Raw genomic sequence first — 50,599 nt, 5'->3', positions numbered from 1 at the left:
TGTTTGTCATCTCTCTGATTATCCCATTGCTTCTGGTAGTCCAGGTAAAATGATTCATTGGGACTACTTTGTTGTCTGGATAACTTCTGGCAAAACATCAAATAGTTACTGAAGAATATTGGAAGCAAAATTGTAAATCAGATTATTATGCAGAAAAATATTTACCAAGTCAATATGAAACAGAGGAGAAAAAGCACATACTGAAAGATGTAAGTAAAATATGTACCACAACTTAGAAGTTGTATATTGTAAATGCTTCAAGGACTTACAAATGCTGCAAAGGCTATCTGTTACATTGGTTGAGACATGAATCCCAGTTTGGGATGTTTGTTGTCTGGTGATCACTTAGAGCCACAGAGTTAGGCAGAGCCTGCTTCGGTGGATGTCCAACTCCTAATTTTTGTGTTACCCAAATGCAGCTAGCCTGACAACACAGGTTGGGCCGATATCTGACTCTCATTAAATTCTCTACTGTTCCCGCTGTTCAAGACACCACTCTTAAGACATACAACAAACCATTACAGCAATACAATGCTCCATGTTCCCCCTTCTGTTTAGTACAAGTGGGTGGCCTGCTGGTGGTTCTCAGGATGCTGACTCTGCAGAAAGCTCCCGGTGTTAGTATATGTCTCATTAAAAATACAGAAGATAACCTACCAGCTTTCTGAATTGCTGCCAGTGTGAAATTTAAGGATTCATTAACTAGATCACTTTGAAGTTGAAATATACTACATAAGTGATATTTGTTAGACTAGATTATCAGAAGACTCTTAGACTGTTTTATGCTGTTCTTGGTTTGCCTCGGGGCAATACTGCTGTTGTGAATATGTTGACTGTTTTACTAAACTTTGAAACTGTCAGTGGTATTTAGTATCTGCTGACAATCTAAATAGTCACCTCTAAAGACATCCATGCCTAACAAATAGCAGCAGAACCTCTGCATTCACTCAGGGGAAAAAAGGGATGTGTGTGGAGAATGTTCAATAGGACTCGCTTTGTTGGTAAAATAACTCAGAACCTCTATTTAGAATATTAAATTAGATTCATTTACTGGAAAGAAAGCAAAGAATGAAAAATACCACCATAAGCCATGTCCCATATGTATTCAGAGGAGGAGTTTTGGTAACTGGAGGTCAGTGAGTGAGCAAGGAAACTTTTGACACATGGTTGAGATCAGCACTGCTGGAAACAGCTTCATTCCATAGCATACCAAGAATGATAGCTGTGGACTGAAAATAGATTTACTCTCTAAAGAATCCCCTATTCATAATGTATAACTTCATAAACAACATAAAATCTCCTCTATCTTTTGAGCTCCCTTGTAAGCCGCCGCTGATACAGAACATATGCTGCACAATGCTTTGTCCAGCAAAGAAAGAATGGTAGAAGTGCTCTGGTCTCCAGCTGGTGTTTGTTCAGTGGCTTTACCAGTGGGACCAGAGCTCTCTGTGCTGAGAGACTATAGACTGCATGAGGCAAATACCCGCAAGCTCTGTATGATTTGTTTTTTTGGAAAATGTCCCTTAAACTCATAATGTGAGTTCTTTCAAATTGTATGTGAACCAAAAAGAAAAAATGTTTTTTGACCTGCTGAAAGGAAACAAAATATATTGACAATTACTAGGGCGGCAGCTAGGTGGTCAGCTGTATGAGGTCACTTCCTTCTGTGGGTAGTTGGAATGGTTTATTTTTATCAAATTGAAAGAGCTGTCTTCCCACAGCACGAAAACTTGTATTTGCTTCTTTCTTAAATCACGCCTAGATGGACTGATAGAGCACACGTGTCACATGGCTGAGTCATTTTCACTACCGAGGCTTTGTAGGCTGAGTCATGCTAATTGTCAGCAAGCGGAAGGAGAGAGACACAGAGTGATCCTGCTCCTGAGACTTTTAGCTGAAAAATTATCAAAACCTGGAACATTAATCAACAAGTAAAACACATTTATAATTTCTTGAGAAGTGTAGCTTTAGAACCCTTTTTTCCTACTTTCTCCCATAAATGTCTTCTTTCTGAGTACCACAAAGAAAACTGCATTGTTTTAACATTTTTATTCTGTATAAATATGAAAAGAAATTAAAATGTTTATGAATTGTGTAAACTAAACAATACCTGTCAGAAATTAAACCTCTAACATTCATTTTATTGTCATTCCATCCAAATTCTAACTTAAACCTTTGGAGGGAATGAGGTTTGTGTGTTTTGATGCTTTCATTAGTTATGAAAAAGAGTTTGAGGATGTAACTAGTGAGTAAGCATCTGCACAGGAGACAAGTTAGGGTTGTATGCACTGGTTAAGATAAATAGAAAAATGTTAGCAACAAGTGAGATAAATAGAACTAAGCACATAGCTGGATAGCTTTGTTCATGTGAATGAAAGATTAGAAATATCTTGGAGCCAGAAGGAGATTTAATGAAAGCTTTTATTTATAAATGTCGGTGCTCAAGGACAGAAGTTAAAAAATTAAACAGCAAATGAGAGAAAGCTTGTAAGCATTAAAATTAGTTGAATCTGAACTCAGGAATCAGAAATGTTCAGATTAATTTCCCTCTTGGTATTTTGTTAATAGAAGGTATGTTTCTTATCTCCTATTGTTTATTTGATGTACAATTGTATATTTTATGTACATACTGTACATAGAATACACTGAACACAGATTTGCATACAAATGTACAAAATGCATATTTTTAATAGCATGTACCTATTTTCATTATTGCTTAAGTAATCAGAAACACAGTAAAATAGATAGCTATGATGGTTCTATCCCAAAAGGTAAAAATAAAAGCCAGATTCTCAGTTCTGATGCAGTGCTTATTCCTAATTAATGTTCATAGATCACCTTAAACAGCCAACTGCAGGGGTTCCTTTCTATTGCATGTGCCGATGCTGCGCGTGGAATAGGGAAAGAAACTTTTCTGGTTGGTCTGCTCCTATCATATATTTGAATGCAAGAAGACAGGAATTAAATGTTCTTTTGTCTTGCTGCAAATTTAAGAGTGAAATATACCCTGTAATAAGATGATGCCGTCCTAACTAAGGTCATGAAAGCTCTGTCAAGTTCCTTTAACGTAGTACCAACCTTCAGAGGCCTTACTCCTGATTCTTTTTTTTTTTTTTTCCAGACAAGCTCTTCTTTAAAATACCAGGGAAAGAGTAATTTCTCATCACAGTACAGGAAATCTCAAGTGTCCTCCTGACAGAAATAACCTACTGTTTGTAGCAGGAAGAGGGCTGAACAACTCCTCACTCCGTCCATTACCTCCCCCCATCCCTTAGACCAGCCTACAGCACCTGGGCACAGGCACAGACAGAATATGTGTTACAGAGTTCACCCAATATCAGCTCTTTAAGATAAAGTCACAAGGGAAGTAAAAATATTTCCAAAGCAAGAAAATCTCCCTGGCACTTTATTCTTGCTCAGTGTCCCTTTCTTCAAAGCTCTCTGCAGGCATCCATGAAGCACAGCACGACCCACACATAACGGGGCTGAGCACTGCAGGGAGAGGACAATATAAGCAGTAGTCCAAATTGTGGACAGATAAAAGGGAGGCAGTGCAAGAGGAGAGTGAGTATGCAGAGGTACAAAGAGAGTCCTTACTTGACTCAAAAACAGCTGCACAAGGCTTCATCTATACAGCACTTCTCCTCAGATGAGGTGTGTGTAATCTGGCATTTACTATTTTTGGTAACTCCCATATCTGGAAATTTCGGTGTAGACAATTTATACGCCCTTATTCTGGGATACAACCATTAGATGTGATTCATGTTTAGTACTAGGTTAGGATTAAATGTAATGATCAAATTTATAACCTGCCTGCAGCTGAGTTTATACTAACATAGCTGAAAATTCAAATATTTCTATGGAGGAATATGAATAGGTAGAATAGAATAGGTTGGAAGGGACCTTAAAGATCATACAGTTCCAACCCCCTGCTATGGACAGGGACACCTCCCACTGAACCAGGCTGCCCAAGGCCCTGTCCAACCTGGTCTTGAACACGTCCAGGGATGGGGCAGCCACAGCTTCCTTGGCAACCTGTGCCAGGGACTCACCTCACAGTGCCTCTGCCCCTCTCCAGTTTATACCTGTTGCCCCTAGTCCTATCACTACAAGCCTTTATAGAAAGTCTCTCCCCAGCTTTCTTGTAGCCCCTTCAGGTACTGGAAGGTCACTATAAGGTCTCCTTGGAGCCTTCTCCAGGCTGAACAAGCCCAACTCTCTCAGCCTGTCCTAAGTGAGATGCTCCAGGAGGTGCTCCAGCCCTCTGATCATCTTTGTAGCCCTCCTCTGGACCCTTCAAGGACTCCTTCTAATTTACAGTAATAAGGTAGCTGGACATACCTGTCTGCCGGGCAAAAGTTCCCAAATCTAATTTGTTCCTTGCTGATAAAAATCTTAAAAAAAAAATCTTAAAAAATCTTTAATCAAATCAAAGGCCCATTTTAATTTCTCTTTAGATGCCATTACACACTTTTCAGACTGTTATTACAGATTCTGCCTCTACAAATGTGGAATGGGAGTTTCAGCTCAATTAAACTGGGGCTTATGATATATATTGGGATGTCGGCAGAAAGTTTTGTCTTTTGATTCTTGTTCTCGGGCACGCAAATTCTAGAGGAAGGGGATGAGTAGTGAACTTGAGCAGAGACCTTTGATTTCAGTGAATAATACTCTGTTTCTTTTTGCTGTTTTTTAATTTGTTGGACTAGTTCCTGAACCAACTTACTCGATGGCCATGGAGTTGTTCAAAAAATAACACTAGGAATAGTATACTTGCAAAAAAAACCCAGCCAGAAGCGGAGATTTTCAGTGCCCATTTAAACAGCCCATGCCTGAGGCTTGTTCCATCCAGTCTCAACCTCATCGTTTACTGTCACCTTTTTGTGGGCCAGGCCACTGTTCCTGAAGTAACCGCATTGCAGTCTCTAGCCATATGGGTCTGTCACATGCCTCACCTGGAAAACTTGGGGTTCATGTGAAGGTAGCTCACAAAGATCATTGGTCTGGACAGCCAGGTTCAGGCCACATCCCAGTATTGAACACATACTGGAGTGTGTAGCTTTGACAGTGCCTAATTAATTAATTAATTGCTGGAGCAATTAATACTACAGAGTACAGTCAGGAGTTTTTAAGCTGTTTTTTCCACTGTCCTCACAAAGGCCCAAGTGGAACCACCTGCTGGAGCTTACTAAGACCTGAGTGATCTCCTTTTGCTGCCAGGTTCTTACGAAGTAGACAAGGGATCAGACCATTGTAACTGTCTATTTACATCTCCTTTCTGCTTTTTGCTTTCTCACTGTAAGTAGGCTAAACAGGTTATGCTACCATAAAGCAAGCTTCATTTTATTCTAATTAGCCTTAACTGAGGTCCTGGCTTTGTCCCCTAATGCTAAGAAAGAAGCTAGAGGAGAAAATGTGTTTATAAAAATAATTTAGTAAGATACAAAGCAGAGGGTAAATGCTGTGAAAGTTAAAAAAAAAAAAAAAGAGAGAGAGAACTTGTTGAGATCTGAAAAGGAACGACTTCAGTTCTCTCATCTATCCACAGCTCTCCTCGAATGTGGTCATTACACAACACACCACTTGGTTCCCTGAGCTGGGTTACCAACAGAAAGGATATGTCAGCAGCCGGTTGCCTCATGGTATTGCAGAGTCAAATAGTTAAATTATCAGCAATCACCATGCCATGCTCTGAGTGCAGGTTTAACCACCCTCTGGTGTTAAGCAGTAAGTGCATTTGGCTTGGAAAATGAGGAGCAAATACGCAGTACTAGCACATAGTTTTGAAAAACAAATGAATAAAACATACAATTAACACTTGCTTCAGTGTTAGGAAGGATTTGCTTGTCTTTTCATTAATTACTGCAACCCCAGAATGAACTTAAGCAATATTACCCAGATTTTGGTCATCATGCTTAGCAAAGGAGAAATTACAAAGATCAAGCCTTTTGGAAATGCTGAGTATCTGACTTCTGACCTTGGCTTCTCTGAAATTCAGGCTCAGAATGTTTCAGTGTAGCACTGTGTCATATGACACTGTGTTCCTATTTTTTATTTTCCGGGAATACATTTCTCTCTTACCTACATAGCTTGGTAAACAATGTTAAGTCACACAGGGGGAACACGGTTCTGGTCTGATGACAGAAGCAGCCTGTTTTCTGTGACACAGGGCTTTACACACTATGCTGGGTAGCACTGTGAGTGACAGGGGCAGTAGTTTACTCATCCTTCTTATAGCCCTCATGAAATCATGAGCTTGAAGTTCTGCTGCTTTTAGTGTTGCTGCTGGATCTATTCTCATCACCAGCGCCCCCACAAATTGTTAATAGGTTGGATGATCTAAAGCCATTCACTGCCCACGCTCTGAGAGAGTTGTTTTCATTGCTGAAGAAGATCCTTGCAGAGACATTAGGCTGGAAAGTAAGCATCTACACTTTTGAGATAATAAAGGAAGAACATGTAATTAATCAACCAGTCACACAAATGCAGAGGATCTTTCTTCCACTGACAATGGGCCATTTCTCACAGCATTGATGCACAAAGTACAGAGGGATCAAAAGTGGCTGAAACTGGAGGCAGTGACCCCACTCAGGAGAGAAAGCGGGTGATCTCAGTCTGTCAGAAAGCACCTGCTGTACAGAAATACTGCAGGAAAATGGTTTGTTCAGGTACCTGAAGGCTTATTTCTGCAGTTTTCCGCAATTTGCACTGAAAACCTGAATCAAGATATTCAAAATTAAATGCACCTCACTTATTAGAATTAATAATGTTCAGATTTAAACAGCTTCACCAGTAGTTATTTACAGTTTTAATGAACCATTGGCTGGTGGCCAGCGGGCAAAAGACTGGATGTTAGTTGATCCTTTGCTTTATTTCTTGGTGTTGCGCAAAGGTCTCAGAAAACCTGAAGAGAGTGGCCTTCTATGTTAGAGGAGGAAGAGTGGAAAAATCTATGGAAGTAGAAGCCAGTCAGAAAAAGATTTGGACATAGTGGTTAGACTCATAATTTGGAAAGACAATGTGGAACAACAATTTGGATGGGGAAAAGAAGATGGTTAAGTGTATTCATGTAATATGGGAGCATAAAACAGATTGTAGAAGAAAGAAGGATAGGAAAAAAGGAAAAGTAGGAAAATATGGTGTTACTTTTTTGAAAAAAAAGCAAAACTTCCCATATTGTAAGAAGTCTCTGCAACTTTCAGATAAATTGCACAAATTGCATTTGAGATTAGGAGGGGAAAAGTTAATAGGATGAAGTTTTTTTCCTGTTACAATGTGTTTCACAATTCACCGTTTAAGAATGCATGGTCTAATCAGAATACGTGCAAGTGTCATGCCATATTCTCTTCTGCTTTGCTTTTTCTGTGAGACACAAAGTGTCTGTGGTAAAAGTGCCCAGTGTTTCTCCTGATTTGGTCTCTAGGGTCTACGTTCTTCCAGAAAGTAACCACTCATGATGAGTGGGCCAATAACCAATCCACAAGGAACAAACCTTTCACCCTTGCAACCACACACAGAGTCGGTTTCAAAGAAATATATTCAGGTCATCATTAAACCAGTATTCTGCAATGGAAAATAATTAAAATTTAGAGCAACATCAAAGGGTCGCAATGTGTTTAATTGAAACATTTTAGAAAACCTGCCAACATTCTGAGAAATTAATTGCTGTGTGTGTATTCCTATGGGAAATTCTTAAATTAATTGAAAAAAGCTATAGTATGACTGATAGCACTATCGTAATAAAAGAGCATCACAGAATCAGTTGTTAATCAGGATTAGAGACTAAATGGGGGTAGTCTGGTAAGTGTAGACTGTTTTCACCTAAGGCAGTTCTGTGAAGGAAACCTCTTGATTTCAGTCTTGAACATTATACACCCAGTCTGAGACAACTTTCCTGTTGAATAGCTTGGCAGAATGCAGTAATCCAAATCTACAAATATGTGTGGTAAGGAAATGCACATACTTTTTCTACTACACACAATACTAGTTCCTTTTTGCCTGTGGACAGACAACAGGATCAGCTTTTTGGCCTGCTTCCCACAACGAAATAGGCTAAAGCCAATGGTTGCAGAAAAGAAATGTCAGATGCTTGTTTAAGACATTATTAATTAATATGATGAAATAACTTCTGAAAAAGCAAAGCTAGTATGGAGAAAATAAAACAAATCCACAGGAAGACTGATAAGTGGTTTTATAAGAACCAAATAAAGCTGGTATGCAATATTCCGTAGAAATCCTTATTGTAGCTGAACCAGTGTGTTTGCTTATGTAGAATCATTCGCTGTACTTGCGATACAATTTCATGCAAGCACTTCAATAAACTTTCAGCTTGATTTAGCTGTAGCAATTCATTATTTTATCTTGTCAACCCAGCAGAAACATGAACAAAAATTAATCTCACATTCTGAAGCAAAGGATCCTGCTCAGGAAAGGCTGGGAGTAGAACAGCAGAACGCTGGCAAGCAGGAACCAAGGTGTATGAGGAGGAAGCTGACACACCTTTTTGTTATCCTGCAAACATGATGTTGCCCTCCATGCATCATTCACATGCCTTCAAAAGGTGCAATGGTGGGCATTTTCCACTTTCTAACTTCACAAAACATAGGGAAAAGCCACAGAATATTTGTTCAGCCAAAGACATGGGCATTGGCAGCACAGTTCTTGTGTTTCCACACGCATCCCCTACCTTGCCATTGCAGCTACTGGAATTAGCACACAGTAATCTTGAGGTGTGTTTGTTCCACAGGCCAGGCTAACTGAGCTCATTTTAATCAAGCTGTTGGCTAGCAAGAGCCTGGAAGCAACAGGAATATAAATGTCTAGGCCAGCTCTGTACTAATCCAGCTAGTTGGAGTTAATGCTAATACACCTGGGCTGCTGCTCATACAGAAGTTACCTAAGCAATCTAAGCTACCTATGTGTTTGCATGTCCCAGGCAGACACCCAGCTGTAGCACCTACACACCCCAGCTCATCCACTTATTATTCCATGTAAACAGTCCGTGGTGCATCAGTGTGGTGCACCAGGAAACACAAATGTGCCCACAGTTAAAGGATAAGGTTGAATAATATCAATTTCTTTGCTTGTTTTAACATCTGTATTTCTTCAGCCATTTACATACAGGTAAGAATAGGTCCTATGTTTACCTTTCCTTGGCATTATAACCGCTTTTGTTAAATAAGAATACCAGTATTTAAATCAATATAACCCAACAGAAAACATATCTCATTTGGATAGCAATACTGAATTGTAAAGACTCGCAAAGAATAAACATAATGAGTCACCTAATAAAACTGCTCATCAGATAACATCCAAAATGCAAGTAAAAGAAGGAAATTAAAAAAAAAATTGTCTTACCAAAAAGTATTTTTATTACACTCAAATGCTCATATCTATCTTTGCTCTATCTAGGAAATACATATCTCCACACTTTTCAACCCAAATTTAGTTATTTTTTACTCTTTTTTAACATAAGCAGCCATCTTATGTTCTATAGAGTTGTTTCTAATAGAAAAGTAAGGGGGTAAAGGAGTAAGGTGCTTTTATGAAATACTATTTATTGAGAAAATACGTATAAAAAATTATGCTTCACCTGGTGTAGCAGGAATAGAACAGAAAGGGGTAACAGGATTCTTCTAGTGCTAGTAAGTAAACTTTCCAGACTATTTTCTGATCACAAGCTCTGTAAGCTTAGTTTTCCTCCCAGTCAGCTGTAAGCAGTACCTTGCCTGCCTCTGGGTATTTCTTTGATGCCTCTTTTATGCTTCCTCTTGAACAGACAGAGAATTCACCAAGCAACACTCAGTTTCCTTTCTTTGCAGTCAGACCCAAAGAAACACACCTGGCCATGTAACTCCAATTCTTCACCTGCTCTGTGTGGGGCTTTTGCTTTTAACACAGTCCTGATTCATTCAGTTATATATCTCATAAAGGAACAGAACTGGGTATATATTTTTCCTGAAAAAAAGCCTCCTCCCTACCTGCTTACCCTGTATTGTGCAGACATCTGGTAAGTGTACTCTCCATTTACTTTACTTTTCTAAAAGAAAAAACGTTTACAAATCAAATGAGGAAGGGAGTAGAGAATTCACATAATTGCCTGGCCTAAATTTTAATCTTAAAAGGACAGAGGGAAAGATAGGCCTGAAAAGCTAGAAAAGTAAGAAAAAAGACTATTACACCATGCTGGCAAAAAAAAAAATAATCTTTTTTATAATAAATATATAATAAATCCAAAATGTGCAATTAAGGCTGTGGTTGTCACTAGAGGTCAATCGTATTTACTGATTTCTCATCCTTGGATGAGTTTTACCACAGCCATTTGATGTTGCCCATATTGCATAATAGTCATAAAAGACTTCTTGAACAATTTCATCCCTTTTACTTCTACCTCTTTTCTTATACCTTCTTCTCCTGTATCAGTTCCTTCTTCTCCATCTCTGATATTCTTTCCCTCTCTTTTCTCCTTTTGCTGCCTCCACACTCCTCCTCCTTTCTGCTCTCTCACGTACCTCCCCACTGCCACTGAAGGTATCTATGCTGCTCTCCATCTGTGGAAAACTGCATAGTCTCAATACCTACTGGCAATTTAAGGTGCCTTAAGGGAACGGAGCTTCCAAACGTGCTGGCTTGTGCTGTCACCTCACAGTAGCATTGGGAACTGATGGCCAAGGGTGTGGGTAGCCCTTAGCACAAGAGAGGCTCCCCACCATGGCCTTGGCCAGCCCTGGCTGCAAGCACTCTAGAAATGCTTCACAGAAAATTCCGCCTGCCGCCGAGGAGCAACGCTTGCACTCTTTCTGAGCACACATGTGCTATGGAGGGAACTGCCTAGAATTGCAAAGACTGTAACCAGTTAAAAAACTGCAGTGTTACTAGATTACTACAGTTCTTAATGCCTGTATGTAGTTCCTTGCAAATGAAAAGCTTTTCCTAAGTGCTGAGAATTTATTGAGTGAATTTTTAATATAATAAAATCCTAGTCCTGTTCTACTGTACTCATAGTTACTTAATCAATTTAAATGGAAACAGGATAAGATTGTAAAGAATAAAATTATTGTAAACATGACTAACTTGAACCCTGGAGCTACAGACACTTTTGCTCCGTCGCCCGTTGCACAGAGCTTGAAGCAGGTTCTGGGCTGAGATAGCAGGACTTGCACATTGTGGAAACCAAGCCTCCAGGAGCAGATGTATCCAGCTTAAAAGCAACCAGCAAAAACCAATCCATTGTGCAGTTTATGGTCACATCATCTCATCCAACATCCTGAGTAATTCTAGCAATTTAGGTTTACGCACTTATTTTTAACTAAAGCCCTAATCTTCTCGGTTTGACTGAAGTACAGCTTGTGTTTTCACTAAAATATATCTTCCAGAACAGCATCTGATCTCAGTGAGAATACATTGAGAGACAGAGTACTGACTGCCACTGGGAATTTCTTGCTATGATTCTCTAGTTTAATCTGTTAGATATTTGATCCTATTACATCTTTCTTCACTACAGAGCTGTTTTGTACCCAGTATTTTCTTCTTGAGCAGACACTTTTTTCCCAGCTTGCTGCCCAGAGTTAACTGTTCACACTAAGAATTGAGGAGAGAGTCCTGTATCATTGAAGAGATGTTTAAGAAAACAAAAATTTACAAATCCAGTTTTTCTAAACTCTGAAGTATCACACTTCAGAGTATTTTTTCTTCACAGTGCTCAAGATTTTTTCTTATTGTTTTTTAAGAAGCCATTGGTCTGAAAGCTCTATAAAAGCTCTGTCACCTTGGTGTTTACTCAGGACGTTAATATCACTGGCTCTATTACACTGACTGTTTCTTTGCTGCTTCATCTCAGCATTTCTGCTCCTGCTGTTCCTCCTGCATACACTTCCATCAGCTAATGACTGAATCTTGTTTTCAACCTCTGTTCTCTGGGAAACCTGTTTGGGGTTTAGCACCTGCACAAGCCTTGCCATCTGTCTGTAGGGGGTTGGGATGGCTTGTGGTTTTTTTTGGTGGGGTTGAGCGCTTACTGAGCTCATGGCTACAGAAAGGAGCTTAGTGGATTCTTTGCGTCCATCCTGAACAAAATTTCAGCAAAGTTTATCTTTGGGATGAAGCCAACTCCAAGATGACTAGAGGGACTAAAGGCAGCTGTGCAACCAGAGGATGGGCACACTATGGCATCCTGCTCTCCTGGCTAGAGCCAGCCTCAGAGCAGGGACTCTGTAAGGAATGTCCCTTACTCTACCCACTAAATCACTGCTTTATCTCATCATTATAGTAGTGAAACACAGTAATCAAGACTCCTCACAACTTTTGTCTTAAACCTAACATGGACATTTCAAATAAGTTTCTTTATTCTCTTCAGCTCAAGTGATTTTTGTGGCTATTTTATACATCCCAGTTTGTAAATACTTTAAAACCATAAATGCAAGACCTATTCTGTAGCAATGTAGCATCTGTCTTTCCAGCACCTGAGGAAGGGACAAATCACTTCCCACTTTTCAGACCTCTGCTTTCAGTTCAAAGATTGTACCATTCTTTCACTACAATGCCCTGCTGGGAGCTCATCAGCTGCATGCCCATGGTGAACCTGGCAATCCTTTCAGGCTACAAAAACTTGCCTGCATTTTCTGTTCTAAAATGTGTAACTTCACATTTGGCTGCACTTCTGTTTGTTGTTCAGGTGACCAGCTTGTCCTGTTCCCATTGAATCCCATGCTAATCCTAAATCATCCTCACATGTGACCTGCAGTGATTTTTTATTTATTTAGAAGCTGCTTAAATTATCAAATAGCAAAGAGTCAGATGGTGGTATCGGTAGAAATCCAACAGAAACTGGTCCGTTAAATAATTTCTATTCATTTTTCACCTTTTACCAAGAAGTGTAATTTAGCCAGTTCTCAGTCCCCTCAATGTGGGCTCAGGTTGTAGCCTACTATTATATTTTAAAGCAAAGAACTTTATTAATTCTACACCATTTTCCCAGCCAAACTAGCAAACTCCTTAAACGATCATCTTTGTCTGACTATTTTACATCAAGTCGACTACCATCAGTTTCATTTTCTAGCTTCATATCTGAATCCTGTTTGAGCTTTTTCTTTTAAGACTAATATAGTTATTTGCAAAGCTTGCATATCGGCACAACATTTCTCTGCATAGCTTTTCTTTCCTATTGCCATCCTTGATTTAGCAGAAGTAGCTCCAGAATAGCTTTAGGTCCTGGTGATTGATCGACTCTCTCAATGTCCAATCTCTCTTTGGATTTGTAGGACCCGTTCACATGCAAGTATTTTTTCCCAAATCCTGGGTTGATATTTTGAATGCTGTTGATGTGGGAATACGCTAGAGTCGATTTGGCTGCTGTCAGATCTGTTCTGGCATAGAACAGTCAATAGCAGCTCTTATTACCTACTGCCTTTTTGGAACACGTAGATTGTATAAAAATTTCTGCAAAATTTTTTAATAAGATCTGGTGGATGCACTCAAACTTCATGAGGCTCAAGAAAGATCTTTAATAGCTGTGCTCTCTTTATACACAATTTTGGGATTCTAGCTTTTCATTTACTGTAAAGAGGATGGTACCCCAGAAAGACATACATGCTAAGCAGTGCTCTGCGGCCATCTCAAAGGGAGTATATTACTTTATTAAAGCTGACAAATATCATCTTTGTTATTGTTCCAACTTTCCAGGGAAAATATACATGGCTGCTAAACCCAAGACAGTCTAAGAGAGTATGTTTATCTTCAGGAGGAATTGCGACTGATTTGTATCCCATGATTGAGGCCTGCATGATGCCACATCTGCCTTTTATGAGATAATTTGAGAAGCTCAGTTCTCTCACCGCAGCCTGAGGTTGTCTACAAGCATTCGTGCAGAACATGAAAGAACATTATCAGGCAGCTGACCTCTGCAGCATGTACACATTTTTTTTCTGTTCTGAGACCAAGAATTGTCTGGCTGTGGGACACATTTCTCATCAGTGTTAACTCGCATGATTTGAAATTATACTTAAAAAAAAATCTTATATCAACTCATCTGTTGCATCTTGCAATATATTTATTTATGCTCTGGTAGGATATTTTTCACCTCCTTTGTTTGCTCAACGGTTTTGGCCAAAAAGCTCACCAATTGCTGTGCCGCGCTGGTTAGACTGATCCTCTTTTGTTCAAATAAAGTATCTGACAAAAGCAGGCATATTTATTTAATACCGACAAAATTTCCATGTTCAAGGTGCCACAGCTCACCAGTCCCTTGTACTTTGAAGTCAGTTGTCATCTGTTAGCTTGCTCTACTCAAACTGCTAATACGTCTGTTTCCTTTGATCTTTACTATTTTATCTCCCTCTTTAACGCTAACCTGCCTGTGGCAAATATAATCCATGGACAATTCAGATTCATGATAAATTCTTTTTTAATTTCATGGATGTTTCTTCTCAAAGCTGATGTCTGATCTACATGAAATGTCCACCTTGACTGAATCTTGCAGTTATTATTTTCTGTGAATCATTTATGCAATTAATCTTGCTGGGAGGTTTGCTATTGTCACTGCTTCTGAGGAAGCAAAGATGTGAATGCAAACATCCTTGTGAATGCAAACATTCCCTGACATACAATGGGGTTTTTTTCAGAGTACTCAGGCTCTGGACAGTTGCTTACACATTCTTCTGCATAACTGTTTTTGTCCTCCTCACTTTTGTATACAAATGGCAACAGTTCCGGCAACAAACTTCTCTAGACACAGCACCTCTGCTGACAATGGTTCACATCCTGTTGCACTTTATTTGCAGCATTTCATATCTGTATATCTGACAAAGAGCATTATGTATAACAAATACATCATGAGCCCTTTGAAGTACTTATTTTTCTTTCTAGAGAAGACGTATTCTGTTTCATAAGTTGTTGGATCAGCTTAGCATCTACCTTTTCTCTGGTTAGAGGCATTATTGCTTTGCTGCTTTGATACAAAGAGCACTGAGATTTGATTTTGTTATCTGTGCTGTGACACAAACACATAGAAAAGGCTTTGTGCTAGTATTTTTCAATGGTATTGAATCTACAGTATTTTACCTTTTTCTATAGTTTGGGATACATCTAAAATTGGAGTGTGACTGTAGATCCAGGCAACGAACAGAAGAACATCCTATAACACCATGTCCAGAATAGAAGCTACATTGCCACTCAAGTCTTCTGGGTCCGTGTGTCTCCTGGGCTAACTTAGAAAGCCAGACGTTGCTGCTTCACTGCTTAGTTTTATAAACGAGGCACTCATTTTCATACTTGCAATTAAAAAAAAAAAAATTAAACAAAAACATGTATGTAACTGGAAATCACATTTTTTAGCATTATGTGGGGAAAAAAAAAGATCAAAAAATCCGTAATAAGAGAAAGTGAAAAATGTGGGTTTTAGTCCAGCAACAATCATGGAAAAGTTACTCATATGGAAAATTTATATCCAAAAGCAAATCTGTTAAGCTGTTTCATACATGAAAAGACACTACAGATAAACCTGACCAGTGCAGACTCTGCCAGCTGGGATGGTGCTAGTTAGCCTGCTTTAGGCCATTCTCAGGGATGGTGGCCAACCAAGAGAGAATGGTGTTCAAGACCAAGCTGGCTCCATCCAGGTTATGTATTGGTAATGGCCTGTGGCCCACACTAACTCCATGTATGGGAAACATCTGGAAGACCACTAGCACAATAGGGTGGTAAAGGGAATCAAGTTCTAACATGGTATTTGCTGAAACTGTGTAGCTTAACTAGTAAAGACAGTGTCCTTTATCAATTTTCTAAATTGTATCACTGTTACTTTCTGTATATATTTGCATGGCCAGCAGGTTGAGGGAGGTGATGCTGTCTCTCTGTTCCTCCCTTGTGAGACCTCATCTGGAATATTGTGTCCAGTTCTGGAATCCTTAACATAAGAAGGATATGGAGCTGTTGGAATGGGTCCAGTGGAAGGCTACAAGGATGATCGGGGGCTGGAGCACCTTCCGTACAAGGACAGGCTGAGAGAGTTGGGGTTGTTCAGCCTGGAGAAGAGAAGGCTCCAAGGAGACCTTATAGCAACCTTCCAGTACTTGAAGGGGGCTATAAGAAAGCTGGGGAGGGACTTTTTTAGAAAGGCTTGTAGTGATAGGATGAGAGGCAATGGGTATAAACTGGAAAGAGGCAGATTTAGACTGGACATAAGGAGGAATTTCTTCACTGTGAGAGTGGTGAGGCACGGGCCCAGGTTGCCCAGGGAAGTTGTGGCTGCCCCATCCCTGGAGGTGTTCAAGACCAGGTTGGATGGGTCCTTTGACAGCTTGATCTAGTGGGAGGTGTCCCTGCCCATGGCAGGAGGGTTGGAACTGGATGATCTTTAAGGTCCCTTTCAACCCAAACCATTCTATGATGATTCTGTGATTTCTGCTTTTCCATATGATATGCAGTTTCTCTGTTAATGTGCCTTTCTTTCAGAGTTGCTCAAGGATGGGCTGTTTATGGAATGTTTTTTCTTGATCACATTATCTGACTGTTCAATAAACTCCTTTCACAAAAATAACCTTCAAAATTTCAAGCACGTCATCATATGTCAACTCCCAAATGAAAGGATGACAGTGAATGACTTTGTGTACTACTCATTAACTTTTACAAATCACTATACACTTCGGTTATAAATAGCATTGCTTTTTCAATCGTGACTACTCGTGTAACTGATACGATATTCTTGTAGGATTAAGCCTGCAGAAGTGAATGCAAGAGGCCTGACCTCAGTGGCCCAATTCTGATTTTGTGATTGAGTCAGCCCCTCCAGAAATGGCAGCTCTGTTTGATTTTTCTGACTAATTTCTGACACATCTTTGGAACTTTTTTTTTTCCTTCTTTCTTTTTTTTTCTGAAACTAGCAGAACAAAACACTGGATTTTCCCAAACGCTTAGTAACTGTTTGCACCCTGTGCCCATTACAAAGCAAGTGCCTTTGCAGGAAACCCATCTCTCCATGCATTCCTCCTTCCTCACTAGACACACAATTCACTCTGAAAATGGGAAGTATGCATGGCAAAAGAAACGTCTTCCCATAAAATGACAGATTCTACTTACTCTTATCATTAGAGGCGCAGCTGGGGTTGTTTAGCCTCGAGAAAAGGAGGCTGATGGGAAACATTTTCACCCCCTACAACTACCCGAAAAGAGGTTGTAGCGAGGTGGGTGCTGGCCTCTTCTCCCAGGTAAGAAGTGATAGGACAAGAGGAAATGGACTCAACTCGGGCCAGGGGAGATTTAGATTGGATATCAGGAAAAATGCCTTCACCACAATGGTTCTCAGGCACTGAGACAGCTGCCCAGGGGGGTGGTTGAGTCCCCGTCGCTGGGGGGTTTTCACAGATGGGAGGATGAGGCGCTCAGGGATGGTTCAGCAGCGGGCAGGTACGGTTGGACTCGATAATCCCAAAGCTCTTTTCCAACCAATCGATTCTATGATTCTGTGCTCCTCACGCTGCTGGGTACCATGGACCTGGCTCAGGGAGAGGCCACAGCCGCTCTTCCCGGGCTGCCCCGAACACAAGCGGGCACTGTGGCGGCGTGCCGAGCCCCGAGCCCACACACGGAACGAGAGCCAAGAGATCGACCTCCTCCAGGCTTTCCCTTCCCCTCCTCTCAGCTCGCGGGGGCGGTAGCCCCTTAACACGCCCACCCCGCGGCCGCGGGACTACATTTCCCGTGATGCCTCGCGGAGACAGGAAGTGGCGACCCTCCCTAGCGGCGGAACAGCTCCATCCGGGCCTTTAGTGCCTTCCCTCCCTTTCGCGCGAGTGGGCCGCTGGACTACATTTCCCATTGTGCCCCGCGCGGACAGGAAGCGGCCGTGCTGGCGGGCGGCGGCGGGGCCAGCTCCATCCGGGCCTTTGGCGCTTTCCCTTCCTTTCGCGCCGGCGGCCGCTGTGAGGCGGCGGGTCCATGTGCGCACGGCGCGGCGCGGCCCTCCGCCTCCTGCTCTTCCCGCCGCCGCCATGGACCCCAATACCATTATCGAGGCCCTGCGGGGTACCATGGACCCGGCCTTGCGGGAAGCCGCCGAGAGGCAGCTCAATGAGGTGAGGGCGCCGGCGGGGCCTGGGCCGCGGCGGGACAGGAGGGGGCGGCGGGGTCGGAGGGAACGCGGCGGGAAGGGGCCGAGGGCGAGGGGAGACGCGGGCTGAGGGAGCGAGGAACCCTCGCTCCCTCAGCCCGCGTCTCCCCTCGCCCTCGGCCCCTTCCCGCCTCGCATTGTCCCCAGCACATGGCAGCGGGGCCGGGCGGGGCTCGAGGGGGAGCCGAGCGGCAGAAAGGAGGCCCCCGTTGCCTTTCCCGTCGGTGGGAAATTACCTCCATTGGCTTATTGCTCAGAGTAATCTCTAGAGGGACGTGGCTCAGCGGCTGGACCTGCTTCTGACCAAAGGCAGTCTTTGAATGTAGGAGGCAGTGAGACCCCCGTCGCTTTATAAGTATTGCAGGCTCCTAGTGTAAAAGCGGCTGAGTTCATAGTTGGGTGGTATCTAGGGTTCGTACAAATCCTTTGGTATCGGAGTTAGTGCTGTCGAGGTAGGTGTGCTTTCGTAGTATGGACACGTTCCCGAAAGACAGGGAAGACAGGCTTTCCCACCCAGATATGTCATCTGCTTAAGCTATATTTGTGCGTTATATTGGGATAGAACAAAAAAAGCAGCTCCTACTTTCACAGGTTTCAATTTTGGATAAAGGTTATATTTTTGTTCCTCTTAATTCCACCTGGTAGGTGCAGATTTTCCCTTATTGATGAGAGACTTTCAGGCATTTTGAGGGAAAAAAGGGTGTTTAAGTGTTTGGCTCGGAGAAGAGGTGATAACTCGATGGAGAACGCAAATGATGAGCCCATGTGGCAGCTCTTGTGGTGCCTTTAGTTGGCCTTTTCCAAAAACGTTTCTCTTAGTGGCTCTTTAGCACTTTAGACCTGACAAAACATATTATATGCAACAGATGTTCGACAGAGCTGAGATAAAGGTGAGCCAACTGTTCTCCTGGTAGTAGAGAAACTTACAAAACCTAAAGTTATAGCCCCTCGTATTATAAAGAAGCATAATTGAGCTGCATTCCTGCATGTCATTTAACAAGTGAATGGCGAATAATGGTACATTAGAGATAGATAGGTGTAAAGCTACATATTTAATAGAGGTTTGTATGAAGTAGTTGGCTGTCTTTGCCATGTAGCTTGGTGAAGAGTATTGTAGTGTTTTCTTATTTAAACCAGAAGTGGAGATAATGTAATTGCCTATAAGGGCATTAATGGATATGAAATCTTAAGTTGGCTCTGAAATGCAGTTTTTTGTGTTCTATGCATGTCAATATTTATATGTAATAACTTGCTTGAAATCTATTTTAGCTATTTTCTGCAGGTATTGAGTTGCTGAACGTGCAGGAAATTATATTCTCTGCCAGTCAAGGTCTTCAGCAAATGGTAACTGTGTTGCCTGAAGGATCGTGCTCACTGCAACTGGCTTGTGTTCACACTTTTGAGTCAAAACATCAAGGTCTAACATGTATTACACAAATATTAAATTTGTATAAAATCAGAATATTTGCACCCCTTTAAAAAATCAGCTGTTATGGAACCACTGCATAAGAATTCTATGTTGTTGGAAACGCAGCTTCACTGATCTTTTGTGGAACTTTTGTGATAAAAATATTTATTAAACCCTGAATCTACAAGCCCTCTTACATATGTGTAGTTTCAGTCGCATGTGTGGTCTTGGTTTTGCATAGGTTTATTAAACTCAAAGCTATGCATTTGCTTGCAGGATACTGGCCTAACTTTGTTAACTGTTAAGACAGTTATGTTACTGGTTAATAATGTATGTGAATCTCTTCTCTGTGAAGATGAAATCATGCAGTAGTGAGCACTATTCTTACACAAGTGTTTTTATAAATTAATAGTTGTCCTTGATTGACCTTTTAGTGTCCCTTTAGTTTTTCTGAAGTGCCTCTGTGGAGCTGATGGAACATTTTCGGTAGAGTGGTCAACTTCCCATCAGAGAGGAACGTACTTCAATCAGTAATTGATATTCCTAATTAATGGAGGTGTTAGATAGAGGTCTGTCTTCATCACACTGTATCAGTCAACAAAGCTTCCAGTGACTGAAGAAGGGAACTGGGGTATACGATTCTTGATTTGTTCAGGCTTTATTATTTTTCCTTTGACTTTTGCTAATTTGTTAATTGTTCTGTCCTTTATTTTTTATTTGATGAAGTTTTATCAGGTTATATTGCCTGCACATCTAATGCTGTGAGAACTTCAGGAGTTCAAAAAATGCAGGTGTTCCAGTCTCTTTGGCTTTACTTTCCTCACTTCGAAAATAAGATACAGGGAGTGACACTGCTAGCTCTTGTGACAACCTCTCATGTAATTTGCAGCTGGTCATGTACTCTGGGGTGTTTGCCAGTCTCTGTCGCTCTCTTAGAGGGGAAAGCTGTTTTACAAGAACTTAGAACCAGACACTTCAAGAAGACGCTGTGCCTTTTGAAACAGTCTTTGTACAGTGTGTATAAAGTGTTGCCCAGAAATGGTGATGAAAATTGATATTTTAACCACACAGCTATGGAGTGACACTCCGAAAATAATACACAGTGTAGTTTTGTCTTTTCATATCAACATATTTATAAAGGAACAGTTGCTAGATAATAGTTTCCTTGCAGGTTTCTTCGTTGTAATTCCAGGGAACTTATAAATTAACTGTTACGTGTGTCTTGTAAGTATCTGAGATTAACCCCAGTGAATATGATTTATTAAGAAATTATTTTAGACTAACAACCAGTTTTTTCTGTCGGAGAATTTTTTTTTTAAAAAAAGCAATCCCCGGTAACTTTTTTTTAAGTCACAGCTTGACAACTTCACAGTTTGTTTAGGAAAATGTTATCCTGTTGCTCTGCTGAAAAGGGCCTTCTAGAAGTTATGTTTAAGCTTTTTATGCTGTAATATAAGAGACGGGGAAGGAAAAGTGCATTAGCTTGTTGACTAGACACAGTACATACCATCAGTTTAACAGAATGCAGGAGGGCTTTGGTGTCTTTCATTGCCTGCTTAATAGGTACAAATGTCAGAATGATGGAGTGATTAAATAAATGGTTGGACTCTAACTACTGAGAGCTTTGGAGTGAAGGGTTGTCTTAAGGGCAGAAGCAAGCTGCTTATTACACAGTAGCTTCCACCCAGGAGTTTCCAAATGCTGAGGTGCTATGTTTTGGGTACTTTGGAGTGGGTATTTATAATGTTACCACTATCTATTTTTTTTTTAAAACCTTTTCTAACGCAGTTTTCATTCACAGCTTATGTAGTAGTGTAAGAACAAGAACAGAGCATGGGTCTCCTGGCTCTGATTATTGGATCAAGGGTTCTTTTTTTAAGTTCTGAGTATGACTTTTTTACCCAAAGTACTTGATCGTTTTCACCTCCCTTATCTTTCATCCATATATTTTAGTGTGTGATAGATAAGAGGTGCTTTGGTGAGAGATGGTCTTGGAAGTGTGTGTGTCAGGACTGGTCCAATACCAAAAATCCCCTTGGTGGCAGTAAGGAACTGAGGGAGCTTTGTCTTCATGAGGAAGAAAGAAGTTAGATTTTTGATGTATGTACATCAAGTACAGGGTAAAATCCTAGCCTACAGGGTAAAATCCTAGCCGACAGGATGGCTGGGCACTTTCTCATGACTTAGCAAATAGTTACTGTGTCTGCTTAGCTGGCCTTTGCTAAGAGCACATTCCTTTTTTCTCTGCGAACAGAAGAATAGGCTTCAGAGCTTGCAGACAGTATTCTGATGAAATGAGCATCAAGGATGTTTGCAAGATCTGATAAGCATGTTTGTATTTTTTTATGGATCTTAAACTGGCTGTACGTATAAGTTTGTAGTTGCAGGAGAGGTGGCAGAACTAGCTTGCAAAAAACTGAGGTCAGAGTGACTTCCACAACTGCTGAGTTCTTAAAAAAAGATCTGAAAGAGTGCTATAGGGCAGTTTGCTGATTCAGCGTGGCCTTATACTTCCTAGTTTTACTGTTCTATAAAAAACCAAACTGTTTCATCTCAGTGTAGTAGCTATGCTCACCTAGTTCTGTTAGGGTCCAGATCAAAAGTTGCATGTAGATTGATTTCAGAATTGGAATGCAGAAGATGCATTGGATTGCTATTTTTTTTTCAGTTCCTTTAAAAGGTAAATTGTAACTTTTATTTAAATGTGTGCTACTTTGAATAAGTGTGTAAATAACCTGGTTATTAGATTCTAGTTCAGCAGCAAATAATACTATCCTGCTGTTTTGATTTTTTTCATAACAGTAAATGAGGTACTTGTAGTGTCTGTTATGGTATGTTTAATTCTTAGCATCTAAGAATGCACAAGGGTCTTTTTACCTGATATGAAGCTTCTTGGTTTTTATAATTTACTGGCAAGCAGGTTTTGTATGAGGTCTAAATAATTCTAGTATTAAAGATGAATGTAACTGACTTCAGCAAGTGTCATTACTGGGGAAAAAGTGCTTTTCTGTATCTCAATTAACTGTTGGTAGTCTGTATGCCATGAACTGGTATCTTTTATGTTCATTGCAGACTTCATTCATAATACAGATTATGGAGCTGGCATGACACCTTTCTCAAAAGTGTGTTTTAGCACATGGTGAACAAACGAACTCTGCTAGGGAAAAACTGCAGTGAGATATGCCAGAAGATGTTGTGTTCTGGGACAGTGATTGCTATTAACAGACATGAGTGCAGCATTTGTGATGTGATAGAATAAATTCCTTAGCTAGTGAGTCTGCATAGCAAAGATTGATCTTGGGAAAAGTCCCTGAATTCTTTGGCTCTTAGACAACAGGGTCATACCAGTGACATGGCATGTTGGAGGATTTGTAAGGGGGAAGGACTTGAGGAGTTGTAGTTTTGATTTTCTGAAAGGTTGAGTTACATATTGGGCAACAGACTTAGTCTTTTATTCTCTTGCTCCTTGTTTACAAGTACGCTTGTAAAACAAATATTAAATCTGGAAAACTACAATAATTAAAACAAACAAAAAAAACCAAACCAAAACCCAAAAAAGTTTTCGTCACAGTTGAAGTTTTACTGATGTCGAAAGTTGATGGAGGCATAGAAATTGTCTCTGTTCTCTGTGAAGTTTAGGATATGTGGTGGCAACCACTGTGAAATCCTGATTTTAATTCACTCATGCTAGAGTCATGGGACGTCTGTAGAATAACATTACTTGCCTGTGGCTTTCCCTGAAGTGACATCAGTGCATCTGACTCTTCTGGAGACTGGCAGGCATGGGCCAACAGGGTCTTCCATGTTCAGATAGTTCCCTGGTAGACCTTTAATGAATCTTCGTGTGCAGTTCACCTTTTGTATAGCCAGATGTTCTGGTTAATTGCAGGCAGTAACACCAAAAGCCAGTATTTGTATAGAATATGTATAAAATAGGTGTACTTTTTTTTGATTGCTTTTTTTAGCCGTGCTCTTGCTGAAGAGAAACATGATGGTCCTGAGGGGCAACCATCTTTGGAGAGTAGAAAAACTGAAGATTAAAATAACTGGGAGAGTCATGTGTTCAGTGTTGTTTTAATGCTGTAGGTACAAAATCAGCACCTATGTGGCGTCTTATTTTAAGTTTAGGTTTGTTTTTTTTCTGCATGCCAACAAAACATTGGGTTTTCTTCTTGAAAGTTAAGTAGAACAGGGGAACAAGTGACAGGTTATTGCAGTGCCTGGGTTTTTATCTGACCATTCGGTATGCACATGCCTTCACATCGCTGTCCTTAGTCCTTCCCACATTTCACTTTCTTTGGAAACACCTTCCTTTCAGTGGTGTGGGAAGGGGGTTGTTGTAAAGATCTTGAAGTCTTTTATATTTCATATAGAATGCATGGAAGTGTTAATGTGACTCTTTGTAAATTTAGTCATGAGCTGAATAGTTTAAGGGGAAACATTGTTTGGAAAGTATACGTTATTTTACGTATGCTACCTTGCATTAAAAGCACATTTTTTTCTAGTCTGATGCTGCTTTGAACCACTGAAGGTGATTAAGTGGCTCAGCCTTGTGGTTGGTTGGTGTCTGATGCTTGAGATGGTACTTGTAGGATTTTTTTAAAAAACAAAATAAATATATAGATGTTTTGGTCCTATCCTTTCAAATTTGGTATGGTTCAGAGAATCCAGTAAGAATACGTTATTCCTACACACTAATATAATTGACATTCCTAGGGAGCTTCTGCTACCGTCATAGACTCAGTCCTGTTTTTTTTAATTATGAGAAGATTTTACTTTGGTATTTCATTATATTTAAATGTGTGACAGTTCTGTACACTGTCTACTTTTTTGTCACACTTTTATTTTAAGCCGCAACGCTTTTGTATTCCATTCTCATTAGTTCATTGATAATTTGTAAGCAACTTCCATGTTTTTATTGAAAGGTCCCTGTTAGAGCTAATTTCCTTAAAAAGATCGTTGTCATTTTGTATTAAAAAGGGAAAGTAATCCTTAATTTTTAAAATTCTAGGATTATGTGTGTTTCAGTTTGCACACAGGAAATACATTGCAAATTTTTACTGTCAAAAAGGTAGCTGTTGTAGTTTATCATGGTCATTGTGGAAAGACATCAGTTTGCTCTTTTAAGTCCATTTTATGCAGACTGTAATGTGACCTTATTTGTAGGTGAGCTAAAGGTTGTTGAAACTGAAAGCTTTCTTCAGCAAGTTTGAAATAACACATTTAAGTACAGGAGTAATTCCACTGACATTAACGTTAGGCATAGAATTGAATAGTGCCGTGAATTTAGATTTGGTGTTGCATGGTATGTGTTGCAGGAGAAGTGTCTATTAAGGTTACTTAAGAAAAGAAGGAACTTTATGGACCTGGAGCTGTAGTAGAAATTGATACCAACAAGTAGATTTTATTTTCAGTGTATTTATTCAACCATTACTTGACAGTTGAAAACTTTTTAAATCTGAAAGTGTATTTGCTTTTTCAGGACTTTGGGGGTGTTGGAGGGTGCTGATATTGTGGTGTCAATTACTCCCAGTGCATCAAAATGCACCCTTACAAATAAACATTTCGGTTGGACCAAATGCTAGTGTTGCTTCTGTGGATTTTCTGTAGCCTGTAGATTTTCAGTGCACAGGATGAATGCATACAACACTTTAACGTTTTAGGGAGATTATTAAGTCAAGTTCATTCATTCTTAAATAACAGGAGAGAGGAAAGATAATTTGTGATTGTTTCTCTTTATTATGTTAATTTGCAGTAGCTGAGATAGGTGTTTGGTTTTGGTAGGTGGATAGTGTAATTTCTATGGTTTTCAAAGTAGTAATTTATTTGGTTTATGCAGGGAGTAATAAACTGAGTAACAAGTAGGTAGGAGGGGTTTTCCTGAGAGTTTAACAGATTAATTTATGTACATTGATGCAGTTGTCTTTGATGGAGGCGCTGCAGAGAGAAAGCAGAAATTCATATCATCCAGTCTGGCCACTTGCAGCAAACCTGTTTCAAAGTTTGGTGAGGTGGATCAGGACTTGTGCAGTTGAGTTCTGAACATCTCAAAGGATGTGGTCCTCGGTCTCTGTGGACAGGCTGTCCCAGACCTTGGCCATCCTTGTGGATTTTTTTTTCTTACATACAACTCTTGACCATGAGGAAAATTGTCTTGTCTTCCAGTTACAAAAAGTAGACTTAGCTTTTAAGGATTACAGTGTACTTTTCCCAGCAAAATTAATTTAATGTCTTGAGTTTGTGATGCTTAGGAAAGGTGAGTGAAGGGTGCTTTAATAAGGTTAGTTTCCTCTTATTGAAAATACAGTATAACATTTAGTGTATCAATGACACTTCACAATGTAAGAAAAAACAGGTTTGGTTTCCTTTGTAAGTGAACTCTTGCAAGTCCTTAGGAAGTTGTTACTCTGTGAACGTTGCTCCCTTTTTGTGTCCAGGCAGCCAGTTTACTGTTGCATCGTTCCCGACAGCCACCACAGTAATGCATAAGTGGTCACCTGAAGGTGTTTTTTCAGAAGGAAGAACTATGAGTTGGACAGGCTTGCTTAAGGCTGGGCTTAGTTTTAGAACATAGCTGCCATCTGTTTCTTAGATTATTACATAATGAATTCATACCTTGTTAAGGGTCACTGTAAACTTGCTGCACTTGGGGTTTTCTGGCTATTTAGAGTACTTGTTCTGAATTAAAGTTTGACTGTAAAAGGCTGATTCCTGAAGCCTGTTTAAGTTCTTCAACTCTACTACCTTAGAAGGTGGTTTTTTCCCTCCCCAGTGCTGTCTTCAAAATACAAGAAACACGAAAGTTTGGAATGCTTTGGATAATGAGCTGACTACTGTGAAACTGGCTGAATTGCTGGTATTCTATTGATTGCATTACATCATCATAAAGTTATGGTAAAACCTAATGGGAATGTTCTAAAACTTAAACTATGACTAAATACTATTCTTTTTTTTCTCTCTTCAGGCTCATAAGTCAGTGAACTTTGTTTCAACTTTGCTTCAGATCACTATGTCCGAGCAACTGGATTTACCAGTGAGACAGGCAGGCAAGTTTTCAAATCTTTTTTTCATTGTATCTGCTTTAATGGTGCATATAGCCAAGTACAAATCCACATGCTGTTAATTCTAAAGATTTTAATCTCAAATACTCAGAAGTTGGGAGTTGCTTGAATTACAGTTTTCATGAACTATGTCTGGCACCATACACTGAGTAGGGAAGACAGAAAGAAAAGGTGTCTGCCTCTGCAGTGATTGCTTCCCTCTATTTCTAGTGAATAACTGTCTTTGGGGAAGCAGAGTAGTTCAAGGATCTAAGTTAACCTTTAACTGCTACTGCTAATGTTTATATGCATTTAAAGTGGAAGAAAACAAATTATGTCTTTTGGAATGCTGCTGGTTTGCACATAAGCCATCAGTAAAATCAGATATTGAATATTAGCAACTCTGAATATCACCTTAAAGCTGCTATGACTATTTGGTTGAGGTTTCTGATACAGTACTTCGGTGGTTTTTCTGAGAGTTCAGGAAGTGTGATCTTGATCGCTTATTTGCATCTTGTAGCATCAAGTTGTAGCTTAAGTCTAACATGCATTTTTATCTTATTGCTTGGGGTTACCATTCAGATGATGACTCAGAGTTACTGTCTAACATGCATAATGTGCAAAAAAAGGCAAGGTTTGAAAACGGCCTCTGAAAATGCATCCTAAATGTAAGCCAATTAGAAACCAAAGCAGTCTGTAGACAGATAACTTGTACAACACAGCTTACAAACAGTGCGTGTTTTGCATGGCAATTCATGTCCTCAGTGGGATTTATCATGCCAGAGGGAAGTCTGCGTCACTTCAGTCTTGTAACAGCGTGCATCTGCTGAGTGTTTCTTAGCTTCGCAGATCCTTTTGAAAACCCTTTAGCTTCTGAATCTTCAGTAGGTGCATATGAAATTTGGGAAGAGAAGTTGCTTTATGGATTTGTACATAGATTAATCGTAATGTTGTTATTACTTCGTAATTTGAGATTTCCTATTGCGTTTTCTTCCCAAGTGCTGTAGTCTATATTCTGCCACATAAGCAGTTTGGATTTGTTTGTCAAATGGTAAATGCAGGCATTTGTGCCACCACCCTGGTTGCTACAAAGTGTTGTGACTAGAAACCTTGATGTGAAGAAGCCATGTTTCTCTTTAGCATTTGCTCCTGTATCACAAACTCAATTGGATTTTTTTTTTTCCTTGCAAGGGACAGTTTGGATAAATGGTAATATTGTTTAGTTTGGTTTTAGTGGAAATACTGAAAATAATTATGAAATGCTTTTCCTAAGTATGTTGCTAAAATGTTCCTTAACTGTTTTTTCTGTAGCAGGTAGAAGCAATACATTTAGTATTTTTATAGAACAACACATTCTTTACAGAAATAAAAATACAGACACCACAATAAGTGGATAATAGAGTATTAACCCAGTAAATGACTAGGTTAATGATTTGCATGGTTTTTGTATTTTGATTTCGCTACTCAGAAATGCTAAATGAAATGGTAATTTCAGTCAGTTTTGTGCTTTGAATTGGCTGATTTGCCACTTTTGTCTCACAGGGGTTATCTACTTGAAAAATATGATAACCCAATATTGGCCAGATCGTGAAACTGCACCAGGAGAGATTCCACCTTACTCCATCCCAGAAGAAGATAGACACTGTATTCGTGAAAATATTGTAGAAGCCATCATTCACTCTCCTGAGCTGATCAGGTAGGGAGTTTGAATCTGTGTATGAACTGGCTGTGATTTCTGACTCTTGGTTTATTGGTTTTTTTTTTTACACAATTAAGATCACCTGTATGCTAAGCCTTGTTGTCATCCTAAGCATAGAATTACTATAGATGGAAAAACAGTTGTCAGCTTGGGCAGCCTGTAGAAATTTGAAGTTCCCAAAATGGAGAATATTAAGCAGAAAGTGCAGAACTTAAACCTTCTAAACAAAACTTGAAGTAAGTCCAAGTTTGGGCAATATTGGCTGTTTCGACACCATGATAATATTACTAAAATAATGTTAGTAACTTAGTTAATTATTATGCCTTTGATTTCAGAGTACAGCTTACTACTTGCATTCACCATATTATCAAGCATGATTATCCTAGTCGCTGGACTGCAGTTGTGGAGAAAATTGGATTTTACCTTCAGTCTGACAACAGTGCTTGTTGGCTTGGAATTCTACTCTGTCTTTATCAACTTGTGAAAAACTACGAGTAAGGTTTTTTCCTTAATATATTCATGTATATTTTAATATTTCTTAATATATTTGTGTGTAAATTTGGTTTCTAGTTCAGAAAGTGCAAGGAAACTATATTATTGAACGGAACTTTGGTGCTTAGTGTTCTGTAGTAGTTTTTACAGAACATGCCATCTGGCAGCAGATTGAGTAGACTCATTGAGCACTGATATTTAATATTAGTGAAAAGTCTTCCAAAAATGTATTTTTAAAACCAAAACAATGCAAAACCCAATCCCCCAACGCAAAAATCCCTCACAAGAGTTTAAGAATATTATAGTGTTAGTTGCTTAATCAAAAAATAAAGCTGTCCAGATTTGAAGTGATGTTTTACTTTGTACTTGTTGCCATCATCACCAGTATGAGTGAGATCCTATTCTGCTGTAACAGCTTTTTAGTCCATAAGGGCCACCTTCTTTGTAAGTTAAAAGTTGTGGGGAAGACTTCAAAATGCAGCTTTGTTTCCTTTCAGGAATTTTGAAATGTTTTGAGAAAGAAAATGGAGCCTTATTTTCATCATAGGCGAACTGGTGGGCTGTCACCAGCTTGGGAAGCTCCAAGGCACTATGTCAAGGGGACTTGCAATCAAAGCCTCATGAGAGTCCACCATGTAGCCTTGAAGCCTATGTCCTAATCACATTGTTACATTTGGGCAAATTAATTGGTAACATGTGAGAGGCACCAATGGTAACCTAGGAGATCTCACTATTCACTTTCTTCAATCTCAGTGAAGTAATCTAGCTTCTGGAAATACTTTGGTAAATTGTGAACTCTGAATGCCTTCTTAGCATTTTACTGCCTAGCCCAGCACCTGCCGTTTTTGTCAATAAAAGCGTACCTTTTGCTTGCACATTTTGTAGTGCAGTGGTTGCTTTTCACTATAGTAATGGTGTGGCTGGCAACGATGTAGTATTCAAAGTGAGCAAGTTGGCAGGAGTGCATCACCAGCAGAAAACTAATATAGATATGTAGTGGAGTAATTGACATTCAGCGGTTTTCTAACTTGCCTTTTAACTGTAATGTTGTCTGGCTATAGCGTCATTTGAAATTCTGTAGCAAGAAATGGTTAGGTTTTTTAAAAATCATATGTTATGAACTGTAAGATAATCTACTTGTGTCTACACCGGGGAAAGGTAGACTTGTAAAATTAGAAAGCTACCCGAAAGAGTTACAAAACTAGTTTGTTCTCATCTAAAGGTATAAGAAACCAGAGGAGCGGAGTCCTTTGATAGCTGCAATGCAACATTTTCTACCAGTTTTGAAGGATAGTTTCATTCAGCTCTTGAATGATCCATCTGATCAATCTGTCCTCATCCAGAAACAGATCTTCAAAATATTTTATGCCCTTGTCCAGGTAATGAATACACTTTGCATATATTTGATCAGTGATCTAATTTAAAGTCTTACGCTCTTCCCTAAAGTAATAAATGACAGGAATATTAACAATATTAGATTATATCTGAATAATTTCCGCTACTCTTTAGGTGTGGATCACAGGGTTTCGTATGCTTGATTGTGCTGTACTTGTACTTTTGTACAGTGCTGTTCCTGGCTGGCGTTAGATAAAACTGACGCATGCCATCCTCTAAGGTTTGCTAGAAATCCAGTTAGAAAATCAGGTTTTGAGTGACAGATTGTGGAGTTCAGCCTGCATAGAATTGCCATTGTAAATGCAGCAATTTGGACAGAAACAATTAATTTGCTGTTAATTGCTTCAGAAATTAGTGTAACATCATTTTAAGTAGCAGTAGCTTGGCATTGCACAAGCAGAATGAATTGGACTGAAGACCTCTAACACCTTTGAGAATAGAGATTAGGTTGTGATTAGGTCTTTAGCCTGATTTTCCATGCTATTTGCTAATCTTTTGTGGTAGCTAAGTATAGAAAAAATTTGAAAAAGCTAAAATTCAGACTGAAAGTAACATTATTTTGAAGTTGATTTATAGTAAAATTACTTTGCTTTTCTTTTAAATAAGTACACATTACCTTTGGAGTTAATAAATCAGCAAAACCTGACTGAATGGATAGAAATCTTGAAGACTGTTGTCGATAGGGATGTACCAGCTGTAAGTAGCTTTTTGACTATTTGTCTTTCAGCTTAAACATTTTCTATTTATTGGAATGGAAAATAAAGTTTGGGTTTTTTTCTGCATTCTTTTTTTTTTCCCCTCAATAAATGCCAGGAAAATAAATTTGTAAGCTAAATAGGGTGTTTTCTAAACAAACTAGACAAATTTTGAAAATACGTAGCTTATATAGGAGTTCTGATTTTAAATCATAGCACAACTTGTTTTGGCTTCTTGTTTCAAGAATTTCTTGACCAATTATGCCTTGCGCTTCACAAGATTTACTTTTGGATATGCTGTATTTTTTACATCTATTAATCCAGAAGTGCAAATGACAGATTGAGAGCAAAATATGCTATATAGTTGTTCAAAATGTGTGTGACTTGAACTCTTCGTGCATAGTTGGTAAATAATTCTTTTATTATTATTTTCCTTAAAGGAAACCCTTCAAGTTGATGAAGATGATAGACCTGAGTTGCCTTGGTGGAAATGCAAGAAATGGGCTTTGCATATCTTAGCTAGACTTTTCGAGAGGTATTTTCTCTTCCATCACTACTTTTTCTGAAAAAAAAAACCAAAAAAACTAAATAATATTGCCACACCCTTGAATTTGCGTACTTGCTTCTAATTCTAGGTATGGAAGCCCTGGTAATGTTTCCAAGGAGTACAATGAGTTTGCTGAAGTGTTCTTGAAGGCATTTGCTGTTGGTGTTCAGCAAGTAAGAAACACTGAATGTGGGGGGTATTAGGATAAGTTTAGAGTTAGAAGTGATTTCTTATTTTGTTACTTTCTGAAAGTAGCTTGTGTTAGCAGCTATTTTGCTCGAGACACTTCTCATTTTGTGAAAGACCTGATGAGCCAGAACTAGGCCGTGGTTGGACATTGCTGCCTGGGTGTTCCTTGGCATGGTTGCAGAATTTTCTTTATTTGCCCTAGAGCCTTTATCCCATATCCTGCTTTTCCTCACTGCAATTCTTTTAAATGTCTTTCCTTATTGCGTCCAAGTCATGAGACTGCTTGAATTTGTGGAAAGAGAGGACCAAAGCGCTTGTCCTAAGTAGTGTGGCCTCAAAGACTATTTGTTAGTCTTCTGCTTTGTCCTCGCTTCTGAAGTCTATTCCCCGTCCCTTCATTGGCTATTGAACTTCAAGAAGCATGTTGGTCTGACCATGTGTTTGTCTTATTGATTTTGGAAGATACAAACACCTGTCACTTAAGGTATTGTTTTTGCAGAGTAATTTTCCCTTTTAATTAGTTCACAAGACACTAAAAAAGGAATTTTGACGTGTGTATTCTTTGATAGTCTTTAAAACAGCTACAAGTCTGAACGCTTGCTCTCTTTTCCTATCCTAAGTCAATATCTAATGCTACCAAAGCCTTGTGCTCAGGTGGAGGTAGCAACTGGTTCTGTGTTAAGTCTGAGAAACTTTTAAACGTGGACAGTTAAACTTTGAGGACTAGTAATGTACCTAGAGCATAAAATGATTAATTTCTTAGCATGTGAACGCATCCTCTTTGAACTCACGTGTGAGGCATCTCCTTTGGGAGAAATGCTTCAGTGCTCGTGTAGTGTATGTTATCCATGTAATTGCTTTTCAAAATAATGAGTCTCATTTTCCTAAAATGTTTTCTTGGTGATACTACAGGTTGGTAGATATTTCAGTTCTTCCAGTGCTGTATTTTTTTTTTGAACACTGTTTTACTTGAAGAATTAAATGAAACCCTGGAGATGGCATTTGTCATTTCTCTGCAGCTGGTGCTACTGCTCTTGGCGGTGCAGTGTTGCCACTGACCTGGATTGGGCTTGAGAAAGCTCCATTGCATTAACAATGCCAAACTTCTCAGTGAACTGGAATTTATAATTACTGGGAATGGTCACATGTCCATTTCATGTCATTATTCGTGGAGAGTCTTGGGCTTTAACAAGTGTAAATCCTCATGAATAGCTCTGAATGGCAGCTGAGGAGAAGAATTGAGGCCAGAAAGCAAAAGGGAGAGACTAGTTTGTCATTTTTCAGGCCCTTTCTTCATACGGTATCTTTCTTGTGAGGCTCCACATAGGCAGTCTACTGATTCTTGCCTGAATGTGGATTTTACTGTATGAGTGTTTAGGCATAAATTTCTGCCCCAGAAAGTAGCAGATGGAATAATAAACCTTAGAGGGAAAGATCACTTGGGCTACATTGGTGATGAATTAGCATGTGTTTTGTCTCATTAAAGGACTGTATGCTTAAAAGTAGTGCAGTACCTGACAGGAGCTGCAAATTGTTAAAACGGTTAATGGCATTTAGTAGAAAGATTAGTCAGTACCCATTTTAATCTAATGAATAAACATGGGTTTTTTTTTCTGGTGGGTTTGAGAGGTTCTTGTGTAGGACTGTGAGGGAAGGTAGAATTCCGGTTTAAGTGTTCTATGCTGAGTATAAGCTATTGACAAGATCTGATCTTTCTAGGTGTTGCTGAAGGTGTTGTATCAATACAAGGAAAAGCAGTACATGGCTCCAAGAGTTCTCCAGCAAACGCTGAATTACATCAATCAAGGAGTGTCGCATGCAGTCACCTGGAAGAATCTGAAACCTCATATTCAAGTAAATAATTTTCAGTGTTTAATACTTAAATGACTTGGTATTACTTTGGTCAGTTTGTTGTACACTGTTTAGGGAGCTCTTATAAATTGCTGGTGGAAAGAAGTTAAAGCCTGTTTAGTGAAGTTTACCTTGGTATGTGAGCAATGCTAGCTAATGGCTTTTCTTGCTGTCAGACCTTTGTGCTTTAATATATTAAGGACTATGGCATAACAGAGCAACACAACAGATTTGGAGATAAGTACTGAATTTATGGCACTGAATCACCTCCACGTACCACTCTCTAAAGCAAATTAATAGCTTGCACATTATCGAAGCTCTGTCTTAAGTTAGAAGTTCTCTCTTTTTGCAAGGCAGCACATAAGATCTGATATGTTCAAGTAATTTTAGAAGGCTGTTTTGTGTGAGAAGTGACAGGATGGACAAAATCTGTGATATACAGGACAGAATATAGAGATTGATTTAGTGGTGCTAGCCAGTTTTCAACTTTTTTTGTTTGATTGCAGGGAATAATCCAAGATGTTATTTTCCCACTGATGTGCTATACAGATGCTGATGAAGAGCTTTGGCAGGAAGATCCATATGAATACATACGCATGAAATTTGGTGAGAATTTGAAATCTATGCAGGTTAAAATACGAATTCACACAAAGATAGAATTTTTAGTGTTTTGTGAATTTAGAGATGACTTTAGTCTTTAGAAGGAAGAAAGAAGAGAAAACCAGTTTGTATTATACAAATAATGTAAGTTCATACAGTTAACTTTTGGATACACTGGTGGAAATGACTGGTGAGGTAAGCCAGTCAACACTGATACAGGTGACTCTGCACTTGAAAAAACAGCTCATTTTGACAGTTACAATGTTTGTTAGATAAACAGTCCAGCTCTTGCTATCAATAATTACAGAACTTTCATGTTATTAAAAGTTTATGCTTTACAACAGCAAGTATTTCAGGCCCCAGACTTTTTACGATCTTTCACATGTGGCATAGTTCAGAAGAGATTTACCGTAATGGAAAATGAAACATTATGAAGTAAACCTAACATTCCAGACTTGACTAATCTGGCCTCCTGTCGCTTGCTGCTCTGTTGTTGGGATTTACCCTTAGTTTGTCAAGCCCTTTAAGGCTGGAGAAGAAAGAAGGTGCTCAAGACTTGATTTTATGTGACTTATCTTATCCCTCAGGTCAGAGGCAGACCTGTAAACAGTACTGCTATTATACAAGTCTCTGTTAATCTGCAGAGAAATAAGAAACTAAGCATTTTTAATTCAATCACTTGTGTGCTTGCCTACACAGCAATTAACACTTTTGTCAGAAATTGCTGTGTCTGCTTCAGCTGTTACAAAAGATTGACCATAAAAATAAGGAAGACACAATCAAATTAATCATGTAGAGCCACTGTTGATGACAAAGGCGAAACATATGTATTGGGTATCTCCAACCATTTGTTGCTATTGTTTGTGGTAAGGAAGCGATTAACCACCTGAAAAGAGAGGAAAATTGTTGCTTTTCTGTTTCATATTAAGTCATTAGATTACATTAAGATCATTCACTGTAGTAAAGGAACAAAATTTATAGCTGTTATATGTTTACTTAATAGATGTATTTGAAGACTTCATTTCTCCAACAACTGCTGCTCAGACGTTACTGTTTACATCATGTAGTAAAAGGAAAGAGGTAAGCTATTCAAGGATTTTACTTAAATGTTAGTTGCATTTAGCTTCTGCTCTCCATTTGCTGAAAGAACTACTAATAAGTTCTACTTTTCTGCTTTCTACATTGTATCATAGTATACTAAAACTTGTCATTCCTTGTATTTATTTGGCACTGGTCTATTTGTGATTTTTCTTTTTACCGATTTGTCTAGGACCTATCTATCAAGAATGTTATGTGTTTATAACAAACGCATAAAACATCTAAGTTCCATACTTGGAGCAGATTATTAAAGATTTAAGCATTTCGGAGCACTGAGAATGGCACCTGAGATGACGGACTGAAATACTTTAACTAACCTTACATGTTATCTAGGTGTTGCAGAAGACAATGGGCTTTTGTTATCAGATCCTTACAGAGCCAAATGCTGATCCTCGTAAGAAAGACGGTGCTTTACATATGATCGGTTCTTTGGCTGAGATTCTCCTAAAAGTAAGCATAACTAATCTGGGAGTTCTTTTGGTGCTTCCCCCCCTTCCCCCCCTTTCCTTTCTTTCATATATAGTGTCTTAGAAGAAATTAGAATAGCTTTTGAGCTTTTTTTTTGAGCTTCAGCTGTTACAAAAGATTGACCATAAAAATAAGGAAGACACAATCAAATTAATCATGTAGAGCCAGTGTTGATGACAAAGGCGAAACATATGTATTGGGTATCTCCAACCATTTGTTGCTATTGTTTGTGGTAAGGAAGCAATTAACCACCTGAAAAGAGAGGAAAAAATGAGCTTTTGAGTTTTGGAATCGCTGCCAGGTTTTTAAAGCTGGTGAACTTGACTGGTTTGGTTTTGTTTTCAGCTTAATTACAAAGGTTTTGTTAAAGGACGTGTTCAGGTTCAGTTGATTTTTTTTTTTTTTTTTTTTTTGTAATGTTCCTTTAAATTCTCTGCTTCTAGTAAGAGTTGCTACACCATTGCCTTTGCTACACTTAACCACATTCCTTTTTTGGTGGATCCAGTGAGAGACTTGATTTAACAAGATTTTTTCTGTATATATAGAAGTGAGGAAATAAAGTGAAACTAGCAACATTGCTCAATTAGAATGGTAGCAAAAAAAGATGCAGGGCATGGACTTGTATTCAGACCAGAGCTTTGAGAAGTTTCCCTGACTATTTTTTCTTTTGATACCAGAGTAATGTGCAGACAAGCAAAAGGTGGCTATAGGAGTCATAAAATGACAAAAAAGTTGTCACTATTTTGACTGAAAATTACAAAAGTGCATGTAGGATCCAAGTTCAATATGGGATTTCATCGTTGCTTAATGAACTTCAATAAAAGGGAAGCTTAGAAGTTTGAGGGCTTTGTTATGCTCTTCAGACTTTCATGGGGCATGTTTTTTACTGAACTGGAAGTGCATTTTTAAAGTTTTAAACTGATGTGTTTCTCCTTGTATTGTGGCAGAAGAAGATATATAAAGATCAGATGGAATATATGTTGCAGAATCACGTGTTCCCTCTCTTCAGCAGCGAGCTGGGTTACATGAGAGCACGGGTAAGAAAGTGTAAGACTTACTGTGAAATGCATGGTCTTTTCTGACTCAAGAGTTCAGGAGTATTTATTTTTTCCCCTCTGAAAAATACGCTTCTCCCTGCTGTTCTGTGATAAATTGTATGCTTATTTCAGAGATTAGTGTCAGTCTGTGTGTGACTGTAGATAGCTACTGTATAGTTTTAAAATGGCTGCAGAACTGTGTGCATAGTTTTCCATCTGTGACTGGTGGTATGGTCTGTTTGTGTTTTACATTTAGACTGTACTGCTCACACAAAACCTGTGGCCAAAGATGAACTTGAGATCATAGTACTGGTCTAGTGATGTCTGAAAGACAAGCCTCCCACTGGCCAGCCTCCACACTCTCGAACATCTTCATGTCTTAAATGTTTTACACTTTCTTTACTCCATGGTAGTTGTACTTTGGATTTAATAATTTGTGTAGATTACGAATACACAAATAGTCCATAATTTTATTCATAGATTTTGTAACTCTGTTTTTGTTCGTGTCTTTTTTCAGGCTTGTTGGGTTCTTCATTATTTTTGTGAAGTCAAATTTAAGAGTGACCAGAACCTCCAGACGGCCTTAGAACTCACGAGACGGTGTCTGATAGATGATAGGGAAATGCCTGTAAAAGTGGAAGCTGCAATAGCACTTCAAGTTCTGATCAGTAATCAAGAGAAAGGTAGCCCTCTTTTCTTAAAGCTACAGCAAGCTTTAATGGAATAGGCATTCATACTGTGATAATCAGGGAGACTTCTTTCCTGATGTTAAATTTACTACTTCCAATTGTAGTTTGTATTGCTTAATGTAATTTTCCAAATGAAAAAATTTTTTTGAAAATAACATCACAGTTTCATGGTACAATAAATCCAGTTTTAGAGCAGCTAACCATTTAATCAGAAATATGGTGGCAATAAGCGTTATGTCTCAGCCTACATTTATTCATGGTCATTTTTTTTTTTTAAGTGTTGTCAAGCTTTACATTGTTTAATATTCCTGAAACTGGCATAAAAGCCACAAAGCAAACCTAAATTCTGTATCATATGCTTTGGCTAATGTGACATGAAAGAGTGTATACCCATTCCTGTCCAGTTACAATTGGCATGGATAAGTAATTTGCATTCCATAAAGACTGTAGAACTCTGGTTTTCAGACTTCAGGTGTGATCCTCTTGGTATACATCTTTATAGAAAATTTGTTCTGAATGGTAGTATTGTTATAGTGATTTATACGACTCATGGTATATATTAACTTTCTTATACTGACACTGTAGTTTTGTAAGATTGTAAGTTCAAATATGTCCACTTCTTTTACAGCTAAAGAATATATTACTCCATTCATTAGACCTGTAATGCAAGCTTTACTACATATTATAAGAGAGACTGAAAATGATGATCTTACTAATGTGATTCAGAAGATGATCTGTGAATATAGTGAAGAAGTTACCCCAATTGCAGTAGAAATGACACAGCATTTGGTAAGACTTATGGGTGACTTAGGAAGGTGTTCAATGTGTGAAAGATAGGTATTTAAAATTAAGTTGTCCATCAATCAATAAATCTGCTGTTTTTCTGGTCTTCTTAAGTGCATTGATACAAGTAATTTTCTTCCACATTTAGACTGTTTCTTCTCAAAAGTGACTTCTTAACTTGAACTAAATGGAAATTTCTAAGAATGTTTGTAGAAATGTATGAGAAATCTTTATGCCTATTTTTCTCCTGATAGCCTTAATAATGAGTTTCGGTAGCACATTTTAAGTCTTCTCTACAGTGTGACTTGGGTTTTCTGCTTTAAAATGGGGAATTAAAGAGCAGATTTTTTAATTAAGAAAAAAATGGTGTCAGAATAATGTTAAGTTGTATGTAAAGTGAAAATAAAATGCAATCTGCAGGAGAAATTCAGAGCTTAGATGGCAGTATCTAGCACATTCTTCCCTATTAAAGGCCCTCACCTTGGAATTAATTTGTTTGCGTGTCTTTTGGGAATGTCGGCAAGGTAGTCCAGTCTAGTTCAAATAGCAACTAAATCCTCAATTTGTAGAAAATGTATTATTTTGCATGGAAAGGAATGTAATTTTTACCTTCATGAATGGATGAAGTATAACGGCTCAATTGGCTTAGCATACAAATTTTATCAATCTTGAACCCAAACTCTGGGATGGAGGAGTCACGTTCATACACGTTTTCTCAGAAGTCATCCTTAAATAGTGTGGAACACCAGACAGGCACAATTGTTGTTCCTCTCCAAGCATTTCCTTGATAAATGACATACTTATGGGTTGTTTTGCTATTGCATGCAGGCAATGACATTTAACCAGGTGATCCAGACTGGACCGGATGAAGAAGGCAGTGATGACAAAGCAGTGACAGCAATGGGAATCTTGAATACTATTGATACACTTCTCAGTGTAGTTGAAGATCACAAGGAAGTAAGCAATTGTTCCTGATGTTATCTGAGAAACTGTCCTTCCAGGCAAAAATGTCTTAAAACAGAAAATGGCAAAGTACTTGGCATGCAACAAATCTGTAACAGAGTGGGCCATGCTTCTGACACAACGTGTGCGGTAACGAAGCATAAAAGTTGCTGCAAGATTTCCCATAACAATGCACATTCTTGTTCAGATAGGTGGAAGCCGCTTGTCTCGAACAGATCGAACTCTGTCAGCCTCGCTGGAAAAACCCATCTGATTTGGTTGGGTCCACCCTTCAGAGAAAATAGATTAACTTCAGTTGGCTTTGATCATTGACTCTGCTGACTTAGTTTGCTCTGTACAACAGAATCAAAGTCTGTAAATACAGCTGTTGTGGCCATGCTCAGTGATAGTTCTGTTTGCTTGCCTAATCTGCACTGTAGAATTCTCCTGTGTGATGAAAACTTCTGTTGTTTAGTTTTGTTGTACTGAATGCACCAAATTCTGTCCAGAGTACAGCTTGTTCAAAAAGAGCAGCTTGACAAATTCAGGTCCTGTTTTTTGACAAATATAATTTTTTAGTGACTAAACAGTTCAGTAATACTTTGTACTCTTGGGGCTCTGATGATTTTTCTAAGGAAGCAGCATGATAGGAATTCTGAATGCCCAAGTTTGGTGCTGCCATGCAATACAACCAAGGACCAGTTGAGCTCATTTACTTGTTGCTAAAGCTGCTCAGCAAACTTTTCATGTTCTTGATTTTTGTCAGCAAATTCTTGATATCTAAGCAAGAAGTTTGTATAACAGTATGCTAGTCCTGAGGAACTTAGTTGTAAAACATTGACCAGTAAATGTTTATATTTGGAAACTTCTCACACAGGCTGACCAGTGTTCCAAGAGATAGGGTATTTAGCTGGTTAGGTTCAAATCCTGTTTTGCATAGCTAAGACCAGAAACTCAACCCTTACTTGTCTCTATGCAAGGTAAGTGTCCTAAACAGGTTAATGATTGTTAGCTGTTCCAGGGAGTAATAAATACTGCTTGGGAAGTGTCCGAATCCAAAGAGCAGCCTTTAGACCAATGTGAACATCCCAAGCTATGTTTGGGAGGTGATTTGGTGTTTTGTTTGGGGTTATTTTTTTAAAAATTTCACTTTTCCAGAACAGCAAGAACTTTCCTGCAGCTTCTACTGCTTATCCTTGCAATACATAAATTTCCTTACTGTGTTTTAATGGGACTGAACTGTTGCACAGGGTTATTGTCAGCCTTTTCTTTTTAAAGGAAGCCCAAAATGAGATTCTTCCAGTATTCAAAGAATGTTCCAAAACCACCTTGTCTTAACATCTGTTCTACTGCTCTTGCACATTTAGTGCCCTAAAATGTGAGGAATTTAATTTTTTTTAGAAGACTGTACTGTCTAAATAGAACTTTTTGAGTAATTTTATTTAAAAATCTTAATTTCAACTCCAAAGTTTTGAAAACAGTCATAAATTTCCTTTCTTTTCAGATTACCCAGCAGCTGGAAGGGATCTGTTTACAAGTCATTGGAACAGTTTTGCAGCAGCATGTATTAGGTTGGCTTAACTTTTGTTGGCTTATTTTTTAAAGTGTGTGATTGGCATTAAATTCATCCAGGTTCTGTTTGTTGTAGAGTTCTATGAGGAGATCTTTTCCTTGGCTCATAGTCTGACATGTCAACAAGTTTCTGCACAAATGTGGCAGCTTCTTCCTCTTGTTTTTGAGGTCTTTCAGCAGGATGGCTTTGATTATTTTACTGGTAAGTAATATAAATAAATCAGACAGCCAGATAGTTTCACGTATGTGATTTCAACCAAACTGTGAATTGTGTCTTGATTGAAATGTTAGATCACTGAAGTGAGGTTATGCCTGAAGTTTTGTATTCTGCTGTTGCTGCAGGCAGACTTATTTTGCTAAGGCATTTATGACTAGATGTATGCTTATCTTGACAAACATTAACTCAGATTTCAACCTAATTTTAACAGCTCATCTAATAAAACATGCCAACAGTATCTTAACTGTGATCATTCTTCTTTTAATACAGACATGATGCCTCTCTTGCATAATTATGTAACTGTTGATACAGATACACTTCTGTCAGACACAAAGTATCTTGAAATGATCTACAGTATGTGCAAGAAGGTAAGTGGATTCCTTTGTGATAGTAAAACCTGTGATCTCTGAAGTAATAAACTGTTAAACTGGGTACCTTTTTCCCAGGCTGTAAAAACTGACGAGTTTCAACACCCGCTCTTAAAGCTATTTAACATCCTCTGTGATTCCACCAGTTATTAGGTCATTGCAGAGATATTTAAAGAGGTTGCATCAAATTTCAGGTGTATACTTTTGCTAAGAGGGAAAAAATAAATTATACACAACAAAAGCAGTTTAAACAACCCAGGGGTTTGTGCATTCATCTTTTGCATAGCACACTGTGCATACAGGCATGTAAAAGACACGTATGCACGTCACAAATATTAGGTCGTTTCTTTTTTCTGAGATTTGTAGCCGCATTACTCAGCTCCTGTGTATTATAGGTAGCTGCCAACTGGGCTTTGTTTATCTAATCAATATGCAGAACACAAAGGTTTCCAGCCTGTTAGCCCTATGGCAGGAAATTAATACCACTTTATGTGAAAGAGTGTTAATATTTTATAATGTCTAATAGTAATCTGTGGGGGTTGCAGTTTTCCATTTCTGGATATCATGTGTTGTGTGTAAGAACTATGGTGAACTGTCAGCTGGCCTGACAGTGGCATTTCCTGAGTAATTATTTCAAATATGTTTAAATGTTGCAGTGAGTAACTCTTGCCAGTCTTTGTTTGAAAACAAGTTACAACCAGGCTGATAAGGCTGCATGTAAACACTTGAACATTTATACATCTATAAAAAATAAAATCGTTCTGGTGAAACCTCTTGGTGATTACTGTGTTATTAGGTGAGCACAGTGAGTATTTTAACACAGAAGTTTTAGGTGTTGTGTAGTCTCTCGCTGGATATCCCAAATTTGTAAATACAACAGTAACTGTACAAGCATCAGCTACTACTTTGCAATTCTTTTTGTATTTCCATCCACAACAAAAAAACCCTTATGCATTCATTTACTGATTTTGTAAAAATTGTAAGTTCTGCATCCATAGAGTTATTCAATACTTTTACATGTAGATTAGTTTTAGCTGCCTTCAGCCATGTTTCAGTACCAGTTGCGATACTGAGCCATCGCTGTAATGATGTTTATGCTAGCATTCTAATTGAGTGAGTAAATTTATATCAACTTTTTAAAGCAAAGCAGTATATAGAATACTTCTAGGGAAATAATCAGCAGTATTTGTTATTTTTCAGGTCCTTACAGGAGTTGCTGGAGAAGATGCAGAATGTCATGCAGCAAAGCTATTAGAAGTAATTATTCTTCAGTGTAAAGGGCGTGGCATTGATCAGGTTGGTAACAACTTTGATTGCCATTACTAATGCTTTTGAAAGACTTTATTTTCAAATAATAATTGATTATTAACATGAGTTCTGTTCTGAGTGGTTTGTGTAGTTAACTAACAGTCCTGTCTTCTACTTCAATGTCATAAGTCCTGTGTATGTCCTGTGTTCTCTGTATTCATGTGCCATACTGGTTTTATGCCATTTCTCAACTTCAGTATAAAATACAGAACTACAAAATTTATTCTTGATCACTGAATTTGCCATGTTTGTCATTCCTCAGTGCATACCCTTGTTTGTGGAAGCTGCATTGGAGAGATTGACCAGAGAAGTGAAAACAAGTGAACTGCGAACAATGTGCCTCCAGGTTGCCATAGCTGCTTTGTATTACAATCCTCATTTACTATTAAATACATTGGAGAATCTTCGTTTTCCCAATAATGTGGAGCCTGTCACTAATCACTTCATAACACAGTGGCTTAACGATGTGGACTGTTTCTTGGGGTAAGTGATAAAGAAGATTATGCTGTGCTAACACTTCTACGTTACCTACTTGTAAATCATAACAAAACTTGTGTCTTTTTTGCTCTTTTTTTGTAGACTGCACGATAGGAAGATGTGTGTGCTTGGCTTGTGTGCTCTTATTGATCTGGAGCAAATACCACAGGTTTTAAATCAAGTTGCTGGCCAGATCCTGCCAGCTTTTATCCTTTTATTTAATGGATTGAAAAGAGCCTACGCCTGTCATGCAGAGCATGAAAATGACAGCGATGATGATGATGAAGCTGAAGAAGATGAGGAAACTGGTAGGAAACTGAAACATCGCTGTTACTTTGTATTTTTCATTTCTTCTGATGGAGATGCCGAGTTCCCTTGTGGAATTCTTCAGAGTTCCCCAATTCCAAAAATCAAAAGCTGCAGAATAACACTGGATATCTTTTAACAATTTTCAAGGATATCTGACTTCCTTTCCAGTCCCTCTTGAATGCTAACTTCCTTGGCTTAGTCTCGTCAGAGTCTTGTCAAGCTGGCTTTTGTGTGTGGATTCTGTCATTGCAGAAAGGAATTGTTACTAGGGAGTTTTGAGTGAGGGGCAAGGATCAGTAGGAGCTTCCAGGAATCCTTCTAATCCATTGTACAGTTTGGACTATGTATTACAAACTGTCCCTGAGCTACTGCTGGGTTTACCTGTGTATTGAAAATGACAGTTCTTATGATTCTCCCACCCTCTGAACTCATGGAATTTTAGCTTCATCAGCCTTACAGTCATTTCACAAACTCTCCCATCTTTCGCCATATTATTTATATGAAGTCCAAAATTACCTACAACTTCCCCATTCTTCTTTCTTCCTCCTTTCCCTGTACTCTGCTTAAGCTTTTAGTTCTTGTTCCCTGTTTTTCTTTCCATCACCAGCCTGGTGCCTTTGTGAGCGATTGCCTGGAAGTTTTCCACAGTCGAAGTATCTCTTGGGTTTCATCTGTCTACTTAAAGCCCAGTTTCTTTTTGATCTCTGCCACTGAATTCTGGACTCTCCAGCCTGTTGTCATTAGAGATAATTTGTGCTATTACATTTTGTACTACTTGAGTATCCCTTAGTATTATAGCACAAGTATATATAGCACAAGTATTGATTTGCCTGAAGTTCTGTCAAGTGCTACTCCAAGCTATCAGCATAAATAGTTTTCTGTATACATCTTTGTAACAATAAAAGTTTCCATTTCCATTTACACACTTGGTGTAAATGAGGGAAGAGTGTCTGGGGAATAGAGGGGGACATGCCATGATGTTGAGAGAGAAGTTAAATAAGCTTCCCTCTTTCTTCTCTGCATTATGTTGTTACCAGTTCATTGCCAGTTTTGTATGGTCAGCTTGAAGCATTCTTGCTATTCTTGAGATAAACTTTTTTGTGTGTGATATTTAACTCAGAGGAATTGGGGAGTGATGAAGATGACATTGATGAAGATGGTCAAGAGTATCTAGAAATTCTAGCAAAACAGGCTGGTGAAGATGGAGATGATGAAGACTGGGAAGAAGATGATGCTGAGGAGACTGCTTTGGAAGGCTATTCCACAATAATTGATGATGAAGATAACCCTATTGATGAATATCAGATATTTAAAACAATTTTTCAGAGTAAGTAACTTATTTCCTTTCTTGGCCTACAAGTTAAAATTTAACTTATTGCATACCATTGTAAACTAGAAACTGCTGGGGAAAACCAAGTAGAACCTGTTGAAAACAGCAGTGAGTTAGTAAGCTTTGAGTTATAGAACACTGTAATGAATACTTTCCTTTTGCTTATGTTTTCTTTCTGTTGCAGCAATTCAGAATCGTAATCCTGTGTGGTACCAAGCTTTGACACAGGGTCTCAGTGAAGAACAAAGGAAACAACTGCAGGACATAGCAACTCTGGCAGATCAGAGGCGGGCAGCACATGGTATTTTTCCCCTTTTATACAATTAATTGCTTCATTTGCTGTTAATGTGCTCAAGAAGCATAATACAGAAAATGCCTATAGTTCAAGCTTGATAATGTCTTCATCGAGGCAGAGTTGTTTTACACTCCAGAGATGTTTGAAATCTCTTAAGACTTTATAGTCACGAAGCCCCAGTGCGTGAGTTGTACAGCATACTGCAAGCATAAGGAGTGACAGAAATGTCTTAATGGTGTGGCCAAGTAAATAAAAGCATTTTTGTCATAATTGCTTAGATTTGAAAACAATTGATTTGATTGCCTGAAGGTTGATGAACTGTAGCTATGATAACAAACACGTTAAGTGGCTGGTAAATTATTTCCTAATGTGACCTAGCCCAACTGGGATAGACAATGAGTCTGTCGGAGGGAAAAATACTGAATTATAGAAGTAGTATCCGTTACAATAAAGCTACATCATTACGCCTATTAAATAGTTCAGATAGATAGTTATTCTTCAATACAAATAACTCTGGTCTAAAACTGTAGGAAGTAGGCAGATCTTCAGTTTTCTTTTTTCCCCCCTTAAGTTTTCCCCAGGTGTTTGATAGTCAGCCAGTATCTCTCGCTTTCTAAAGTCCAGGCTCGTGTCCTGCATCTTACTGAACAATTACTGCAACATAAAATAAAAAGTACAAAATCAAAGTACAGAGGTCTTTCAATGAAAAGACATAGTAAGAATGCACATTTTAGAAGTAGTTTTTGTCAGGAAGCAGCCTAAATTACCTCACTAAGTTTGGAAGCATCCAGTATTACAGGCTTTTAATGGCTATAAAATATAGGGTTTTATGTGGCTTCTGCCAAGCACTAGACATTGTGCTGATGGGATTATACACTACTTGTGCATGTTATGAAGAAGAATGTTCTTTTTATTCATTAGCAAGTTAGGTTAAGATTAAGTTTAACGTAAGGAACATTATCCTTACAGGAAATTAAGTGCATACCGTTGGAGCACACTGATATCCCATTTAGGCCACCTACCATGTATTGGGACATCCTGCTAGAAAGATTTGGAATATAATTATTTCTCATTAATGTAGCTAAGGAATGTCCATAATCTGAGAGATTTGTCTTCTGTGCACTAGGGAGCTAGGAGGGAACAAAACGATGCTTCCCAGGTCATGTTCTCCCCCCATCCTTCCAGCACCTGTGGCAACATTTTTCTGGCCTGTTTCTAAAGAAACAGGCAAAATGCAGACCCTCTAGATAATACGAGCTGTTCTCTATTGCCAGAAAGAGAGAAATTGCAACTGCTTTGAGGTGGGAGAAAGCTCTTAGACTGGAAATAAGCCATTAATAAGCATTGTTATTTTGAGCTGGTAGTAATATAAACCTCCTTCTGTGTTATTTAGATTGTAGTGGAGGTAGAGAAAGTACACATTTGTCTGGTCTTTACCTACCTGATTTTCAGTTGTCCATGTATGAGAGCTTTGTAAAAACCAGTCTTAGTCATCTTTGAAGGACAGAATATGCAGCTAGTAAAACCAGACAGCTTCACTATGTCATTGTTAGTTACAGTGATGGATACGTGGACCTCAAATGCCTGAAGATCTTAAGGTTTGGTTGACACTGCTAAGTGATAAACTTGGTAGTTATCTCTCAAAGTTATATTATATGATCTAGTAATGTAAACTGCGAATTATCTGTTTGGGTATGGAAAGGAAGTATATCTATCCTAAAAAGTCTTGTTTCTGCTGCTTCAGTGGCTTGCTGCACGTGTGGGCTTTGATATGGCTGTTGATGTGGAGTGGCCACCAGACCTGTCTGGCCCCTCTCCACCCCATGACCCAAAAGCTAAACTATGTTTTTCTTCAAAATATAGCTATCATTCATTCATATGAATATGAATTCATATCAATATTGAGGAATTTAAAGAATTATCAGGCCATCTGTTGGTTTGGGCCTGGCATGTTTCCACTTTGTGGGTGCTGGTTACTTTCTTGGGTAACCCCATGTTATACCTGTATCTCTGAGAGAATCAAAATGATCAGTCACAAAATCTTAATCTGTTTTTCCCCATACACGTGCATTAAAATATATTTTCTTCTGTTTTTTCTGTGGTATTCTAGAATCCAAAATGATTGAAAAGCATGGAGGATACAAATTCAATGCTCCAGTTGTGCCAACTTCATTTAATTTTGGAGGCCCTGCCCCAGGAATGAATTGAATTCTCACTTTTCCTGCTACTGTGTGATTGTAGTGAAGCGCTTGTGTTCCTCCCAATAGTGGTTGCAGAACTGGTTCATGTTATCTACAACTCACTCTAAACTAATTGATAAATTGGACAAAAGCCCCAGAAGCGGGATCTGATCATACAACATAATACTGGAAAGCAAACCAGAGGGATTTTATGAAGACAGGAAGAATCTGAATTTAAAGCTTCAAATGACACACTTTGGAAATTGGAAATCATGAGGGGATGTCATGAAGGCAGCTTTTCTTTTTCTGAGGAAAAAAATAAGCATGGGCTGCAGGACTACTTGAAATGTCTCATTTACAGTACAAGCTAGAAGGCAGACCTAATTTTTACACCTGTGGCGGTATGAGTATTTGCCCAATTTATTTCCCTTTTCTCCCTTCATATTGGGTGTCTGTTATTTTAATGTAAATAAGATAAGGTAATCAGATAGCCTTACTTAATCTTCATTATTTCCATTCATCAAGGTTGTTCATATGTAGAATATTGGACACTTAATGTAGCACTACATAACTGATAAATCTGTAAATGATTTAGCACTTTCATATTGAAACAAGCCTGCTAGCCTATGTACAAAAATAGCAAAATGTTTGCTGTTTATAAAAAAAAATTTAAAGGGATGTATTGGGGAAAATAATTTCAAGTTATTAATTTAAAACAAATTAGCAGTTTTGTACCTGGTGACTTTGTGGTGCAGTCACCTCTGGTTGTGACTTGAATTCGGTTATGTAAAAAGGGGTTAGTGATACTTCATTGCTGCTAAAAAAAATAGCAACATCCTCTGTGTCCTTTGTTTTTCTTAAAGATCTCACTGTACAAGGTGAAATTTAGATACAAATGTGTACTGTAAGCACTGAGGAAAATGTTACTTTCTCTAAAGCAGGTAAATAAGATGTGAAGTTCTGCCCTTATAGAGTCAGTTGAAATGTGTGGATGAAACATCTACATATGCAATCTGTTAAAACCACAATGATTTAATTTGGCTAATTTGAGCTATTATCTGTGAATGCAGTTGTTTCCCCTCATTTTGAAAAATATTCTTCCCAAGAACCTGGTAGTGCAGGTGCGCTACTCTTGCATTTCTTTCCTCCTCTTTTTGCACTCCCACCATTAGTGTGTGCTGTTGTCTGCCTGATCCAGACAGTGCATTTGAAGTTTTGCCAGTCTTTTATTTTTGAAGCCACAATTTTCTTCCTTTAAAGTTGCTATAGTAACTAGTATTTTAGCTGGAAAGGCAAAATACAGTTCCCTCTGGGACCACTATCAAAACCACTGTATGAAGAAGCCAGCAGGGAGATGCCGTGATGGGGTTGGCTTAGATGCCCCCTTTTTCTTTTCGAAAAGCAAAAATCCATAGGTTTTTGATCTTGCCTTGAGATCACTGGTGTCAGGTCTTTTAAATCAAATGTTTGGGTTTTTTTTTCCTTTGGGCAGGTTTTTATATAAAAATGTCACCTACTGTTACAATTGATATTAAACAAGCTACCTTAATTTAATGTAAGCCTCCAAAATTTAAATACAGGTTAAAAATAAACTGAGTTTATATCTGTAAAAATGAAATGCACATATATATATTATGATACTCAAAATGCAGTCTTCAGAAAATTGGTTTGTGTGGTGTGATTTTTTTTTTTTTTTTTTTTTTATCAAGCAGAGTAGCAGGAATTTGTGGTTTGGGGTTTCCTTGACGTGCTGACTGGAACCGTGCTCTGCCTTCCATTTGTTGTACAGCTACTGGCACTTCACTGGGCAGATATAATGGGTTTTTCCAGTCACTCCTCTCTGGTCTGCTGTTCTTCAGCAAGTACAATTCCCTGTGCACGGAGTGCTAATGTGAGAGAAGAGGCCAGGACTATGCCACGTTGCCCTAATCAAATACCAAAGGGATACTTTAAAAGCAAACTGTGGACTTAAATGGATATTGCACCTGATACGGAAAAAAAATTAAGCCTTGAATCAGAGTATCCGTTATAGTAGTGGTGTGAGAACCACGGTAATACTTTTGAATCTTTAGCTGACTGGCCGAGTACATACAGGAGAACTGTGTTTATGTAAATGTGTAACTTGAGCACATACAGGCGTACTCTGGCCTCAAGATAATCTCTAGACAAGGTTTTATTTTTGTAGGAAAAGGTGACAGACGTAATTACAGCATGCGTTTTTCCTGTGCATTCCTTGACCTTGAAAAATGCCCAGTTTGACATAAATAATTTCTGAACATCTGCTGGTTGGGTATCTGCTTATTTCATTGTGCGCCCCGGAAAATATATGAGAGCCTTTTAAGACAGAAGAGAAAGTGTTGCCTCATGGAAGAAGATAGGACAGAGCAGCAGCAAGAAGGTGCTACATATAAAGCAGATGAAAGAAAAAAAAGAAGGGGAAATCACCAATTTAGTGCCATTGTCATTTCTGGAACAGATATTTTTCAAGTCACAAGTCAAGGGAAGAATTTTAATCTTGGTGTGAGGAATACAGTCTTACTTCAAGGGTGCTTTTATGTGTTGCTAGACCAGTTAGCAAGGAGCATCTTTTTTAAGAATGCATCTAGAACTTTGCTTTCCTCTGCTCCAAGAAATGTATTTATATAAATTGCAAAACAATTTTGCATTGTTGTTGGTGGTGATAGTGCATTTTGTGATGCAATATATCAATTTCAGTGATACACTTATGTCAAATTTAAATTTGATCTTCCTCCTAGAATTTGCACTTATCTGTTCCATTTTCACAGATAATGCAACTCTAAAGGAAGAGCAGGGAAATTCAAAGCCTATGTTTTTTTTCTATTATGGAAGATCTCCTTGGATTAATAAACATCTAAAGCAAATCCTTACCTTTACTTATTTCAGTGTGGTGTTTTTGAATGTAGCTGTATTCTTGCAGTACTTGGGAGTCCCACTTTAGTTGTATGGCTCTGTATTCTTGCAGTACTTGGGAGTCCCACTCTAGTAGTATGGCTCTAAGATTTCTATTTTCTTCTCTAAAATATTTCTTAAAGCAGAAGCATTAGCCACAATTGCAGGTCTCTTAAGGACTTTATATTTAACACAGTCACATCCTACACTAAAAAAAAGTGTTGACATACTGGGTAAATTTAATACCCTTTTTTCATAAATCACTATTTTAAAAGAATAATTAATAGGTGTCAGTGTAGCACAGCAAAGCTCTGTTCAAGTCTCTTGTAGCCTAGAATTACTAGTGTGAGATTCAGGAAGTCTGCAGTGGATACCTGAGAACAAAGGTGCAGATGGTTTTAATTGTGCCTAGTAATCAATAACTGGGTAAGTTCGGTGGGTTAGGTTGATTTTTTTTTTTTTTTTTTTTTTTTTTTCCCCCCTAAAGGAAGTTTCTTCCCCTTGCAACTATCACTTCACAAAGAGTAGAAACACAAAGAAGCTTCTCAGCACATTTTATCTTTGTATGGCTCTGTCAAGATCTCTTTAAGTCCTTTC

The 50,599-nt window shown here is 38.6% G+C and overlaps 1 protein-coding gene and 1 non-coding gene across 3 annotated transcripts; both read left to right on the top strand.

Annotated features, from left to right (window-relative positions):
* The first annotated feature begins 17,862 nt into the window (after positions 1–17,862).
* On the top strand, positions 17,863–49,370 carry IPO7 (importin 7). Of its 2 annotated transcripts, XM_054067853.1 has the most exons (26): positions 17,863–18,068; positions 19,373–19,447; positions 26,476–26,557; positions 28,094–28,247; positions 28,586–28,744; positions 29,965–30,121; positions 30,744–30,833; positions 31,273–31,367; positions 31,468–31,552; positions 33,288–33,422; positions 33,926–34,025; positions 35,023–35,099; positions 35,451–35,567; positions 36,533–36,622; positions 37,140–37,305; positions 37,940–38,100; positions 38,923–39,051; positions 40,541–40,607; positions 40,685–40,810; positions 41,096–41,193; positions 42,394–42,489; positions 42,764–42,984; positions 43,081–43,286; positions 44,408–44,614; positions 44,802–44,918; positions 47,023–49,370. In XM_054067853.1, exons 1-26 carry the CDS (start codon positions 17,985–17,987, stop codon positions 47,118–47,120), a joined length of 3,192 nt encoding a protein of 1,063 aa, XP_053923828.1. In that variant the 5' UTR covers positions 17,863–17,984; the 3' UTR covers positions 47,121–49,370. The 2 variants fall into 2 exon arrangements, with proteins under 2 accessions (XP_053923828.1, XP_053923830.1); XM_054067855.1 differs by lacking the exon at positions 19,373–19,447 and having other exon boundaries at positions 17,864–18,068.
* LOC128852446 (small nucleolar RNA SNORA23) lies at positions 36,813–36,994 on the top strand. The gene has a single exon (XR_008450285.1). It is a non-coding gene; the product is annotated as a small nucleolar RNA SNORA23 (small nucleolar RNA).
* Positions 49,371–50,599: the final 1,229 nt, after the last annotated feature.

Source organism: Cuculus canorus, chromosome 5 (genome assembly GCF_017976375.1).
Source record: "Cuculus canorus isolate bCucCan1 chromosome 5, bCucCan1.pri, whole genome shotgun sequence".
NCBI lineage: Eukaryota > Metazoa > Chordata > Aves > Cuculiformes > Cuculidae > Cuculus > Cuculus canorus.
The sequence above is the reverse complement of the archived record's forward strand: the minus strand, read 5'-3'. Positions and strand labels throughout refer to the sequence as shown.

Coding starts and splice junctions, on each gene's coding strand:
- IPO7 (XM_054067853.1), top strand. CDS start 17,985: ATGGACCCCAATACCATTATCGAGGCCCTGCGGGGTACCATGGACCCG. Junction 34,026..35,022: donor ATACATACGCATGAAATTTG/GTGAGAATTTGA, acceptor TTTACTTAATAG/ATGTATTTGAAGACTTCATT. Junction 37,306..37,939: donor GATCAGTAATCAAGAGAAAG/GTAGCCCTCTTT, acceptor CTTCTTTTACAG/CTAAAGAATATATTACTCCA.